The sequence below is a fragment of the Tachypleus tridentatus genome, chromosome 7 (genome assembly GCF_004210375.1).
Source record: "Tachypleus tridentatus isolate NWPU-2018 chromosome 7, ASM421037v1, whole genome shotgun sequence".
Taxonomy (NCBI): domain Eukaryota; kingdom Metazoa; phylum Arthropoda; class Merostomata; order Xiphosura; family Limulidae; genus Tachypleus; species Tachypleus tridentatus.
In genome coordinates this window covers 192879159-192951247 of record NC_134831.1, presented here as the reverse complement: position 1 = coordinate 192951247, position 72089 = coordinate 192879159, and the positions used below count along the sequence as shown (strand labels likewise).

Here is a 72089-nt window from a genome sequence, read left to right as displayed (position 1 = left end):
AACTATATGTTTTTAGAACGCACTTAGCGAGATCTGTTCAAATATAACCTACAATTTTAATTTTAATTCTGGCTTTTGTAAATGCCTGAACTTCTCATGATATTAGTTACATTTTCTCATAAAAAGCGTTGTGCACCTGCTGTAGTTTCTTAGATTTTCTTATCCCAATTAAATTTTGTTTTAAATTACGTGTTCTTTTGTCTATACGAATAAAATTACAAGTTTTTTCAACCGATTATATTTGAGAAATGACCGTAAGAAGAAAGACGCTTTGCTTACTTAGGAAATAAAGATGTCATAGAAATAACCAAGCCACTGAGCGAGAAGGTTGATAATTTCAACTACATACCACCAAGTGAAGAAACAACACCTAAAGAAGGAGGTAAGGTTATTATATCAAAATGTTATCGTTATGAATTGATATTTTAGTTAACAAATGCAAATACAAAAATGATGTATTACAAGTCAACACTGTGATAGCCTAGGTGAATTAGGAAACTACCTGGTGTCTGTCTACCAGTGGTAAGGGGAAATCCATCGGCTTTTCGCTGGCCGACCTTCAGTTCCCCAGGCTCATGGGCAATGATTATTTCTACCTGGAAATCGGATACTTGTGGATTGTGGGGTGTTGTAAAATATGCCTGCATGTACATGGGCTGATGTGGAACCTCGGCCTAGGGCCTAAAACTTCCTGGAGAAACTGTTGGCATCACTGTTACGTTTTATTGGATGTATTTTTTATGTTATACATCTTACGTTTTACTTGTATAATTGGAAATAAACTCAACGTTTTAAACGGAAATAACATCCAAACCAAAACGTTTTGTTACCTACTCTTCTGAGTTAATTCATCTTTGAATATCAGTTACAGTATAGATAATCAATTTACGTGAAATAGCAAGTTTACATGAAGGTTAGGTGTAACAATTAAATTTGTTCATCAGTGCATAGTTTGAAGGTACTACCGATGTTCAAGTTGTAAATCTGTTAATGTACCACTGACCAACTGGTGGACAAGATTATTTCAAGAAATTTAAAATTTGGGAATACGTAAGTCAGAAAGTGAAAAAACAAACAAATTATAGTTTTAAACAAATAATAATTATCCTGAAGTTTCTTTCTTTTTTAGTTTAATTACTGATTTCAATAAAGTTTATAATTATAATAACTTTTTATTTTACAGCGATAATATTTCAAGATGATTAAGGAAATAGGAGTTGAAGATGACAAAGAAGATAAAATCAATAAATCTCTATCACCTGTAAACGTGACATACTTTGGCGAAGAATATATTTACAGCCCATCAAATGTTAGATTAAACCATTCTATACGTTGTGCCACTTGTTTACATGTGTTGCTGATGAATCATTCTTTTTTGGGAAATAAATACACATCCTAAAAAGTAATATGTATGTAGTTTCTGTCTTTTCTGTAATATTCATTTATGTTATGTCTCATATAATTTCACACAAATATCTGAAGCCAGTTAATTAAATTTATTGATTTATTAAGAGGGGTATATTCTATTTAAATAAAAGACAAAAGAATCTCGAACTTCAATAACAGAAGTCTCAAGGAGAAATCTAGCGGGTGATATGAAGTGCCAAAGCCTTACTCATAAAAATTCGTTAGTTTTAATAAGATACATTTTAAAAATACGTAAAAAAATTAAATTACTTAAAGCATCGGACTGGGGCCATAAGAATCTTAGGTTAGAGACTTGATGCCACTAAAAAGGCTTCGCGCTTTCATTTAAGGGTGGGTTATAAGAATAACAATCAATTCTGCTATTTGGTTAAGGTTAGCCACTTTACGAAGCTGTTTTTCACAGTGGTTACCTTTCTTCTGGTTCAAATTAGCGATGTTTGTGCCTTAGGAGTCTCTGACTTGGCCACTTAACCCGTTGTGTACATAAGATGCCGTTCAGGTGAACAATCAAACAATCCTACAAGTGATAACTGAAGTTCAAAATTAAAATAAGAAGCTCACATGCAGCTTTGCGCGAAATTAAAAAAACAGCAACAAAAACAAACAAAATTATGAAACTGATAGTTTAAAAGATAGCCCTCGGTAAATCTGTAACTAATCAAAACAAAGAAGACAACAGAGCTACTTTTTTTTCTAATTAATATGCATTGTGTACCACTCTTAGTAATATTAGTTTTAATGTTTAAAAACACTTTAAATGAAGTGAAATATAATTGTAGTAAGAATTTTTTATAATTTTGTTGGGGAAAAATATCACTGTATGGCTTTTACTTTAGTTTGGTTTCTTTGGATTTCCGTCCAAAGTTACACGTTAGCTATCAGGGCTAGCCGGCCCTATTTTAGTAAGTAAGGCAACATGATAACACCAAAGAGCTGAAAGGGTGAGCATGTTTGATGTGACGAGGATTTGAATTCGCGACCCTCAGATTACGACTCGAGCGTCCTAATCACTTGACCATGCTGGGCCATCATGTACAGACGCCGCCTCTTTATTCCATGCCCCGAAGTGCCATTATGCCAAGCGGTCGCCATGTTATTAGCGGACACAACGCACTGGAAAGGCATAGACGCACGCGAGAGGTAACAAAGAGGGTCAAATACAAAGATAACCTCTGATGGCACTCTCAGGAGAGCTCTAAAGCCAGGTTTGGTGACAATAGGTCCAGTTGTCTCCAGTTATAAGCGGACACATACCTATTAAATTTTGTCAAATGCGGATTTAGATAAATCATACATAGCAATGTTAAAATGTAATACATAAACTCAACAATAAGTTAAAATGCTTAAATAAACGAATTAACGGTTTTCTGGTTGTGCGTATATTCTACTCTAATTTGTTAAGTTTCTACTCCTTGAAGTTCACATGAAAAGAACAATTATTTTTAAAATGTACAGAATGAAAGTTCACTCGAAAGATAGAAAAATACTTGGTGGCCACTTTTTGGAAAAAGTTGAGAAGAGAACACAGGGTCAACAAGAATGTATCAGAGTTTATAAATAAAAAAACAAACCTTGTCAGCTAATTAATTGGAAGAATTACTCTTTGTTTCTCTTACCGTCATAACTACATTTGAGTCGTTGGTTGCTATTTCGACTACTCCACACCGAAGGGACAGGAACCACTCATTTTAGCGTTGTAAATTCGTAGACTTAACGCTGTTTGTTTGTTTATGTTTGAATTTTACGCAAAGTTACACGAGGGCTACCTGCGCTAGCCGTCCCTAATTTAGCAGTGTAAGAGTAAAGAGAAGGCAGCTAATCATCACCACCCACCGCCAACTTTTGGGATACTCTTTTACCAATAAATAGTGGGATTTTTTAACAAATTAAATAAAAGAAGTTCACATTAGTCTGAACAAACATAAAGACGTTTAGTTTACATATAAACCAAAGATGATAATTCATGTTTCGTGTATTACATCTGTTATGCGTAAGAAACAAACTAATAATTGAGTTTCAATTCATTATTATAAGGCGTTGGCCAATATGTAAAAATATTAGTAAAAACTGTGGACAGAGAATATACTTGAGGCGGTGATCAAATGGTTCAAACTCTTTTAAAAATGGACAGATATAGAATGTTCGAACTGCATTGTTCTTAGAATTATTTTCATAAGAATAATATTTCGTCATAAATTCTTGTATCTCGTGATATCAGGTCACCACATGTATTTGCATTATTTTAATGTGTTCCATTCAGATTGTAAGTTTGAATTTCTTCAACTGCTTATACTTAACCCTTGGTAAAAACGTAAATTCACGTTTCGAAGGTTACATTAAAAGCTTTATTTATCTCGAGCTTGTGGTTATATTTTCTTTAGCAATTATTTTTAATCTCAAGTGTGCAGTTAGATGTCTGAATTTAAGTAATTGTTCTCAACGTATACACCAGCAAAAATTACGTTTCTCTTAGTGTTTATAACCGTCCCTGACACGTGAAACAAGTTATACAAGTTTGGAATTTCTGATTATTATTTACCTCTTCATCTCACGTTTTTATTTTTTATATTAGTTTATATGTACATGTAAGATATTAGATATTAAAGCGATTTATAATAAGTTTACGTCCTATTAGATATAATAATAGTATTAGCGGTTTTCTAGCTCCTGTAATTCTGGGCCAGGTTTGGCCAACTGGATTAAATAGATCCGCAAAATCGTACCCTACATTTTGTAGTCGTAGGTGTGTTATAAAAACGGGTGTCAAATATTCAATTAAAATAGCCTAAGAGTTGGCGTTGTGTGTGTGTTTGACTAGCAGCCTTCCATCTTGTAAATTCAAAATTAAGAACAACTCATGCAGATGGCACTTGTTTAAGGATGTATAAATGTTTTCTTCTGCTTCGGAGCAAAATAATATTTATTACAAAATAGAAGTCCAATGTTACTACAAGTAATACGATATACTCGTATTGAACAGGACACAAATAGTCACTAATGAAGTTTTGTGCTTAATAACACTAAAGTTGAAATTGCATATTTATATTTCTCAGTATAAAATAATGGTACGTGTTATCACGTGATTTAATTTTACTCGAGTGAAGATAACCACCGGTAGCTACTTTACTTTAAAAAATAAAGAAAAGAGGTTAAAATAAGCTCTAGAAACCTGTAGGAAAATTTTAAAAATCATGACTTTTACACTAATCGATCACAGACACAAATACCAACAAAAGCAGTTGTTTATGTTACAGAACCCTTGCGGAAATGTATGCGAGATACACGGTGGGCAAGAGGTAAAAGGACCAAAGAACTTGTAAATGCAAATTTAAAATTTAGGCCAGTTCAAAACAGACTTATTTTGTTGTGGAAACTGCTGCTTTCACCAAGCTATTCTAATTTAAAAGACGCTATTTATAACGTCAGAGTTCTATTACTACTGCTACTCTGTATTTTTAAAATGACAGGATTGTCGAAGCTCTCTCACTTCTAGAGGTTTTAATCCAAACACCCTTCTTGTAACATACCTCCAATTTTACCATTTCAAAATTATCATCAGTCACGTGATGATTCAAAAACTTCTCTCCATAGTTTATGGGGTCATCGATGTACCGATCAGACGTCTCCCTTGTGGTCAGTCACTTGTGTTGATACTCCGAGATGAAAATGTACAAGAAAAAGAGCTGTACGAACGGTACCTGAAAATATTCATCAAGTTTCATTGTGCTAGATTGTGTCAATTTTTTATCGGTGTTTTTGTTACAACCGTATGTGGAGAGGAGGGTCACGCCCATTTATGACCTCTTCCTTTCCCCTCCTGTAGAGTTGTTTGTTTGTTTTTCGTTCTAATAAATGTGTTTACACGAAGACAGGAGTTTACAATGGAATATTTTATCCAACTCTTTTTCATAAGGCTATGTCCATATGTAATATGTTGTTAGTATTTATGTGTGATTAATACTTCGCTGACTCTAGGTCCTTGCAAAAAAAACAAACTATCCTACAGTTCCATAGTTGCTTCTGCACTTCTCACTAGTTTAAGTTGATAATATTGTATTTAAATGTATACCCTTTAATACATTCATAATATTTTATTGTATGATAGTTATACATTATAATAAGTAGCTGTAGATGGCTTATCTATTATAGTTAACGTAGCTATTTAATAAAGAGAGTAAATTAGGTAATATTCCATAAGGTATCGTGACGTAAACACACTTTCCAAAATAGCGTCTCCTGAATCTCGAGAGAAATTAGCGACACAAAATCAGAAAACAGATTCTCTGCAGACCTGTTCCCTGTCCCTATGGACGCGTTTTAACCCATCTTGATACCCCAAATAAACACGGGTATGAGGGTTGCGCCGCCTCGCTGGACTACTCCTAGTGGTCTTCCCGACTTTGTTTCCAGTAACTCAAAAAATTGTAAGACAAAGAAATTCAGAAAAACACAGTATGAATTAATATAGGTTATTCATACAAAACAGTTCGTGAACTTTCTACGAAAAACCTTAAATGTTAGCACATACTGGTTGTATTTTCACAATATAAGTTAAGTTAAACGCAACAACAGAGAATTATTTTAAGTGTGTGATAGGCGTTGTTGCAGAACATATCTTCCTATAACTTAAATTCCAAGGTATAAAAGTTATTTACACTTATTCGTATTAGTCTCTACTTTGCTTCTTATTCTGCACATCCCTAGTGGCACAGCAGTATGTCTGCGAAGTTACAATGCGAGAAACCTGGTTTCAATATACGTGGTAGACAAAACACAGATAGTCCGTTGTGTGTCTTTCTATTAAACAAACAGTCCTATCTGGATACTTCTTCAGAACACCACCTCTAACAAGCCGTATACGCTTTAAAATTATTTGTTTTACTTCCTTTGCATTGTTTACCCGAACTGTCTACGGATATTCTCATGAGAAGCGAGGCTGTTTGATATCTATATATAAATTTAGTAGTATGGGGAGGACTGAGATTATTTTGTAATTTGTGTGTCTTGTGCAAGTGTTAGACACGGATTTGAAATTCGCATTTAAGTATTTGTCTTTTCCCTTTCGTGTTTTCATTGTGAAATTTTTTAAACAAATCAGCTTCATTTTATTTTTATTTTTCGTATAGTCGAAAATACAGTTGTGTACCTAGCTTCACTGGAAATGAGTTTGTTTGAAATCTTGCCGAAGTTCCATGGTTCGCTACCGCAAGTAGACAAATAAGTAAAATATGATGTAAAACGCGTTCGCAATTTGGGTTTGTAGTTATAAAAGGAGCACTTAAATACTGTTATTCGACCTTACAAGGGTAGCACAAGAGCTGGTAGTGAGCAGTACCTAAAGCCAATATTCAACTCAAGTCAGATTTATGGTTAAAAATGAATTGTTCTTTGTTTTTGAATTTCGCACAAAGCTACTCGAGGGCTATCTATGCTAGCCGTCCCTAATTTAGCAGTGTAAGACTAGAGGCAAGGCAGCTAGTCATCACCACCCACCGCCAACTCTTGGGCTACTCTTTTACCAACGAATAGGGTGATTGACCGTCATATTATAACGCCCCCACAGCTGAAAGGGCGAGCATGTTTGGCGCGACGGGGATGCGAACCCGCGACCCTCGGATTACGAGTCGCACGCCTTAACGCACTTGGCCATGCCGGGCCCAGTTAAAAATGAAGCGTTTAATTATGTGTGTGTTTGTTTGTGTGGATGCGACAAAGATTTCTTCAGAAGTAGTTATGGCTTTAGTGGTGAGTGGTGTTAATTAATTGCCTTTTCTTTAATCTAACACTTCAAAATTACAGACGGATTTGCAAAAAAAAATTAACAAACAATTGTTTGAAAGTTAAAGTTGAGAGCTACCCAAGTATTACTTGGTTTAGTTGTTGTTAAATACAACACTTTATATTCTGCTCACCACAGGTATTGAAACTCGGTTATTGGCGTTATAAGTCATGAGACTTACCGCTTCCCAATAGCTCAGTGGTATTCAAGAGAGAAAAGAGAACTCGTTTTTCGTTTCAAAAACCAAATGCTATATTTTTTTTATATCGAGAGCTTTACTTAAACGATTCTTCATAACTTTTAATAAATTCCACACCTTGTGATTTAACAACACTTCCACTCGATTCTTGAGAAGTGTTTCAAGGCCTGAGAAATTATAGTTTTAGTTTTGCTAGGTAGACCATTCTCGAGCCAGGAGCAACATAAGCGTCAGTAATGAAATATACTTTCAGACTTCATATACTTTATCGTGGGGCTACGTTGAGCTTGCTCTTTTATAGAAACTTGATTTTCCACTTCTAGGTGTTACACCTAACTTGATTTTCTTGTTACAGGTGTTGTATGTATTCCTGGCAATGATTTCAAGTAACGAGACAAGTCCTGTCGAGAATAATAACAGAGGAAAAAACACAAAATATCACAACCAACTTATGAAAATAGAGAAAAACAGGTTAGTGGAATGCTTTAGCTACTTAAAAGTTTCCTGAAGAGACAGTAATTCAATTTCTTTAGTCATGACAATATGAAAATATGACACAATTAAAATAACTTGAAGGTTATATATATATATATATTGGTGATAAGATACATATTTTCAAACCTTTTCTCGCTTCCTTATTTGTTAGTTATTAAGAATAAAGCTACATAGTGGACTTGGGTTATCTGTGATATGTCAACAAGAAGCATCGAAACCCAATTTTTAGCGTTATAAACCCTAAACTTAACGTTGAGTCATCGAGGGCCTTAGTCAGTAAGCATGTTGGCACTTGCGGTTTGTCTTACATTTTTAGGCTCTTCGTGCTGTTTAACTGACTTTATTATATTTTTTAAGTTATGGTTTACATATATTAAAACTGGCTATTTTACTACTTTGTCAAAAAGTGGAGGCCATATGCTCCTGCGTTGAGCCCTCTGTTATGCCAAACTTAGTTGTGACTGTCATTATAATGTATTATACATTAGTTAAACTTAAATTTACAATACTATTTCATGGGAATTGCTCAACTTATCTGGAATTGACTTCTGTTTGTTTTTTTCTAAAATAATGTATTCGTTTATAACCACACTCCAAAACCATAAATTGAATTTTTTTTTACTAGAAGTCATAAGAAACATGTAAATACACTTAATAATGATTTTAGTGGTGTAATCTTAAGATAAGCATAAAATGTAAGAGCGTACAATCGATGCTGCTCTCTAAACAAATCACTGTCACACGAAATATTAAAGAACAGTACCAAAAAAATGCCATATTTTTGTTTGTTTATTCCTTTGGTGTTTTAATACTGACCATCAAAATTCATTTTTTAATTTTTCGAAAGTTCTCGGGATGTTTATCATTTTATAAATTTAATTATTTGGTAATATGATAAAGCTTCTTTTCATTGTTTTTTTTTTTTAACAATGTCACTGTATTATGTATATATATATTTTATAAGTTCTTTCTTTCAGCAGTGCTGTCTTCCGTTGGGACAACGGTAAGTTTATGGATTTACAACGCTAAAATCAGGGGGTTCGATTCCCCTCGGTGGACAAAGCAGAAAGCCCAATGTGGCTTTGATATAAGAAAACACACATACCCACCTCTGTAGTGTTATAATACTGACTCTAACTTATTTTGCTGTAGTTAGTATGCGTAGGTTTCCACAAAACTCGCCATCAAGGAAAGCCTTAAGATTGCTTTGGCTTCATTTGTTTGTTTATTTTGTTTTTTGAATTTCGCGCAGAGTTACATGATGGCTATCTGCGCTAGCCGTCCCTAATTTAGCAGTATAAGACCAGAGGGAAGGCAGGTCGTCATCAGACTCCCGTTTTACTGCGAAGGAGCTTTTGTCATTCTGATCATGTTTCTTTCGGTCGAATTGTTAAAAATTCTATAACATCCATTCCTCTCTCCAGACAAGTTATTGTCATTTAATCTACAGTTATTATTCTTAGTGTTAAATGTAGGATAATGACAATCAGACGTTATTTTATTTGGAAATTTAATGACAGATTACATTGGAAAAAGCTATAAAAGCTATAAAAAATACTGTGTCATTTGTTATATCCTTTTCTACGCAAATCTTATGACCAATGAAACAGTTAAACATCAGCCTCTACTAACTTTGCTCCCTTTTTATGACATCTTTTTCGCTTATAACTAAAGATACAATTCGGAAATTTATTGAATAACTTTTGTTTCATTTCAATTATTTGTTATTAAGATCAAAACTAAACAATGAACTAACTGTGCTCTGCCTACCGTGGATATCAAAACACGAACTTTGTTGTTGTAAGATATGATACTTATCACTTAATCACCGTGATGCTTAATAGTTAACACAAATTATAGATGAATATTTTAAACCGCTCTAACCGCGCCTCCTTACACATTTGTAATTTTGGAAAATTATATTTGATCAGTGATCTTATCTCATAAGAAAAAAGGTTCTTGTGCAAACTTATATATTTTAATTAAAAGAAAAAACTATTTCTCTGTTCATTCAAATGCAATGACTTTCGTTTATTTTTGCATTTTAACATGCTTTGTGTGGCCTGTTATGTTTCACATAATTATGATATTATGTATTTTTAGCTTAGTTTTAGTGTGCATTTACCATCCAATTTGTAAATTCTGATAATTAAAATGTATTTTCATCGATGAAGATATTTTGGTCAAGTTGTTGACATAATTTTGCTTTTCGTTTATGGTTTGACCTGTTTCTGCAACATTTCCTCACATTACGTTGAGGATCATGAGTGTGCTATAAATGTGGCGGCCCATCCCCCTGTTGAATTAAACGAGAGTAGCCTAAGAGTTGGAGGTGGATGATGTTGAATACCTATCTTCTCTTCAGTTTTGGAGTGGAATAGCCTGGTTGTTAAAATGCTCAACATGCGAATTCGAATTCCTTAACCAATTATGTTAGCTACTTCAGCCATGGGGCGCTATAAAGTGACGTCAACCACCCTTTTCGTGGTTAGTGTTGAATAGCTATCTTATCTCCAGTTCAGAAACCAGCAAAATTTTAAAGAAGAAGAACCCCTTTTTTCTGGCTGAGATCAAACCATTTCGAGATCCACAACATGCCTTCGGACGAGTGTTAGGTTCTTCTTCCAACCGCCTAATAAGGCATTGGCACATCCGCTTGCATTTCATATTTAAATTCCAGTTGGTTGGTGATTATTATATTGGCAATAAAGTCTTTGGAATTTCAATGTAAGATGGAAATGGACATAAAGTGCTACTGTATTCTGTTTCTTTTATTTAAAAAGAATGTTCAAGGAAATGAGGCAAACCTAATATTATCACACCATCTGTATGCCTGATTGAATCCTAAATTTAGTTATTCCGGAAAAAATGGAAATTTACTTTTTTCTTTAGAAAAACGTGTAATTGCACAAAGATTCGGGAGTGCTAGCATCTGAATAAGTGAATTACTTTTAAGGTAAGGACATCTAGCGCATGTAACCTCAAGAAGCTGTAATTGAATTTGAACAAATCTGTAATCTACCATTTAAAAATTTGATAGTGCTAGAGTAGATATTGTTTTATTCAGTCCAAAGCCAGATTCTAAAAGAAACAATGAAGACTAGTTGGTATTAAGACTGCATATTTTGAGTTCAGGAGTTAGGGAGGTGAATTCGTGTTTCTTTGTAAACATTATATTACAACAAAAGTGTTTTAACATTAGTCTCATACTAAAAAAAATGTTATGTCTTCTTCACTAATGTAAAATTACCCATAAATTCCAGAACAGTATTAATATGTTATCTTGACCAATATAAAAATGACCCATACTTTCTAGAACAGTATTACTGTCTTCTTAATCAATGTAAAAGGACCAATACTCTCCAGAACAGTAATACTATGTCTTCTTCACAGGTGTAAAATAACCCATAAATTCTAGAACAGTATTACTATGCCATCTTGACCAGTGTAAAATGACACATGCTCTCTTGAACAATATTATTATGTTAAATTGACCAGTGTGAAATAGCCCATACTCTTTAGAAAATTGTTACTATATCTTCTTGACCAGTGTAAAGTGACCTACACTCTTCAGAAAATTATTATTATGTCTTCTTGACCAGTGTAAAAGGACACATACGCTCCATAAAAATGTCACTATTCACTTCAGAACAGCATTATCATGTCGTTTTCACGGATGCAAAATGACACATAAGTATTTTCCAGAACGTTGTCATTGTTCATGTATCTATAAACAAATGTTCGTTTAATATTTGTGTAATACATGAATTGGATATCTTGCAACAACTTTTCCTCATTACCTTACGGTATTGTGATGTAAGACTAGAAACTGTTCCTCTGTAAGAGTATTTCCCATGGAATTTCCATAATTACAACATAACTGAAACATAACCCTTATAAAATAAAACTTACCTGCTGTACCACCATAGTGAACCAAACTCTATGAAATCTGAAGGTAATTATTCTATTTTTAATCAGATAGTTGGTTTCATATGTGGTCTTTAAAAGATTTATTCAAATAGACAATTTAGTAAAATTACATTCACCACTCTGTTATTTTTCTCGGCGCCTATAAAATTCGAATCTAACGCTTCACATGCTACATTCCTAAACATTCTAAAACAAACACTTGTTCAGATTGAAATTTTTCATATTGGTATCCAAGGTTTATTGAAAACTCTTTAATAATGTAGTTTGGGTCGTAAAGTTTTGTGTCAATGTGTCAGTATGTTTGTTCGGTTAATTATATGGAACATTTGTAAAAGTTTAATAATATCTTTTTTTTTCAGGATTATACAAGAACGATACCACGAATAAAGAAAAAAAAATCCTGTTTTCTTTGATAGTGCGAGAAGGTATATTCAACACCGAAGCCCAGTGTATTTGGTTTTATGTGAGATTAAAATTTAAAAATGGTAACTGTGATCATAAGAGCTACTTAGTGTCGTGTGATAATTATAAAGACGTTAAAAAAAGAAGGTAAGTTTGGTTTACTACATTAACTGTGTATCCAAAGTTAAAAACTACAAGCGTGATGCCTCCCGCTAGTACAGCGGTACGTCTAGAGATTTACAACGCTAAAATCAGGGGTTCGATTCCATTCAGTGGGCTCAGTAGATAGTCCGATGTGACTTTGCTATAAAACACACACACACACACATAAGCGTGATGTTAGAAGCACGTATCATGAGTACTTAATAGCAATGTAAAAACTCTGTTGTAAGTTAGTTTGTGCCAAACGGCTGTTGCTTACATTAGCAATAATTACATGTATTTATTGTTTCTTATCCATTTAATGACGTAGCCATTTCTATGGATTACTATAAAACATTGTCCTTTTTTATAAAATTTATAAGGTTTAATTATCCCTTCCAGCTGTTTATGTATTTGGGCAAGAAGCTGTACAAGAAATTATCTCCGCTGTTTGCACTAAACTTATTAAACCCCAGGTGTTTATGTTACCGCTGAGCCATTTGAGGGACTTTGTTACAATGGAATAAAAAGTGTTGAAAACAAATGTTAAGATACCTCGTGAAAATCTTGGTACCACCAGCAAATGTGAATAATATTTTAACTTTATCTTACGGAAAAAGATTCCAGAAAAAGAGAGTAAATTGTCTTTTGAACATATTGAAGAACAGGTGACAGAAGTACATGAAATAAGTTGTTCTTTAATAAGAACATTAACACATGGTCCGTATTACATTACAAGCTGAACGCCCGTCATATGACGGGAAAGAATGATATTTTTTAATCTCAAAATTATATCTAAGTAAATATTTTATATTTTTAAAAAATTAATTATAATCTAGTAACAGTAGAAAATTACTATCCTATTTCCAGTATTTCACGAAAACAACATTTTTACGTGTATTTTTTATGTATATTTTTTCATTTCCTTTAACTATTGTTTGATTGGCATTTCGACTTCTGAATATTTTTAAGTTTTGTTCAAATTTCCTCTTTGATAACCCCCTAGAGATTGATACATGTGCTTAACAGCAAACAAAATACACTTTCTAGAAAATGAAAAAGAAGGGAATGATAAAACTCCAGCAATTAGGTATGGTAACAAAAACTAAATAAAATAAAATATATCAAACAAATCTAAAATACATTTTAAAAGTAAGAATACAATTCAAATATTAAAAAGATATAACCTGAGAATTTTAACTGAAAATAAAAAATATCAAGTATTAAACCGTAAAATAGTGTTATAATGACAGGCAATCTTGAACACATTACAGAATTGCGAACGAAATAAGATTCGAATAAATTATAAAGTATATTCTGAACATATTATAAATCAGAAATAAAATTAACTCAAATTAAATAAAGGTCGAAATAAAATAAAGAAAAAGATGTATCTAAAAACTCTCAATAAAATAAAGTATAGCATTTAAAATAAACACAACCTCAAAGAAAAAAATCGAACTGCTACTAAAATACCAAAATATTAAATCAAATAAAACTACAAATAATTATAATTCACGAAATACAAAACTGAATTGAGCAATAATAAATTGATATTAAAAACACAAAATTAAAACAGACACTTTGTTTCTAGTATTCATGTAAAACTAATAAGGTGTCAACCATCTCTAATTTTAAGCTGGTAAACTAGGAGAAAAACAATTAGCTGACAGCCACCACTGTCAAATTTCAGGCTACGCTAACCTAATAGTATGATTTAATCAACACTCTTACAACTGTTACACTCTAAAACCGTGAGATTGATGTTTTCCGTAACAGGATGATATGTGAACCAATAGATCATAGCTGAAATCGGAATAAAAATTTGTTTGTTTGAAGTTAAGCACAAAGCTACACAATAGACAATCTGTACTCTGCACGCTACGGGTATCGAAACATAATGTGAATAAATGGGAAGAAAACTTGCGACGAGAATAAAATAACATAAAGATGTTACAAGACTCATAAAACACAAAATTCAGCCATTGCAGAGCACGCCACGTCGATTGGACACAGAATAAACTGGGAGAAAGCTAGAATCATCGACACAGACGAATTCTGGAAGACAAGAAAAATCAAAGAATCATTTTATATCAGCACTATTAAACCTTCACTAAACAGAGATTCCGGATTAGAGGTGAGTAACCTGTGGCTACCATTGATTGAATCTACAGGAAATATCTCCAGTCAGAAACAGTGATAATCCAACCAATCATAACACGCTCTCTGTAATCCACCAAAACACTGTAAAAGATCAACAACACCTCACACACACTGACCTGAAGACGAAGGGTGGAAGACTTTCGAAACGTCGTCCTCTGCACTTGTGTTTCCATAACAGGTAGTTCCCATCCATTCTGCAAAGTTTCATCATGAATACTCTGCCTGAACAATCTATCAAAGGAAGGAGATGTGCTTGAAATTCACATAGAATATTGACATTTCTCCTTCTTCTAGAGGATTAATATCGGAGCTGACAAGCATTTATTGAAACTTTATTCTTTTTGAAATAACATCTTCTCAATTTCAATTATTGGTGATTCTCTGGTGCTCAAAGAAACCCTACACTGTAATTGTTTTGTTAAACACTTGTTACTTATGTATATGTGATTATGTGTAACTGTTTTCTGACCCAAACAGTCATTTTGTTCTACAAATACACTAGCAAACACCATTTTTAATTCTTCAAGATTATGTTTCTGTGTTGAGTTCAGTTATTTTGCAAATCGTCAACTAAACTTAAAATAATATGCAAGTTACGTGTTCATTTTCTTGGCTAATTTGTGCCACGTCTGGTGCTGTTACTTTTACAATGATCATTCTATTTGAAAAATCTACCAGCCAAATGTTTATAGTTATAAGATAGCACTAGTACAATACCATACTTGAACACGTTGTTGCTTCAGCTTGCTTTTCAGAAATAAAACAATGTATACTGTTTGTGAGTCCTGTCACCTTACCAAATGATGTCAAAACACTAAATTGAATCCGTAGTCCAACACGGAATACTACTTATACATAAAGAAAAATTACCACATCCTTTCCAAACAATGAAAACTCAAATGCATTATCGTGCAATTATTATAATTAAATATCGTTTTTCACGTATTTGTCCAATTTACTAATCGATCCGATCAGTAGTATTTCAGCACCCTCAATATAGCTAAATAAAACCAAGAGTTGAACGTAGTCAGAAAACTTTAATAGTTTACTAATTATGTCTTGTTAATATTGTTAATGTAAATAAGAAAAGCAAATACTACGATTAGCAATATTTCACTATAAAGAAACAAACAATATAGTATAGAAGTGGGGTACACTGTTAGTGAATATCTTCTTTTTGGGCCCGGTATGGGTAGGTGGTTAAGGCACTCGAGTTGTAATATGAGAATCACGGGTTCGAATCCCTCTCACACCAAACATGCTCATTCTTTCAACCGTGGGGGCGTTATAACGTATCGAACAATCCCACTATTCGTTGGTAAAAGAGTAGCACTAGAGTTGGTGGTAGGCAGTGATGACTAGTTGCCTTTCTTTTAGTCTTACACTGCTAAATTAGGGACAGCTAGTGCAGATAGCCCTCGGGTAGCTTTGCGAGAAATAAAAAAAACAAACAAACAAATTTCATTTAGACAAATTCGATGCTTTTACTCTTCAACTTCAAAGAATTTTTAATATGAAACTGCCTAAAGCAAATAACTTATCAGCTGTTGATAACCTTTGGCATTGTAAAAAAGATGTGCTTATTTATTTTCTTAATTTCTTTACTAAAGTTACATTAAATATGTGTGATTTGTTTATTTGTCACTTTACTTTCATTTCGATTCTGTTTGTAGTAATTACTATTAAAGCACAAAGTCACACAACGGGCTGTCTGTGCAATACCTACCAAGGGTTTTGAAAACCGATCTTTGGCGTTATAAGTCCGTAAACTTGCCGCTGAGTCTCTGAGGAGGGGACACTTTAATATTAAAGATGTAATAAACCAAAGAAACTAATATACTATATAGACAGGTGGCTACACTATTTTACACGTGGCGTCACCAAACGTCGTTTACTCGTAAACTTTCGAACTTAGTACGACTACCAAGAATTTTATACGTTTAGTGTTTAATACTAAGTTTGCAATTTAATCATGTTTTATTAAATTCTTCAATAATATAAATAATCACAATGAAGAGCAGCCTTTGTAACTATAAAGTGTAGAAACAGTTAGTAATGTGAGATGTGTTAGCGTAAGTAAGCTGGAAATAATAATTATATTTTAAACTGATTTAATTTTTTTTTTATAAACTGTATCATTATTAATTTCTGGAATTCCTTAAGCCTTACCTAAACAGCCCGTAATTATAAAACAAGTTGGTGTGATTAACCGCATCATAATAAATTCAGTTACTTTTAAGTCTTATGTTATTGATATGAATTGGTATAAGAGATACTGCCTAGGACTAGTGCTTGTAGTAGCAAGTTTTAGTTAAATACACAACTTTTCGCTTACTCGATGAAGTAGATGTTGAAGTGCAGATAAAAATAAGTATTTCGTTTATAAATTTATTAAAAATTTAACTTCTGAGTAGCACTTGTATATGAATAGTAATAGTACTTATTAAAACGAAACGCTAATAAACAAAGTGACGTTATAAGTGATTTGGTCCATCCTTTCTTAGTATTGAAACTAAAACCGAAAAAATAAAGATACAAAATCACGTAGACCGTTGTGCCCCAAACTGTAACTTGAAGGATGATATGAACAAGCAAAGGACAGAGGTCTGGTTAGTTCATCATGTATATCATGTTTCACTCCTGTATACAACCATCATTCCAACATAATTTGTTATATAATTAAACAATTCTTCAAGTTTATTAACTTTTAGAATTTGATAATTTAGTCTGTTTTTACTTTAAGCCTAAATTTGTACTTATTTCTCATATATCTAAGGGCAGGAGTCAATCTTAACGTTTAACTTTGCAATCATTAACTTGTTAACTTCTGAGTGGGGCACGGTATCTATATCACATATACCTACTAATGAGCATAGCTAATTAAATACAATATTCAACTTGTATTATTTACAGTTATTGGAATGCATTATTTCAACAGTTGTGAACCCTCATTATTAGAAACAATTATTTTATATTTCATTAGAAAATACTGTAAGTTTTGTATGTCAAAGAAGTTGCTTCTAAGAATGGAAATTCATTTATTAAAAAGGGTTCAAAAGTGAAGATAAGTACAGTAGTGTTATTTATAGGATATAGGTTTCTAATTTCTTTGTGCTGTATTATAAATACAAGAGGACTATAATTTTAAGATTTGGGAAAGACAGGCTAGGTCCAATTAAGTTGTATTTTTTGCTGAGAAAGTTCACTTGCTAACAGCAGTAGTACATGTAACCACTTTAAAATAATTTAAAACATGAAGTGATATTTTGCTGAAAACATAAAGGGTAGGTTTAAGGTTTTGCTTTCTTCAAGAGGATGAATTTATTGGTATCTTTAAGAACCAAATAATTATTCAAATATATTAAGCTCTGGTTCTATATGCAAACATAAGTATGCAAGTTTATTTTTCTTGTATCACAACTAAAATTTTTAAACAAGGTAGAACCTTTCTAGTGGCTTTGCTGTGCACCTATCTTCCTGATACCAATATTATTTCTAAAATAAAGAATGAAAATGTACTAAACTATTCTGAAATAGAACTTAAGATAGTAAACAGTACATTGTTTAGAATAATAATCCCACTGACCACAGGGTAAGCAACAATCTGCTATTATTATATATACACAAACCAGTTTATGTGTGTGTGTTTATTATTGAGTTATATGTTAGGTTATTTATTTTTACTTTAATTATTTGTTATTATCATGCATTACTTAAACCAAATTTCCAATGTAAATAAGAGGGAATTACAATTTCAATCAAAAGAAGTGGTGATTGTTGCAACAGTGTAAATGAATACAAGCCTGATCTAGCATAAATAAAATAATATATGTGTGCAAACCAAACAAATAAATCCAAGAAAATTACTGCATTTTGAAATAACTCAAAATTAATTACCATAATTTACACCTTTTAAGATGCTACATCATGGAAGATACAAATTTTAGAAAGACAATTCTAAGAAAAAGAATTTTGACTCGCTTTGATGCAGTCTTTTTCAACCTACTGAGTAAATACAGTCAAATATATCTTTATTTTATCAGTGCAGTTTAGTAAATGTGGTCTAGAAGGACGAACAGGTCTGTTGTTACTTTACAGTGTCCTTTCTTCTATTTTCACTTCAAATCTAATGTTCAATAATATATTGAAATTGTGTGATATTATATGGCATGCCCTCTGTGAAAGTTTAATTATGTATATAGATAGTTTTTACCATTTTCAACATTTGTGCACTTGGTATAATATATGTAGTCAAATCTAGCTTTTTGTTTTGTAAAAATTGGACTGAATGAGACAAAAAATATTTATTCAAATTTTATGTGTAATAATTAATAATTCTGATGTTTTAGTGTTGCAAGAAACTGTAGGACACTTTAAAATACTAGATTTATTGAAAATATCACAGTTTATTATTTAACTAGTGAAGCATTCTAATTAAATAAATAAAATATATATGTGTACTGTAACATTTAACAACATCTTGAGGTGGTGTTATTTCAAATAACTAAATATGTCAACAAAATAGGAATACAAGAAAAGAGTAGGTGACAGGAGACTGTTTAGCCCATCATGGTCACCCAACATAGTAACCAGTTTAACATAAATATAATTAACTCTATCTAATAATTATTCGATAAAATCTGGATCAGTTAAATATTTTGCTCAGTAACTAGCCAGAACCTGAGCTTCCACATTATTCTTCATCTGATTTGGCTTCCTTCAACATTGTACTCACTGGCAGTAGGGTCAATACAAATTGCAAAATTATTGAAGTACTGACTTAAAAAGAAGTGATAACAAATTCTTCTAAAATGTCAAATAATTATGACTTTTAGTCATATATCACTAGTCCACTAAGTGCTGATATGAGTGTGTGTGCATGTAATGAATGAATGATAAGATTCAAACTCTGTAGCATAGTTTTTGTATCATGGGCCCCTGACCTTTGTTAGCTTGTCCCTCCTGCTCTACCTTAGTTTGTAAGAGCTGGGCTAATATTAGTAACAGCCATTTCATAGGTGGGCTCTGCATAATTCAATCAACTTCTCATCAAGAGTTTTTACAAAGTTATTTTAATATTACAGTCAGGTCTTGTCTAGTTCTTTGCTTGATTGAAAACAAATTCTAACCTTTGAATCTCTTTACATACTTTAATATTTTTAAAGGCGGAATACTTTTACTGGTCAATATATGAACTTGTTAAAGTAAATAAATATATATTCTACAACAGTTTCACCAAAATAGAATGCATGCAATTCTAAATGTTTCATACAACTGATGATCATACAGTAATTTCTCTAATTCTGAACTGAAATATTCTTTTTAAATGTCACCATCTAATTTCTTTTCACAATCTTCATGCACTCATACACAAAGATCTGGGGGTTCTATCAATAGTATTTTTCCATTTTTCTGACACTCCACAAATTTTGATTTTTCCTAAATGAAATAAATTTTTGAAACTTCCATATTCTGAGTGTATTATTTTGTATTTATCAAATGTACTTCAAACACTGCCAAATTTATAAAACTTTTTGTGTACCACATGAACTAGTCCAACAATTAAACTTTAGGATTTTAATTTTACTTGAATGTATTACTATAGGACAATAGTCTTTGTGTAGTATATATACAAACTTGTCACAATGTTTGTGAATTAACTTACAGGCAACAAGAGACAATTTGGTCTTTCAAGGCTGTTTATGCTTTAATCCAGCCAGCCATCTTTGAGAAAAGTAAAAATTAAACCCACCTTTTATTTTCAGGAAAGTTTCTGTTCCCCTCTTAAAATCCTTTTAAATGTTGACCTTCACTACTGCTTATGGAAACAGATTTCTTAAACCAATCACCCTACGAAACAAAAGTCTGGAATCTGACATTTTTCTGAAATTTGAAACTTGTTCCTTATTCCTGTTTCTATGTTTTTAGAATACAGCACAAGTAAATTGCAGTTCCCACAAGAATTTTGTAAGCTTGATAAATACTATCTTCTACTCTTTTTTTTTTCACAAATAAGTTTTGAGATCTTAACCAAATCATCATAGTAGCCTTCCTTTGAATTCTTTCCAATAAGTCAAAATCCTTTTTTGGATAAGGGGACAAAAACTGTGTGCAGTATTACCAATAAGTCCTAAATAGTGATTTGTATACTGAGACAATTATCTCTCTTTATATCTAAATTTCTACTGTCTTTACTATTAGCAACTTGTTACTGCTTTTGGTAACTTATCCACCATAATTCCAAGATTGTTTTCTGTGGATATTCTGTAAAGTAGTTAGTTATTTTCCAAGATATTAAGTATATTATACAAATTATGATAACCCAAGATACCTGCAGTTAACTATTGCAACAGGTCTGTCAATTTAACCAAAGTACCAATTATGCAATTATGTATTATAACTGAATGTATTAATTGTATCTTTACAAAATTTGGCTAGCATTTAGTAAACATTACAACTAGGTTCTACACAAAAGATTTTTAATTGAAGTATTTTTACTGAAGATTTAAATGTGAATTTATGAAACATACCGAGTTGGGAAGAAAGGCAATTTTAATGTTTTCATATTTCACTTGTATAATCTCTGGAATCTTCTAATTGAGTGTCCATAGTTTATGGGGTTTTTTTTCAGGAAAACATGTTACTTCCTCTACTGTAACACTAATTCTTGTGAAATAATCAAAGCACAGTAAAAGTGAAAAAGTATGAAATAAAATCAAAAACTCAGTTTGTTTTTCTTGATTTCATTTAATTTTATTATGTTAGTGTTCTTTGAACTGTATCTAGCTGGCATAACAAAGCTATAAATCGCCTGGAGAGAGGTCAGAATATATTATGAACTTGCATCATACAATATGAGATTGTATGTGTTCCCTAAAGAAAGATCACAAAAACTTTTGCATTTAAGTTATATTATTTAACATAATAAGTATCTAATTTTTACATTTTACTTTTTCTGAGATATAAATATAACAATGAATAAGAAATACATAAACATTAAACTTAGCACTTTAACCTTGGATCATTTTACACTCAGATGCATGGTTTATAAAGTCTATTTTTTCTCACTGTGTTGGTTGTCCAAAACTTAATGTATCTGTGGAATATGCCTTTTAGAACAAAGTATATTAGGCAGTATAATATTGTGACAAAATTAATTTTTTGTGCTTTATCTTATTGAGCAAAGGAAATGCATCAAGCTCACCTCATTAATTGTTGGATTTGGCTACAGTCATCCACTTTATGTAGCTCAGAATATGTTATTTTTATTAATAATAAATGGGTCCAGTATAAAAATCAGAGAAAATTTTGGTTGAATAATCTGTCCTTATAAAGGAAGAGAAAAAATTTATAAGTGAAAAGTTGGAGCATCACTGCAATTCAGAGAGGTGTAAATTAAGAATTGATTTAAATATTTTCTTTTGAATATAAGAAATTACAGCTTAGAAAATATAAAAATTCTAATTATTAACTATAATTTGTCAAGTTCATTAATATATATTGATAATAAAGTAGTTTAATTAAATTTTATTCCAATTAAAAAGATTGTGATGTGTATACACTGGCCTTCTCATCTACATAGGGCTGAAAGTCATTTGATAAGTATTTGTTCAACTTGCAAGTTATCCTGTAATACTTTGGAATTCTTAGAACAACTAGAAGTTTCCAAGAGTTTAATGTAGTTAGCAAACATTACTGATAATATTCTTGCCAATATTTGAATAAGTAAGAGCAAAGGCCCAAGTAATGACCCACAGCACAGTCCATTAGTAACAGGAGTTCAGTTTGGCTGGACTTTTAACATTTTGCTTCTTACCATTCAAACAAAATACAAACCAATTAAGTAATTGGATTTTATCTACCTTGCTTTTATTTTTCTCTTTTTAGGAACATGTTTAACTTGAATTAAAAACACTTAATTTTTAAACATTCCCCCAAATCACCTGTTAACTCAATATTTCATTTCACTAATGATAAATCTTGTCTTGGCTTCAAAACTGACAGTTTAAATATTAAAAAGTTAATTTTATTGTTTGTTTGTCCAGGCATTATAATATTATGAAATGCTAAAAAGTTGAGTTGTATCAAGTGTAATCATGTGTCAAAACTGCTTATCTGGCTTGTTGGAAAGACAGTTGATACAATGTTTAACTCGTGTTTTATTTGTGGGTCACAAATTTCCATAACTTGTACTATCTCTAACCACTTTCATAACTTTTTCTTTAGTTTCCTTAGCTAGTTTAATTATGAATAATAATTAAATTCATTTACATTGGATAACGTACAATGAAATCATCCATGTTATAAGCATTTCGATACATGTGAAATAAAAAAAAAATTGAATGAGAGAGTTGTTAAGTTTGTCAGATTTAAAATGCTGTGTGTTGTACATGTTTTTGGTTTCTGTAACAAACACCTCTTTTAAGGAAGGTTGACATATCAGTCATGAAGAATTAATGTTTATAGGTGGATGACATTTCTAGCTGATAATTTGTACTTGTGACAGGTATATATGTCCTATACCAAAAAGTAGAATTAAAAGTAACATTATATTTTGGTCACAATTGATCTTTCCATCATAAGTTTAATCTAACTGGCCATTGTGGATTTTGAAGGTGACTTGCTTTTGGAACTGATCTTTGGTTGTGGTCATGCAAATCCATGTAATATTTTAGATATCACTCAACAGACACACAAAAGGAAGTTGAAATGTGGGAGGTACTATCGTGAATCCTTCACAATGTCTAACCAGTTTACGTGCAGCAGTGATGATGAACAAAGGTAAGATTTAAAGTATTTATATATACATCTTATGAAGAATATTCTTGTAAGGAGAATATTTTCTCTTTGAATTGACCCCTGGTTTGGAAAAAAAATCAAATGAATAGAAAGAAGAAAATAGAAACTTGAATAATTGGTTAAAACAAATTAATTATTTTTTATTTATTTTAGTATGTAATTGTTTGTGTGCTTTCTTTTCATTTGATCTATATGGTTTAAGATGTAATTCAATTCATTGTTTTATGCATGGATTTTAGAAAGAGAGAATAGCAACTTGTATTATTTCAAGGTAGATAATTGTTGCTTTCATAGCTACCTGATTGAGTACAGCTATAAACAAAACAATAGTTAAAGTACCAAACTATTTAAAGTTGAAAACAATAGTTTAACTATTATGTTCAGGAATGTTTGCTTACCACTCTGCATAACAAAAAAGATTTTACTTTGTTCCACTATTGAGAGGATTTTTGCACAGCCTTGAATGGAGCTGCCGTGCATAAACGTACTAATATGAATTGCACTAGCCTATGATGTAGTTATCATTAGACTGTAACCTATAAGTGAGTGTGAGCATTTCACATGGAGAATAAAGGCATCCTTTTCTCGACACTGCTTGTCTTCAAATATGTTCATATTCAATTGTTTTCATAATTTTGGGATTTGTATACTGCTGCTGTTCTTTAACTTACAGTTAAGCCTTATTATCTCATTTATCTTGTTTGTAATAATATTATTTTAGGTTCATTGACCTGTCTCTGTTGCTTAAACTGAGCCTACCTCATCTTTTTTCAGTTTTAACAAACTGTTCCCTCTATTTCCTGCCTTTGTTTGTTTCTTTTCTTCTTGATGATAAACAGGTAATTCTACCTTCATCATTTGCCAATTTTATTACCATTTCTCTTTCTTCAGTTTTTTTTTTTAATGAGTTTTGAGCTACCTTGCAGTATGATCCTTCTGATTGTAATTGTTTCCTCCCCAATCCTGACCTTTGTGTTTGTGGTGATAATACATTTTTGGATCAGTGATGCATTGATCATTTTTCTATGTTTTAAGGCCAAGCTTCTTTTTCTTTCCTTGAGATAAGTACCTCGAATCTTGTTGTTAAGCTTGGGGATCTCCTCTTGTAATTTGTCTCTTACTTGTCTTTATCTGCTCATCTTTTGTCTGGGAGCCTTCACTGTAAATCCAACAACTTTGCAAGGGACATTTGCTCTTATCTGTTTGTCACCTTGGCCCTGATTTCTTCTTCTGCATTATCTCAATTTACTTGATTTATTTGTTTCAGGAATTTCTTTGGTAGGGATGCCTTAATTTAAGGTGTTCATTTCTCAGTCTTACTTAACTCAGGGACCTCTGGCTGGACCTTTTTTTTTTTTTTTTGAGAGAAGGTCTTGAAGGTGTTTCTTATATGTTGGAAACTTCAGATAAGTTGATTATTTGCAATGTTCTCTTGTTACTTTCATTTCCAAAATTTTCATTCCAGGGATCCTAACAGGTTTCTAGGGCTCAGGAGTTCCCTGGTGTTGTCTCTCTCTTGTTTTTTATATTGTTGCTTCAGGTTGACATTCCCTCCCTTTAGAAGGGCTAGCCATTGTAGATTTTGAAGGTGACTTGCTTTTGAAGTTGACCTTTGGTTCTGGTCATGTTTTAGTTTGTCTCTCTTGGTATTGGTGAACTCCTTTTACAGACAATTTTTGACTCTAATAGGTGCTTCTTCACAGATTTCCCTATTTCTTTCACAGTCAATCTCTCTGGCTGTTTTAGTCTTGATTTCTGCTCATGGCTCTCTTGCATGAGGGAGGGTTTTTCTCAGAGTATCCCATTTTCTGGCTTGTTTTGCTAGTTATCTACCCTTGCGCTTTATCAATGCAAATGGATGGTTTACTACTACTGTACTTTTCTCCATTCCCCTATGTCAGGCCATCCTACTCTTCTTTATCTTACTTTGTTTTTTAAAAGCTGATTATTCATTTCTACTATCACCATTTATAGGGCTACTATGTCAATTACCTTCTTTCTCTGGTTCTGACAGACCTTTTCTAAGCTTTACTCTTCAGTTGTTTCCTTTTCTGTGTGTTATCTTTGTTTAAATACTTCTTGCTTGTAAGAACTATCAATCAGACATTTTTCTCTTAGCTGCTTCTTTCACAGTCTGTTCCTGTGGAAAATTGAGAGACTGATTTTACTTGTGGATTACACCTTTCTCTCTTAAGCTTGGACTAGGTAAGAGGATGATCTGATGTTGTTTTTTTTCAATTACTCTTCCTTCCATTACAACCTTTTTCTCCTTGTATGTCCTGTTTGTGCAGTTTGTTATTACACTTATACTGCTTCCATACACAATAATGACCATTTTATCTTATTTTTGGGACATATCATTTTCTACTCTCACTACTTGGATTAATTAACTCATATAGCTTGTTTATTCTACCAACTGAAAAAGATATCTGTCAACAATATCAAATAACCTTCCATCAAGTGTTTGTCTTTTCTAGCCTCTCAATGTCAATGTCCCAAGATGAGATTCTGCAGATGCAGATTTTGACAATCCTTGACACATTTTGTTAACATTACTTACCTTACATGGCAGTTTCATCTGTATCTTGGTTTTGTTGTCTTTTAGGTACCATTCTACAGTTTTCCCAAAGGCTCTATTGAGGTGAGTGTTAATTATTTTTCTATTGTTTGCTTTTTATGGGTCTGTTATCACTATTATTATGTGTTAAAATATATTAACTAAAGATGATAGAACCAGTGATGCTTCACAGGACAGACTTTTCATTCTCAAAATAAATATGTAGCAGGGAGTACAGAAGGTGTTACACTATCTGCTTCTGCTCTGTGCACAACATTGTGATGCTGTTTAATATGGGACTGCTTTGGAAGTAGGTGTGTGTGTGTATATATATCATCTTCCAGACTGTACTTCACAGGAATAACTGAAAACAAGTAATAACACCAGTTACATGCCTATCTTCATAGCTGGCCATTATTTATTTTCCAATTTTGCAGTAACTCATTGCACAGTATAACATTTGGAGACTTTATGCAAATGTAATGTTTTCTGTTCAGTCTGAAAACCTCTTTAGCATCCTCCCTATCCAAATTTCTCTCTGCTGGAGTTCAGGAGAATGTTGTTTTCTTCAGTCCCAAGCTGTTATGGAAATCTATTTTGAGAATGTCCTATTTGGTTGATGTAATTCCATACGTATCTGTGGATGTTATTTGAAAATGTTGTGCACCCCATTCTAATACAAAATGAACCAAACCATTGTCAGTGGCTGTTCTTTCTGAATGGCTATTGTGTTATCCTCAGGATGCATATATCTTCCTTCTCTACCTATTTATTCTCATTGGTTTTTCACTGTGGAATAGCCTGACTTATTGCTCTTGCCACAATACACACTTATTCACAACTGCCTGCCTGTGAAATATAATGACATTTTCAGCAATCTTACATTCTGTTGATCTGTAGGATGCTTTAATATCATGCAAAATGTACTTTTGACAATATATTTTATTCTGCTACCATGTTTGAGATGGATGCGGTCTTCCATCAAAGTTTTGTCTGAGTTACCGTCCCCTCCATCTCCAGAGAGTGACGTGCTTCATGGATTTTTTCTTTCTGACTAGTGTTTTCAGTTAAGATCTCTTCTTGTGATAGTAGGTTTGAGAACTTTAATGGACTGCAACTGCTTATTTAAGTGGAAAGAGGATGATGTTTGGCTTCTATACTGGTCTTGCCACTTTCTTCTCAATGTAAGATTCTAGCTTTGTGCAAAGGTAAGTAAACATTTTCTATACCTGAAAATGTATTTCACATGGTTACCTCTACACATCCTTTTACCCCTCTTCCAATGTGTTGGTTTTGTTTTATAAAGAATGAGACTTTCTTCAAGTGCAGGTTCTCATGTTAGTGCTGCTTCTGTAGGATGTAGTGCTATTGATGAAGTGCTGTAGTCTAGTGATGATTAAACTACAGGCTGGCACAGTACTCATTATGTGTGAGGGTGGGAGCTTTATTTTAGAAATCTTCAGTGGTGTGAGAAAAATGCTCTTTGTTGTGCTGAAAGCTAACTATCTGAAATATATCTTTAGATAATCAAACTAACATTTAATACTTCATTCACTTTTATATCATTTTAGTTAAATCGATAACCAACAAACCACAATGACTTGCCTTAACTCTACTCTTTCATCAAGTCCAAAATTTTCTTTAAAAAAGTATAGATCATGCTGAGCAAAAACAATGATTTCAAAGTTGTTTGTCTTGTTAGCCTTCACCCATTTGTTTGTCTAGCTGCAACATTGTATTGTGAGAAGTTTTGACTAGTGCCTGTTTGTATGCAGTATTTTATTGAAAATCATATTGCTTATTTCACATGCTGCTGTTAGCTAAGTTAGAAAACAGAAAAAATATGGTTATTATGTTTTCTTAAATTATCTAATTCATTGGCTGAATTATTTATTGATCACACATGAAGTAATTGATTGCATATTGCAAATGCACAACATTCATAAAAAATGTTTCTTGCATATAGTAAGTTTTTATTAAAAATAATTTAAATTGATATTTTTAAGTTTATAATATTTAATATAATTTGCAAAAAAAGAAATGAAATCTTTCAACTTTAATTTCTGTGGTAAAGAATGTTATCTAAACAATGCACTTATCAGTAAAAAAAAGCCAATTTCAAACACTTAATGAATTTATTAAAAGAGCACCCATTACTGCCCTTTTATGTAGTCTGAACAATAATAAATGGAGTATTGATTTTAGTATAGTTATGGGTAATACTTAAATGCAATGGATGGAGCAAATCATAAATCATTTAAGTGCTTTGAATAGTTACTTATGGTTTTGTCAAACAATGACTAGATGGACCCCATGTGGATGAATCTAATGGGGAGTTTAGAAGACTTAGGAACTAACTACAGATATGTGAATTTTTTTATGTTTTTTAAATGTTTTCTTTGACTACAGCTGTTTGAAAGCTAAAGAAATTTTCAACTGTAACAATAAACATGGTAAACTTTGTTAGGTTTAGGGAGTACCAGGAATATGCAGTTAATTATTTGAAAATAAATTGTGTATGCTGAAGAGACAGACCTTCCAGGGACACTTGTGTTAATTTTTTATGTGAAATACATAGGTAAGGTTATTAATAACACTATGTAACACAAATATTGTTCATGGATAGTATGTGTTATATCTTAAATGCTTATGTTGTAAAAATACAGAAAATTACAATTATTCCCTTCAAACTTTGCTTTTGTGACCTGGATAATGAAATTTAGAAATTAACCTATATTCTATGTAAAAATGGGCAAATTTACACATTTTCATTTACATGAGGTCTAAATGAAATAACATATGAATCAAAATTTACACGTAAAGTTATACATGTAAAGTTTTTGTAAAGTTATACAAAAATGAACAAAGATGTTTAGAAGTGAGTAGTTTTTCGAGACTTGCAACTATAATGTAAATCACTTTCAAGTATCATCTCCCAAATATAGTCTGCTATCATGTTTTTGTTATACGATCCTTGGTAGTGGTGTTCAAAGTCCAGTATATTTTGGTGGAAGCACTTGCCTTGCTCCTTTGAGTATGCTCCCATGTTCTCCTTGAATTTATCAAGATGAGAGCGTCTAGGATATGGACTTTTAGGGACATATTGCAGTCCATTTTGTCATAGTTCTTTACCAGAGCCTCAACCAGTTCCAATGATTTTTGGCCTTGTGATTGCCCAAGAAGCCTCAAACCACTGTGACAAAGCTGCCCCAAGCTTTTTTTTCCTTCCTACTGAACCTCTTAGGGAATTCTTTGCACTCCAGGATCTTCTTTATTTGTGCCTAGATGCCAAAAGCTTGGCATTCAACTTTGTTAGACCAAAATCTCATTGAGGTCTCTTTGGTTGGATTAGTATGGGTTTCTCTTACCAGTTGCACCTCTGAAATCATAATCTGGATCTTCAATGTCTATCTCTTCCTCTGATTTGCTGCTCTCTTCTGAGGATGGCTGCTTTCTCTTGCAGAGTGTGTACAGGAAGTGCAGGGTAGTGGGGCACTGGGGCGATCTACACAATAGTAGATGCATTCTTGCCAGCCCGATGTCTGGAAGGGTCCACCATGCAGAAGTTGCAATTGCTTGAGTGGTCAGTGGGTTCACATCAAATTTTTGGAATAGCAAACTTCATGATTGTTTTCCCCTCTGTATCATCTTGGAAAAGAGCAAAATGAAATTGTTATTATGAAGAATAAATTTATTCCATCCACAACTAATGTGTAAGAGGTTCATGCAAAATATTTTACATGTGGTATTTTTTCTATGCTATTGGAAATGAAAAACAAATTTAAATTTTAAAAGGTTTAAAATTTGTATAATATAAAATCTTACTATTCAAGCAAGCAAAATTTGTCTGTCTTACCTTCTAGAGTTTTTTGTAGTGCTTGTAGGTAAAATGAGGTGCCCAGAGTTTGTCTCAATCCCAGATAAGCATGCTGAAATATGCCTTGTCGGCTTCACACATTTTCGTAGATGCTGTCACAGAGTACTTTTTCACTTTTTTCTTCTCAAATTGGCCACATACATAGCAGAATATGTCTGGAGAATGCTTTCAGCTTCTTGATGCCATCTCTGTTTACTTAGGCAGCTAGAACTAAACTGAAGTGGTGAATAGTGAGTCCCTGTATATGCATATATATATATATATATATATATATATATATATATCATCATGGGAACTTTTAGAAAATCCTAAAAGATTCTTGAAAATTCTCGTAAGTTCTACAACATTCTAAAAAATTCTTGTAAGTTCAAGAAACTTTTCTACCAGCTACTCAGTACAGAATCTACCTGGAATATTCTGAAAAATGGGTAAATTTGAAAATTTCATTACTTAGGTTGCAAAAGCAACATGTGAAGAGAAAAATAGGTATTTTCCATTTACTTTAGGCATAAACAAATAGGAAATAACACTTTCTGCCCATGAACAAGAAAAAGTAAAAATGCTGTTACATAGTGTAATTAAATGTATATGCTAATTGTTAAAATCAACTAAACATTTTAAAAGTATCTAAACATTTTAAAACTTGATACAAATATAATGTTTATTTTAAATATTCAGATTTTTACACAAGTATGACCTCCAGAAATAATTCTCAAGCCTGAAGAGATGGTTGAATTGTTTTAAACATCTCTGAATGACATTATTTAGTATTTTGAAAGTGAGACATGATGTTTATTAATTCTATATTAGAACAAAATTTCTACACCAAAATTGACTTGCAAGTATATAATTTATGCCTGTTTTGAAAGTTACTAGGAATACAGAAAAATGTTTCAACTGTTATTGAGCTTTCTCATATGATAAGTAGAAAATATGTGCAAAAAGTTTATACAGCTTTCATAATGTTTGTCCACAACTTTCAAAGTGGTTAAGTCTTTTTTTTTTTATTGGTTAGAAGAACTTGTAACCCCTTGATGAAAAACTTTCCACCAATATGAAAGCTAAGGACTATATATTTCCTTATATGCCAAAGCCTACAGTGTTGATAAACATATATCATATATACATGCAATATATACTTTATGGTTAACAGGGTATTTTTAGTAGTACTGCATGTGGAGAGGACTATAGCTAGTATTCTGCTAGAAACAGTTTTCTATTGTAAGCCTTCTATACATATTATATTCTCTAAAGAGTACTTTTTAATATTCCTTTGAATATCATTTGACTTTGTGTTTATGAATTTCGTTTTGTGATATATGTTGTAATTAAAAGTTATTTTATCTTTACTGAACTACAGTCAAATTTAATTTCTATTAAATGTTTTATAATGTTTTAAAAGTGAGCTTTCTTATTCTTTAGTGTGTGTGTGTTTTCCAACTTAATTCTGATTTATTATTGTAGATGTATACTTTTCTAGTTAGTCCATTCAACATCCTTAAAAATAAACATTCCTTGCTGTATCTATGTTGCTTTTTTTCTCATAACAAGATAGCAACAGAAGTTGTGATTAAGTGATGGATAGTTAGCACATGCTTCATTAGAAATATTTAAAATTAAAGGCCAAATCAAAGCCAATATCAAGATTATAAACTCTTTACAGAAATAAAAATCTAATAAGTTGCATATAATTTTTACAGAACTATAATTCATTGTAAAATTTTATATTTATGAATTATGTTAAAAGATTGACATGATCACAAATAACAGAAATGAGGGTTTGTGTATGAATGTTGTCAGTCAGCACAAATAGCTGAGAAATTAGGGTTTCTATATGAATGTTATATCAGTCAGCACAGACAGCTGAGAAATGAGGGTTTCTATGTAAATGTAATAAATAGCACAAATAGCAGAAAGATGAGGGTTTGTATACTAATATTATTTACATCAACACTATTAGCTGAGAAATGTGGTTTTATGTATGAATGATACTTATCAGTCAGTACAAACAGTAAAGAAATGAAGACGTGTATGAATGTTATCCATAACACTAAGCCATTTTGTAAGTTTTAACATGATTGTACTTATTAACAAAGCATAATGATTAAGGAGTTATGGGTCAGAATTCATATCACTAAGTGCTTCAACAATACATTGCACCATTATATCTTCTTTTCTTTTGTACAGGTAGTGTTTTCCACACTGTTTTATTGGTAGAAATATTACTTTGAGTAAATGTACAAGTTTCTGAATATTCTTAATTACATACATTTAAAAACTTGTACTACTTAATGTTGAATCAAAAATATGTTGTATATTACTATGCAGCAATGTATATTTAAATTAATGCAATATATACATATACATGTGTTAAAACCTGTTTAGTTAATGGTAGCATTAAACTATGATTCTTGTATTGGTTCATTTGTAGGGTATTCTACAAGCTGTACCCGAAAATTATAATGACTAAATGCAAAGAATTTTAAATTACATGGAGAGCTTAGCTTCATAACACAGTATATCCCATTCTCAAATACATTGAACTGCCACAGGTATTGTGTTCACAGTTAAATACAAGAAAAATCTTACAACAATGGTAACATACATTTTTGTATGTGTTTTGTGGGATAAGAAGTATAGATTTATAAGAATTACAAGTAGATATTTAGCATTTTGGAAGAAACATTTGTTTTCAGAAATTCTACATTAATGGTTAAATAATTCATTGTAAAGTGTTTTTCGTTATTCAGAATGTTGTTAGATTTTTAGCAGTATAAAAATAACCAGAATTTGATTTGTTTGTTTTAATTTTCAAAAGCTCTTGCTTCTCATAACTGTTAGTGTAATAAAAAAAATGCTTTTTTTTTCCACTAGTGTGATTCATATCAACAAAATATTTCATCTGGTTAGTAAAACACCAACTATTAGAATCTAAACAAATATTCACAGATGTGGACTTTTGGAAAACCTGGTTTATGGGTTACCAACTATACAAATTTAAACAAAAGTTCAAAGCTGTAGTCTGTTACAACACAAAGGTTTTAAACAAACAACTCTGGATGTCTCAACACAAATTCAAAACAGCAAACTGTTACAGAAAAAGAACTGTAAACCAGAAACTGTAGATGTCTAAACACAAGTTAAAAGAGATAGATAGTTAGAAAATGTCATTTACTAAGAAATTTTGCTACTATAAAGAGGTCTGTAGAGTTGTTTATTGATATACTTTCTTTGTTAAATGCCGACTTTGTATTATTCTGAGCTGCTAGACAAGTATTTTTTCCTGTGCCTGCTTTGCTTGCAAAAAAAACAACAAAAACATACAGAAATCCAACTTAAATGAATGCATGCATTAAGGAAGGAATTAATTGGAAAATATTTGACAAGAAACAGATTAACTGTTTCACAAAACTTAACATTTTTAAGCTGACTGAAATTTGTATTATCGTTTGAATGGCTCTGAAGTGACTGATGTAAAGGTTCATTTAAGCCTTTATGTGACAAATCTTGGTGTGTTTTTCAGCATGTAACTGGTGAATAGCTGGTTCAGTTGTAACTAAACATAGAAGTATGTTATTTAACATAAGGGCAGCATATAACTAAGATTTTTAATAAATTATTTTGAAAACAGAGGTTTTCTGCAGCTTCAAAGAAATGAGAAAGTTTGGTTTTTGTGTAATTTATACTACAGTGTGTGTTTGTGCATATATATGTTTGTGACCCATGTTATTTAAACTGTGTGTGTTAGTTGATACTTAAATTGCATATGTCTTTCCAAATATGTATTGCAGGATTATTATACATGCAGGTTTGATGTTGTAGTTAGAGTATGCAAGTTAAAAAGGTAGTTATTTTTTAGTTCACAGATTTTGTTTATACCTTGAACTTCTCATGTTCTAGCCACAGGTATGATAATGGAATTAGACGTCTCCACAAGCGCAGGATGCACAATGAAGTGGAAAGAAGGCGTAAAGATAAAATTAATTCCTGGATTCTCAAAATTGGAGAATTACTTCCTGACAGAGATTCTAAGAGACAGGTAGTATTAATATTCATTGTAAAGACAAGTGTGTTGCACTCTTTACTTCGTAAAATGTTAATATTAATTGTAGGAACAAGTGTATTATTGAAGAATTACTTCCCAATAAAAATTCATAGAGATGCATAATATTTATTATTACTAAAGAACTTGTTATACACTGTATTTTGTACAATGTCAATCTTAGCTGTAGGAACAAATGTATTACATATTGTACTTTGTAAATAAAAGTTAAGAGAGTTTGTAAATGTTTTCTTTGTCATTTGTATATAAGGAAAAGACAATTGTCTGTATATCAGGAAGGCTGGTATGGGTATTAACATTTTTACCAAAATAAAGCACGGAACAATGTTTCAACCTTCTTAGGTCATCTTCAGGTTGTTGTTTTTTTTTTCTCTGCTTTATTTTGGTAAAAGTGTTAACCATACCAGCTGTCCTGATGAGATACATTTTTACTTCAAGTGGATTTCTCTTCATCATGAATTGTCTGTATCATTTAATGAAATATGTTTACAATACTATGTTAAATGTTTTACATTTATAAAAAGGCCATAGAAAGTTATAGTCTGTAATAAGGATTTCTTCTATTTGTACAATCATTTATAATAAGTATTTAAATACCTGTAACCACTGAATTAAATGACAGACTGAGAAATGAGCTGAAAGATCAAGAATAATGAGTACTAAAATAGAGAAACTATATGGTTGCTTCTGGTTTTTAATTTTTTTCTAGATAGCAGTTTTCAAACAACCCTTGGGTGAGCATTATGTATAAAATACTTAATCTGTGTTTGTATATAAATCAAAATTGTGTATCAGTCTTGGTATTACAGGTTGTTGTGAGAAACTAACTGAAACAATTTTGATTAAATTTAGAGGAACTCGGTAGAAGTGCAGAAGTTAAGCTTATATATGTAATCAGTCAAATGAATGGTCCAGAGTTTGGCAGCTATTATACTGCCCTAAGGTGTGAATTAGCTTAATTAAAGTGATATTTAATTCCAGTTACTTTTAATGACTGATAAAAGATAACTTTTTAACCAAGGCCCTGTATGCAGCCCTGATGAACTTTAATATGGAGCAAAAGGTTCTTCATCATTGAGGTACAACAGAGGTTTGATTGAAGTGCTAAACAGAAAATGTTTCAAGCAGAAAGGATCTTATGATAAAGCTGATTAATTTATAAAAATGAAGACAATAAATTGTATGAATTGTTTGTTTTGAAATTTGTGCAAAGCTACACAAGTATTATCTGTACTAGCTATTTCTAATGTAGCAGTGTAAAACTAGAGGGAAGGCATCTAGTCTTTACCACCCAATGCCAACTCTTGGGCTACTCTTTTAACAATGAATAATGGTATTGACCATCACATTATAATGCCCCCATGACTGAAAGAGGGAACGTGTTTGGAGTGACGGGAATTTGAACTCTCGATCTTCAAATCACAAGTCAAGTGCCCTAACCACTGGCCCATGCTGGGACAAATGTTATGAAAAAGTCAACATTTATTATTTAGTCATAAATTTCAGAGTTTAAAATTAAGCCCTATACCTAGCTCAGGTAATATCTGTGTATAATTTTCCAAGGAAATGTTTTTTCAATGAATATCATTTAAATGTTATTTAAAAATGATTAGTAATAGTTTTGAGTGAATATGTAGAAAAGTTCAAAACAGATAAAATTATAATTCCTTAATACTTTTAATGTTTAAGATTTATTTGTTCTTTTAATATTGGGGGGGCAATTTTGATAACCATCTATAAAATAGTTCATAGAATTTGTATGCTCAAAAATGCACAAAAATTTAATTCTTTATGTCAGACAGATTTTAAAATGCATCTTCACAAGCTTCAAATGTTGTATCTGTCAAAAGATTGTTGCTTAGATCTAGACTGTGTGGATTGTGAGTTTAGCAATAAAAAGCGTATAATGGCGATTTCTAAAATGAAATTATCACAGACTGTATTGTAATAACAGAGCAGAAAAGAGTAATTTGCCTTGTCAAATGTGTTCTATTGTAATATTTTAATTCCACTTAGACTTCCATAGAGCGAATGCATTTAGTTCTAGCACTGGTGACCAGTATAATTGTTCTCTAAGTACCAGAATACTGTCCATTATTCTACATGATGTACATATACCATAATACTGCCCACTCTTCTACATGTATATTTATTATAATACTTTCCACTCTTCTACATGTTGTACATGTATCATAATACTGTCTACTCTTCTACACATTGTACATGTCATAATACTGTCTACTCTTCTACATGCTATACATGTATCATAATGTCCCCTCTTCTACATGTTGTGCATGTATAAGAATACTGCCCTCTTTTCTTCTTGTTGTACATGTATCAGAATACTGTCCCCTCTTCTTCTTGTACAAGTATTGGAATATTGTCCACTCTATATGCATAAGAATGCTGTCTCTCCTTGTACTTATGCATGTATTAGAATATTTTGTGGTGTAAATGTTTTACACATATTACGGTATTATTTTTGGTATGATTGTTAAATATGTATCAATACATACCTTGTTGATAATTAGTAATGTTTTAATTAAACACATCTTTTAATTTCATTATTTTTGTTAATGTGTATTTTAAAAATCTGAAGAAGTTTTAGTAATAATATTAATGATTTGGTTTTAGAAGTGGATCCAGTTAATCCTAAATTAACATTCCTACTAGATTCCAATAACTTCTGTCATATTACAAATTCCTTAATCATGGTTTACTTCTCTGTTGTGGATTTTCCAAAGTGTTGATATTTTTATGTGTGTGTAATAATGGGATATATATATATATTGTGAAGGTAAAAGTATATTATCTTTTTTTCTGATACTTTGCAACTTACAAACATTGTCAGTGTTTGCAGGAGTGAATAACTTCCAGAAGTTTCATTGTAAACTTAACACTGTCTAAGAAAATGTTTCACATAGATCCTTAGACCTTGTTCATAGTAAATGTTTGAAAAGTGATTCCAACTATAATGTCCAAATTAGCTTTTAATCTGTTAGAACTCAGAGGCCATGAATTGTTATAGAAGGAGATAGAAGTGATTCTGGAGACTAAAACAATTTTTTATCTTGTTGAGAACATTAACAAACCTGAAATGTTATGTTTTTACTTATCCAGTTTAAATAATTAGTGAAAAATATAATGTTGTTAATAAAATATTTAACTGATATGTAAATTGGTACTTTTGGCCACCTTTGCTTACTACGAATTATATTGCAGCATTTTCTATTTTTATTTTTTGGTGGAATTTTTATGTACTTTTAACATCACATGCCATTTAGTTTCTTAGCAAATAAACCACAAAAGAAAAATTGAAAATTTTCTCATGAAATATGATTGGAGAAGTTAAAATCAATACACATGTTTATGCCTTTGATGGTAGTTCTAATGAATTGTAGTATATTGAATCTTAATTTCACAATTATTTTAAATTGGAATGAATGAAATAATAAATTTATATGTAGGTTTTTAAGATGATTTTAATAAGTTATAGTATATATTAAGTTAAAATTAATGACTGTGTGTGCAGATTGTAGAGGATAATTCTGAGCTGTAGAATATTGACTCTTAATTTCACAACCCTATATGCAATTGAATCAAAGGAATTAAATAATTATTTTCAGTCTTAGTTTCACAAGTCCTTCAGATGTAATTGCAAATTAAAGATAAACCAATTCAATGTATATACAATTATATTTATCTTCTATAATCCATCATTTTTGTGCTTCAAAATAAACATAGTTTAAATTCTTTATAGAGTAAAAATGGAATATTAGAAAAGGCTGTAGAGTACATTGACTACCTTCAAAAAGCCAATGAAAAGCTTCTAATGGATAAGTGTACTGATGTACAAGGTAAGTCAACAAAACATTTTATTATTTCTGATTGCTCGTACAATTGAAAATGGTGATATAGAGACCGCTAATGTCTGTCTTGGTATATGTAGACATCTCTTTATCAACATAGAGATTTGTGTGACCTTTGACCAAATATTTAGGATATTATCAGTTTAAGAGCTTTTATTAGATAGTCTAATCAAACAAAGAATCCAAATACTTCTATAGTTTTTATTGAATGGAGCATCTGTTTTTGTTAAATAAAGCAATGTCCTTAAATGAACTTTTATGAGAAAAGTTAATCTTCACTTGTTGAGGCTGTTACAATTTTAGTTTAAATAAGAAAGTGCATCATTTTACAACAGTGTTAAAGATCTCCTATATTTATTTTCAATTACTTCAATTTGTGTAGGTTTAAATGTGATTTTTGTTATAAGATCCACACAGTGTACCAAAGCATAAGTTAAATATAATTATATGAACATTTATGTACTTTTATTATCTAAGATCCAAATGGGTTACCATATCATGAAGTTAACATGTATGTTTCTTGTTGCTGCAGTAGGGCTCATCCAAGAAGAAAAACAGGTAAAGATCAAACAGAACAATGTTCAATCACCTCTGTAGAAAATTGTAATGATGCTGTGTCACTGATTCCCCTGAAAAGCACTGGTTAATATCATACTGTTTTTGACATTATTATATTTTATTTTTCCGTATTTCCTTTGTACATAACTAGTGAGATCTATTGCTCAACATTTATAATAGTTTTTGTTATAGGGATGCACAGTATACATTGATTGTGAAGTCAGTTTTAAACAACAGAAATATCTATTATACACCTTTTTACATGTAATGATTGATAGCACACGAAGGGTTAGTTCAGGACGTTATTGTTTGCTGCCTGCTGTATTTAATTGTTAAATCCTAGCAAGTATGAATATAAGTGAAACCAACTGCATGAATGTGTTTTTTAGTGTTGTAACTGGAAGAAGTTGTGTAGTTGATTTTATATAAGGTGTTCTATGTGATGGAAACTGGCTTCTTAGAAAATTGCAAGGAAACAAGTAGTTTCATGGTCTTGGCAAATCTGCTTCATGAACATACTTAAATTGCTTGTTGAAGACTTGATTAAAATTTGGAACTTTGTGAAATAGTTGCATCTTAATTGTAAGTCTTGATGATGAAATTGCTGAAACATTTTAACATCAACAATGTCAAATTTACTTATTTCTATTGGCATTAATCAGGGGCAGTAAAATAATAAAATTAAGATCACATTTTATTTTATCATATTGCACTTGGTATGATTGTGTCAATTTCTTCTCCAGTTTCAAAATGTATAGAAGAATGATTTATCAGTTAAGCACCCTCGGTGTGGATTCCTTTACATGGTGAGGGGACCTCCTAGAGAAGGTTCTGTTCTTTCAATTTACCTCCTCTGGGATCTAAACATCCACCCATGTGTTTGCTGTGAGTAGCAACCCATAAAGGGGAGGAGAGGATCCTGGTGGTTTTAGGGGTTCATCCCTAACACATCACTTTGGCCTTGAGTTTCTGTAGATGGGCAGCTTTGGGGTGGCCCCTCTTGGGTCAATCTGCTGGTCCACTTGGGCTAGTGTCAACCAAGTACCAGTGTTGGATGTTCTCAACTGGTATATACCAGTTTTGTTAACTTGAAGATAACAAAAGATATCTTCATTTGTGTATTAGCTATGTGGTTTTAAGTGAAGTGCGATTTTTTCGTTTGGCGGATTTCAGAATGAATGACCTGAAGGAGCAACGATTTGCTGTGAAATTGTGTGTTAAACTTGGAGAATCTGTGACTGAAACTTTTGCTATGCTTAACATGGCTTACGGTGATGTTGCTATGAAGCATACGGCATGTTTCAAGTGGCATGAACGTTTTAAGGATGGTCGACAGTCCATTGAAGATGATGAACGTCCTGGATGTCCTTCCACGTCAACTGACGACCCACACATCGACAAAATCAACACCCTGGTGCGGGCAAATCGACGTCTGACTGTCAGGGGAGCTTGCTGAAGAGTGTGGGATATCAGTTGGATCTTGTTACGAGATTTTAACCGAAAAGTTGAAGATGCACCGCGTTGCTGCAAAATTTGTGCCTCAGAACTCGTGAGTTTTTGGCCAAACACTCAATCACTGTTCTTCCCCACCCCCCCTACTCGCCTGACCTTGCTCCTTGCGATTTTTTCTTGTTCCCCAAACTCAAAAGACCCTTGAAGAGAAGAAGATTTGAGACGATTCCCGAGATTAAGGCAAATGCGACGAAGGAGCTGGAGGACATTACAAAAGAAGCATACCAGGACTGTTTCAACAAGTGGAAACACCATTGGGATAAGTGTGTGCGTTGGGGAGGAGAGTACTTTGAAGGGGTCCCAGACCTGTAACTTCTAAATAAAGTACATTTTGTTTTATGATGTCAGTCCGCGTATTTTTTGAACAGCCCTCGTTATAGGTAAACAACCACATCTTGAAGATTCTGAGCAGCAATCCTCATCATTTGTACCACCTGTTGTTCCTCATTTTCTTATATTGCATTCACTTTCAGATAAACCTTTAGGACAAATGTCTCCCTTTTTCATTCAGAAGGGACTAGAGGGACTTGCTGGCTCTCCAAAGTCACTAAAGAAGCTGCAACTTGGTGACATATTGGTGGAAACATCCACACCTCAACACAGTGAACTCCTCTTCCATTCAAAGGCAATTGGGGATGTACCTATTGAGGTTACATCTCATACTACTTTGAATTCATCATGAGGAGTTATTGTTGAGACGGATTTGAAGAACATCCCAGAGTCAGATTCTCACTGGTTTCTCCACCCAAGGAGTTTCTACAGTGAGGCATATATCCACTCGCAAAGATGGAATTATGATGCAGACCAATGTTCTCATTCTCACATTTACGTCACCACATCTGCCTGCCACCATCAAGGCAGTTTATCTTAATTGTAGAGCATGGCCATATATTCCAAACCCTCTCCGATGTTTCCAGGGTCAGCAGTTTGGTCACTCGAAGACGTCATGTCATGGTTCCTTGACGTGTGCTCGTTGAGGTGGCAAGGACCATGATGCATACGAGTGTGAAATGGACCCTCATTGCATCAATTGCAATGAGTCTCACCCATCCTACTTTTGTTCTTGCTCAAAATGGTTGGAAGAAAAAGAGGTGCAGTGTTTGAAAACGATTCGTAACATTACTTATCCTGAGGCTCGAAACTTGCTGTCCACCACCTTCTCTCAGATATATGCTGCTGCACTTCATTCCACAACTACAGTAGGAGTGCAGACAGATTTCTCTGTGCCTTCAAAAGAATTGTTCTCCAAACAAATGAAAATACTTTTCACCTCCATGTTTAAAAAGAGTTAATGAATCAACTTCAACACTCATTTCTGTCCCTTACATACATTCCAACAAACCTCAAGATTCACATCCTTTGGTTCCAGGTACAGGCATTTCCTTGGATACATCTTCTTCTCCCACCCCAAGATGCAAAACAATCATTCAATGACGTTCACAGTCTCTGGAATCCCGTTCCAATAGCGAAGATCTGCCCTACTGACCCAGGGCAGGATCCATGGAGGTCGATATACCTCTCTCAAATAAGGACAGTAAGAAAGAAAGACGTGGTAGAAAACAGAAGGGTTCTCCATCCAATTCACCCACACGTAAATAAAAATGGCCATCTTGGCACAATGGAACCGTCGAGATCTACGTTCTAATCTGGATGACATCAAAACATTGATTGCTTCCTACCACACTATATGTCTTTCCTTACAGGAAACATTTCTGAAACTTGCTGGTACAGTCACCTTTCAGTGGTTTTCTTTGTACAGAAATAACAGGCTGTATGATGGACGAGTGCATGGAGGGGTAGCACTGTTGGTTTATCAGCATGTGCTCACCCTGCCTTTGCCACTCGACACACCCTTGGAGGCCCTAGCCATCCGTGTTTCCTTGGGTCATACCATCATTGTTTGTTCTCTCTACCTGTCACCTGGAGGTACCTATGATCAATCAGACCTTGATGCCCTCATTCAACAGTTGCCGTCTCCCTTTTTAATCCTGGGGGACTTTAATGGACATCATCCCCTCTGACCATGTGCTGATATTGATACGAGGGGTTGCTCTGTAGAGTGTATGCTCTCTGATCACAACCTTTCTCTTTTCAATACTGGTTCTTCTACTTCTTTTCAAGCCCCCCGCTAGTACAGCGGTATGTCTCCAGATTTACAACGCTAAAATCATGGGTTCGATTCCCCTCGGTGGCCTTAGCAGATAGCCCAATGTGGTTTTGTTATAAGAAAAACACACTTATTTTCATACACCCTGTCAGTCCTTTACTGCTATTGATCTCTCAATTTGCTCCCCTTCATTATTCTCCAATTTTACATGAAGTGTTGACAATAATCTACAAGGCAGTGAACATTTTCCTATAATTTTGACAGTGACTGGCTGTAGTCAATGCCACCTGACTTGCGTGCCACAGTGGAACCTGGATCAGGCACACTTGCCCTCTTTCACTAATCTCGCAAAACTTAATTCTGCCATTGTCTGTAAGCCATCAATAGATGATTGGATGGCAGCAGTAACTGACTATTATACAAGCAGCTGCTCAATGTATTCCTAAAACCTCGACACGTTTTCTACTATATCGTCATTCTTTGTGGAATCCTGCCTGCTACTGGGCACGGATGGCTCAAAAGCAGGCCTGGGATACTTTCCGAAGATATACCACACTCTCGAACTGCATTGCTTTCCAGCAGGCCCATGCACATGCTTGGTGATTAACACATCAAAGCCAGAAGGAATCTTGGATTAGGTTCAAAACCAGCATATCTTTTACCACCAGTTTCAAAGTCATATGGGACAAGATTCGAAAGGTCATTGGACAGTATAATTCTGTTCCTCTCTTGATCTTACTTTCTGATGGCCAGGAAGTAGCTGATACCTGGAGCATTGCTGATACTCTATGTGAAAGCTTTGGCCAGGTATCTAGCATTTCTGCTTCTTCCTCCACCTTCTTAGCCATCAAGACTCAGGCAGAGCAATCACCTCTTTCCTTTCCAGCTGATTTTCTCCATGACTATAATCGTCCCTTTACAATGGTGGAACTCAAGCTGGCTTGTCATTGGTCTGGCAGTACAACGGTTGGACCTGATGATGTACACTAAGAAATGCTGGACCATCTATCTTCTGCTTCTCTTGCTGTCCTTCTGATTGTTGTTAACTGGATCTGGCAGGAGAATGTTTTTCCTGATACCTGGCAACAACTACCTTTCATTTAGTGTGGGAAGGATCCCAAGATTCCTTCATATTTCTGGCCAATTGCTTTGACGAGTTGTCTCTGTAAAACCTTAGAGAGGATGGTTAATGCTTTTCTTGTTTGGTTCCTTGAATCAACCAACCTCCTCTCACACATCGAGTGTGGGTTCCAACAACAGCATTCCACCTTGGACCACCTGATTTGACATTTAGAAGGCTTCTGATACAGCATGGAGGTATGGCACTTTAGGAGACCACCATATATATGGGTTACATGGCCATTTGCCCATTTTTATTAAAGAATTTTTAAAGGACAGGAGATTCCAAGTTCATGTGGGTTTGACACTTTCCCGTTATTTCCTACAGGAACTTGGGGTTCCTCAGGGCTGTGTTTTGAGTGTCACACTTTTCAGTATAAAGATTAATGCCATCACTGAACAACTTCCTCAAGAGACAAAGTTCTTGGGGCTTATCTTTGATTGTAAGCTGACCATTGCTATCACACATCAAGCAGCTACATGTCAAATGTGCAAGAGCACTGAACATCCTCAATGTCCTCTCTTCTACTACTTGGGGAGTGGATTGATGTTCTGTGCTAAAGATATATTGTGATCTTATTCAGTCAAAACTTCTCTATGGATAACTGGTCTATGGCTCTGCCAGTACCTCGGCCTTAAAGATACTGGACCCTATTCATCACCAAGGACTTTGGCTCTACACTGGGGCTTTCTGCACTTCCCCAATTCATAGCTTATATTCAGAGTCTTTCTTGCAACTGCCTTTACTATATGCTTCAAAACTTCATTCCTTACCAAAGCATCCCACCTGGGATTGTTTTCCTTCCTTGGAGGGTCATACTTTTTCAGTACAGATGATCTGCCATTGCTCCTTTCAGCCTTTGTATCCAGGTGCAGTTGGATGAATTGGGTCTGTCCTTGGATAACATTGCTGTATTCACTGGTCGGCCCATCCCACCATGGCTTCTTACAGTCCACAGTTGTGACCTATCTTTAAGTCATCTGAGAAAAGCAGACACTCCTGATTAGAAATACTGTCTGCTATTTGCTGAACATCTTTCAAACCATCCTTCCATTTCTATGTATGCAGATGGTTCGAAATCAAGTGACTGTGTGGGCTCTGCCATGGTTTATTGTGGTTCGGTGGTTGCATGCAGAATTCCTTCTATAGCTTCTGTGTTCACTGCTGAACTGTATGCCATTTCTCTTGCCGTAAATCACATAGGAAGCTAAGCAGTACTCAAACTGCACTATTTATACTGACTCGCTTAGTTCTCTGCTGGCCCAGGAATTGCTTTGTGTTAGTTCACACACTCTTCTTGCTGATATTCAAAACCGACTGGCCCATTTTTCTTCAACATCTACTTCTATCCAGTTTTTCTGGATACCGGGCCATGTTGTTATTCGCAGGAACGAGTTTGCCAACATTGCAGCTAAATCTATCTGCTGTGATGCAATCACCACTGTGCCTGTTCCATAAATGGACTATGGTCTTGTATTCAAGACTTGGCTCCTTGCCAGTTTGCAGTTGATTTGGAGTGAGTAATGCAAAAACAAGCTTTTCCAAATAAAACCCTATATTGGACTTTGGCTGTCTTGCTTCCCTAAGGAAAGAGAAAGTTGTTCTTTCTAGACTACGCATTGGTTACAGATTTTTAACTCATTGATTTCTTTTATCTTAGACTGATGTACCAATGTGTTGTCTGTGTAACACTCATGTCACAATAAGCCACATTTTACTGTCTTGCTGCTGTTATGACTCTCAACGACGGCATCATTTTAAACATGTTCTGTCCCAAGGTTTATCCATAACTTTAGTGTTATTAATGATGGTGACACTGTCCACCTTGGAAATGTTTTTAGTATTTTAAAAACCATAAATCTTTTTAATACTATTTAAATTTTTTAATTCATTGCATTTTACCTTTTTTTAATATGATTCCCTTTTAAGAATCAAAGTATATCTAGTTCAATTTGAAATTAGAAAATGGCCATAACTTGAGACCAGAACTTGAAAGGCTTACTTAGGTGACTAATGGTGCTGTTTGAACTTCCTGCTGAGTTATAATAATTAAAATTTTGGTACAAGTCTTGTATTACTTTACTTTCTGAAAACAGCCATAACATCAAATAACTCAAAACCAGGACTGGAAAGGCCAACTTCAGGTGACTAACAGTAGTTTTTAAACTTACCTGTTAGTCTTCCTGGTGAGTTATGATAATTGCAATTATGCTACAGAAAGTCCTTTACAACTTGTATTACTGTAGTCTTTCTTTTACCACTGTAGACTAGATGTAAACATTTGTTTTAATGTTATTTATGTTTTTTTAAACTTTGTTTTGTTTTACCTTAATATCCTTTTATGAATTTTACTAAATTTACTTTAATTTTAAATTCTTACCAGATGTTTGGTGCCGATAGTCTAGCTGCTTTGTGCCATAAAACACTAAACCAACCAACCAATTATCCTTCAAGCTTATAATTTATTGGAAATATTGACCAAAATAATTCAAAATTCATGTTCACCAAATCTTTTTGTATTGGATTACAACATTATTAGAACTTGAAAGTCCAGTTGTCTTATTTTTCTTGGTTGTTGATGTTGTGAACCATGTGATTGTAGTTTTAAATTACATGGAAGATTTTGGTCATGCAAGATTTTTGGAATTGAAAAATGTGTATAGTTAAGAGAAAATACAGTTTTGAAGATAGAATATTGTTTGTGATACTGATTTTTTAGTTGATATCAAATTTCACAAGTAGGATATTAGAAAATTTTTTTTTGTGGAAAAGCAGTTTTTAAATTGGTTTTTATTTGAGCAGACATACCTAAGTTTCTGTGGATTAGAAAATATTTTTTTACATTTTGTTCATGGTTGAAAATGCCACCACTGTTAAATACAGTTGATAGGAGTATTTTTTATATTATCCCAATACTTCTAAATAGTGTGTATTTGGTATGTAGTGGAAGAAATGAGACAGATGAAGAAACAAGTCAAAGAACTTCGTGAGCAGAATTCATCATACATTAAGCTTCTTAATGCAGCTGCCATTCCTCTGAATTCTACCCCTGAAGAAGTTTGGAGCCAGCGACCGGGAAAGTACTCAAATAAGTTCACACCTGGGGAGGCTTGTGCCTTAATTGATGAGTTTAAAAAAAAGAAAAGCTTAAATGGTTTACTAAAACATAATGCCAAAGTGAACTTATCAGTTGGTCAAAACAGTACTAATAAAGTTCAAAGGGTAGCAAATGGTTCTTTGAACAACAGTTCTTCAGCCTCTGATGTTGAAACAATGATTATGTCAATTCCACAAAGAAATCTGAACATTGAGTGTACCGGTGACTCAGAATCAGATCATTTAGAGGTCGATGACTGTAGTCGCATAGCTTTGAATGTAACTTCAAATCCACTGGAAAATGCACTACCTAAAACAAGATTTAACTCTAGTGTGAGCTCTTCAGTCCAAAACAGTGTGGGTATAACTCAGTTACATACAAAGAATTCTGACATTGGTAGACAAAATTTGTCTTTTATCAGTGCAAAATCTACCACTTCACAACAATGTTCTACACTAGCTTCAGTAACCGTCATACCATCTCAGGTGTCACTGGCGACTTTTCATGCAACTGAAGCTGTGAAGACTGTTGATTCATGTAATGTCCGCTTGGTTTCTCAACAACAAGTCATTGTTGTAAGTGGCCAAAATGTACCATTGTTACAAAACAATATTTCTAATGGCTCATCAAATACAAGTAGCTTTAGGGCTGCTTCTTGTCAAGGTGACTTAAAATTGCAAACAACTGTACCAACTGGTTTTTCAAACAAATGTGTTACTGGTGAAGCAGTTCATAATGAAACATCTTCACACCAAGCTTCATCTGAGACATTGGCTTTACCAGTGCCTACTGCATCTGTGATTAGTACAAGTGTTCTTGGAAGAGGAGTTCCTTCTGCTACTGTTGCTCCATCTCTTGTAACTTCTTCTTGCAAAGAGATCCGTCCACAGAACAATGGTTCAGCAGTTTGCCCATCTCAAGTGCTTTTTGGTTCTTCTGTTCTCGGTACTCCACAAGTTCCGGGAAGTTGCATGAATGGATATATATCAAACTTCAATCCTACTTTAGCCACTTTGCCAACAGCTCTTCAGCATGCTTCCCAAACCAGTGGTGCAATAATAACTCCAACAGGTCTCTTGCAGACAACCTCAGAAGTATCAGCTCAGACAGCACCATATCCTTGTGGAATTTTAAACCAACATATTGTTCAACCTAGTGGTATCATTACAGGTCAACAGCTAATTTTTAACCAGCAGGGCCAGGTAATATCTTTTAATGGAAATCCACTTCTAGCAGCAACTGGGGTCCAACCACAGAATTCTTTGCCATCTGCTCTGCTTCTTCCAAATGGTCAGATTATTCCAGTTGTTAGCCAGCCATCTGTTGTGTATGCAAATCCCTCTGGTGGAGTAAATAGCAATTTCATTTTATCCCCATCTGCTACACAAACAAACATGCCTGTAGCACCAATTATAAGTACAGGGATACCTTCTCATGGAAGTGATGTGATTACAAACAATATGTTTTGTAACACATCAGGAAATTCATGTAGCAATATAACACAAAAATATATGTTCCAAGTTGATCTTGAACATCCTGTTTCTAGTTCAAACATCTCTGGATCTTCATTTCAGGAAGTTCCTGAAAAGAGTAGTTATTCAGTGAGTAATAGTAAAAATACTAAAGGAAAAGGACACATTAGTGCTTCTCATGATAGCATGTCAGAGAAAATAGCTGCAACTAAAACACATACAAAAAAACTAAAGAATACAGCAGTGACAAGTGGAGATAAAAATGCAGTTCCTGATGTTCAGGCCTCAAAAACTTCAAACAATAGCACTGTGGGAACTTGTAAAGCCTCTCAAAGACCCATTAAACCCAAACCATCTCCAAAACCAATAAATTCAAATGTTTCTAGGTCTAGCTACAAAAAGAATGCCACAGACATTTCACAGAGAATACCTACTGTAAGTTCCAATACTATTCCATTGACACATGAAACAGCTTGTGTCAACAATTGTTTGAATACTATGTTGGATTCTAGGTGTTCGCAAGAAAATTTGGCATTATCAGTTACTAACAGTAGACAACCTCAGGCTGCCTATAACAACGAGGATGTTCCAAACCTTACATCTGAGAAAAATACCCATCTCAGCTTATCTGAATCCCAGCCACTCTCCTTCTGTTCAGAATTATCAGAATCACATTCAAACAGAACAACAGACATTCTGGCAAAGGCTACAGAATCAATTTTTTCAAATACCATGGGAGAGCTATCACAGGTTATTCCAGATTTCAATGACTCAACATCCTTAGGTGATGCAGAAGAAGAAGCTACAAGACAGCTGAAAAAAGGAAATGAAATTACTACTTGCTGTGCAGAAAGGTCCTCCAATAGTCCAGTAGAACAGCAAAGTCATTGTACTGAACCTAGGAAGGATGTTCAGAAATCCTGTAAAAACCAAAAGACAGCTCAAAGTGCAAATGTTTTCAGTTCAGTGAAAGAAACTGTTTTAGAACAGGCCTTAACTGCTACTAAAAGTGATTCTAATGTTATAAATGGAAATAATTTTGAATCTAGAAAAGCTAGAACTTTAAAAAATGCTTCAAATGATAATGGAAAAAGAACTGTGAATGAAAACCCTTCTGGTGGAAACCTTTTTTCAGCCAATCAGAATACTCCACCTTTGAAAAGATTAAGATCTCAAAATGATATTGAAACAGAAATAACTGCCATTCAGGTGAGTCATTCAAATGCAATTGTTTCTCACTCTGAGGACGTTAGTACATGCATTTCCAGTGAAAGAGCAGATGAGTTTGGACATAAATCAAGAAGCATTGTGCTTGGTAATAGCACACAGAAAAGGCAGGAAGTTTCAGTAAATTCAAGCCTTCAGAATAACAAAAAGAAATCAGAAAGTGAAGCTTCTACAATAAGTGATAAAGATGTTCCACCTAACTCTTTCTGTACTGTTTCAGAAGTTCACAAATGCTCAGGTGCAGTAAATGATATAACAGAAATTAGTTGTGTTGCAAACCAAGAAAATTCTTCTGAACTGCCTTCTTTGTTATTAGGAGGTATGACTGAGGATAGTGATGTTCCTTCTTCACTAAATGGTGGATCAAACCCAAGTTTGCCTTTTTTGAGTCTGTCACCACCTGAACATTTTGGTTTAGACTTGCATGGTAAAGATGCATCTGATCACAGCCATAATATGTTTAATTTGCAGAACATATTATCTTCAACAGATCAAAATTCTAGAAATGATTCTGAAAGAAGTGAACATGTTTCATCAAAAATGGTAACTGAAACAAACAAAAGGCAAAAAAATATACCACAGCCTTTGCAAAACCAATTAAATAATCATAACACCTCCATGAGAAGTTCAGGAATAGGAGGTTGCTCTATGCCAAGTGAACAGTTTAGCTCTGTACAACAACTTGAAGTATCATCAAGCACATCCAATACTTTTTATCCATCCACCCAGCTAAAATATACTTCAGAGTCACAGTTAAATATTTCAATATCTTCACATTCTTTCCCAGCAAATACTGGCATATCGACAGAAAAATCCCCAAATATTTTTTCTGCATCTTCTGACATATCTGCATCACAAAAGGATATTACCCCTATGCCTCAGATTAGTTATCAAAGGTCTGCCTCACCTCCATTGTTATCTAGAAGTTATGGATCACATCACAGTTCCAATTCTGTAGGAGGCCTCAACTCTCCTTCTTCACTTCCTCAAACACTTGCAGTTAACAATAATTCTGCTTCTAAAGATCAACATATTCAACCCAAACTTCTTTCTCCTTGTGCTTCAGGTAACTCTCATATGCAGCAAAACCAAAATACGTCAAATAGGTTTAGGCAAAGATCGGAAAGAAGGCTTTCAGGATCAAAACCCACTTCTCGCCAAACAACTCAAGTGTCCTCTGTTTCCAACATTGTTCCATCTCCTGTTCCTCGAACACTGATTTCTTCTCCTCCAACCACAAGCATTTCAAACAGTTCTTTTGCAAATAGGTCAGTTGCATTGCAAGGAAGCCCATCACTGTCTCGTTATTCAGCAGAAGCTCTGATTGGAAGTGCTTCACCAATACCTTCAAGTCCTGTAATGTCTGTCTCATCAGGATCATCATTTACATCATCAAGTAAATCAAACACTCAAGTCCCCAGTTCACAAACACATGTTCAGAAGACTTCTGCAGAGCAGTGCATGACAACAACCCTTTCTTACTCTGCTGAGAGTCTCATACAGACACAGTCTTCTGGAGATAAAAGACAAGACAATCAATCAAGAAACACAAACCAGTTACACCAAAATGGGCAAATGAATAATAGTCATATGTTTCAAGCTACTCATCAGCATGCATACATAAAGTCTTTTGTGTCAGCTCCATCCCGTGAAAGTTCGAGTACATTTTTGTTTAGTGTGCCCTCAGAGATTCGTCATGAGTGCCCCCCTCTCTTACAAGTTCCATCATCATCTTCACAATCTGCTTCACCGAGGTTTGCATCTAATTTTATATTCCAAGGAAACTCCTCTAATGTTCATCCTAACAACATTGCTAATGGAATGGCACAACATGATATGAGAAACTGCAATTTAGGAGCAAATCCACAGTGCTTCCTTCCTCAACATCCCTCTTCTTTGTCATCAGAGCCTACTTCTACCTCAAATCCACCACAACCCGTAGGAGGTGGTCCACCTCCAATACCTCCTCAGCCATATCCAGAGTTTGCACTAAGTTTAGGAAATGGGGATGGTAATGTTATAAACCCACCTTACCACAGACCTATGACTAATAGTCACAACTTTAATACATCCTTTTCAACTTGCTTGCAGAACTTGCCAGGAAATAATCTTACAAGTAATATCTCCCATCAAAACCAAAGAGATAACTTTTTGGCTAATTCCAGTGCATCATCAGGTCATTCTGGACCATTTTTCCAAGTGCCAGATACTAATTTTCCAGTGTTGACAAACCCATCATCATTATCAGATCAGTCTCGCACTAGTAATAACCTTGGCAGAACTTCATTTTTAGGAAATTGTCCACAGTCATCTCAAAATCATTTGGTCAATAATTTTTTCCCTGGACATTTCATACCAGGTATAAGTGACCAGAAGAATGAACCCTTAACTCAGAGGGGAGCTCATAGACTTCCCTCTGTCAATGAAATGAGCAAGCCATCATCTCGAGAGCATAGAAATTCATCGCATTCACGAACTTTAGGTCCTGGGCAAAACAAACAAAATTCATCCAAAAATAACAAAGGTTCAAGAAAAAATAAGCATCAGTCTTCAGCAGAGAACCCATCTCAACACACACTCCCTGTTTTTGATGGTAACCGTAATATGAATGTTGCATCCTGTCTTCCAACTCCAGAGTTACCAAATCCTAGAAATGATGTAACCCCTTGTGCCAACAGTCGGTGTTTTGGTATTTCACAGAAAGCCAGTGCACCATCTGCTCCATCTTTACCAGGACATTCTCCAAAAAATATCTCAAACAATCAGCATATTGGGACAGACATTGGAAATGCTTTGTTCAGGTCACAAGCACAGAATTCTTTAAACCAGAGCTCAGATTTCAGCACAGCTTCATTACATCGATTGTCTTCTGCAGCTACCATTACTTCTTCTATTACCTTAGGTTCTCATAACAACAGTGTATGCAGCCATCATGTTCCCAACTTTAATTTGAGCAATATTATTCCTGACATCAATACATCATCTGCAGAAAATGTTCGACTTTCTCCAATCAAATTTAACCCTTCAGGTCATATTATTCCTCCTGCTGCACAGACTCAAGTGCAACCAGCCAATAATATGAATGGCCTGGGGCATGCTGGTCATCATCAAAACAATCATGCTCCACCTTCTCTGTACCATGGGAGGACCCATCCATCTGTAATACACAATAGTATGAGCTTTAATACATTTTTGGGACATAACGCTCATGGTTTTGATGGGCGGCCACCTGCACAGATGACTGTTGGAATAAACAGTACGGTTGCTCCTCCACCTCCACATTTTGCTCCAACCCCTGGCCATACACCGTCCTTTGGAAATGCAATTCACAGTTTAAATTTTTCCATACATGACCAGTGATGAACAATTTTTTTGTTATATTTATGTGCAAAGTGTTTATATGTGTTTGCATTCAAATAATTATAATTGATAGAAAATTGACATCAAGTTCCAAATGTATAAAGGTAAGACTACTTTGGTATTTATGTATACCTTGAGAAACATTTTTTCTGGTATACTGTGGACATTAACTGTGTAAGATATTGTACATACATAATTTAGTGCTAATGTCTGTTCATCTTCAGCACCTGTTTATTTTAGCTACTAAGTGTGTAATCAATCACAAATGTGTTTTAGGACTATCTAATGATTTAAATTTTGTGTATAAATGGTTCGTCTGTTATGATGAACTGTACAAAATATTTTATAGATATTTTCTACTTCGAGTTTTATTTTAGTACTACAGAGAATAACATAGTATATGCTTTGTGTAAGTAAAATTATTTTACTGTTTATAAATTTTAAGCTCCTGTATAAAGCTTAAGAGTTTGAGCTTATTTCTGTAACATTGAAAACACATTTGTGCAGAAAATAATTTCTACAGTGAATGCTTTCTAGACATTTTTTGCCAATTCAAAGAAGAATAGTAATGGTGAAAACTTTATCTATAATATCAGTATGCCAATATTTTATGTACAATTTTTAATGATATTCTTTTCATTATTGGCTCTAAACTTGAAGACTTATCATTTTGAGTTGTCTCTTAAAATTTACCATTTGAACAAAAAAAATGTAACTATGTATATTACTTTAGTTCAAACATGTTTTTACGGAAACTTTGAGAAACCCATTCACTTGTATATACTTCCTTTGAATTATACACTTAGCACGACATATTTTACTTTATGTTCATCGTCCACGTTAAGATATAAAATTCGACGAAACTCGTCAAATGTTACAATGTTGTGACAATGGATACAATTGTAAATAGGTTTACCACTTGTTTATCACATGGTTTTCGTTCATGATCAACTGTGTGTAAAAATTACAATAAACTTGTATTTTCGTTCTGAATTAGCTTTTCTCGTGAACATTATTATTTTCAATGATATTTTGTGTTTTGATCTGAAAGTTAAAGTGTAATTATTTAACTAATAAACTGAAGGTTGTGAATGTTTCGCTTTACGATGGATAATGCTTTTTCTTTCAGTGAAACTTGGTGATCTGCAAAAATTGTTTTTTCAGGATTCGTAGGTTTTATCTATCGGTTTCCTTCTCGACAGTTTTATTAAATTTTTCATAAAGTTTTTTGCTTAATACAAAAACTTGTTATTTCAAGTATGAGTACACAATTTGTATGAGTACAAATTGTGAAATATTGACGAAATATTTGATAAATTGATTACAAATCCTGATATGCAGTGTAAGATAAATTTGATTTGGTGCGAAACTAGTTTTCTATATTCTAAGAGAAAACATAGACAAAGTTTGTAGCTTTTTGTTTTTACCTGAAAGGGCTATCAAAGAACTGTTAATAAGGGGCAAGTTTTATCATATGTTAAATTTGTATAGTTGCTTTTAGCTCTTGAATTATATGACAACACCTTTTATTCATTGTTACTGCAAAGAGATGAAATTTAACAAATCCATTTTTGTTACGTGTATATTTTTTATTTTTTGAATTCATTTTTCTAATACAGATGCACATTACGTGCATGAATATATTCCTTTACAGAAATACTGTTTTAAGTAACATTTTAAATGTATCCAAAAAGCACGGAGACAAAATATACCATGGTCGTGGTACGGTTCAAACAGTCAGGTTCGAGACATGGTGATGTTAAGTAATATCCGCACTTCTGGCCTTTTTTTTTCTCTCAGTAAAGGAAGCTATAAAAACCCTTTAATTACTGCAGTTTGAATTATTTTTAACTCGTATAGTAATCAGCAACGTGTAGGCCTACGTGTTATTGTGGGCCGTCAACTCTTCCAAGTTATGGTGCTACTGTGTAGTTACTTGTATGTATCAGAAGTTTTTTGATATCTGTGTTTCGTATAATTGGTAAGAACTTTATGTAAGGATGCCATTTGAATGGTGTAACATCTTGTTATCCCAGATAGTGCTATATCATAGTTAAGACATTTGTGAAGTAGTGAGAAACAAAGAAAAAAAAGCATTGTAACGGTCCTATAGATTGGGAAATATGCACACGGGTTCGCTAGTTTTGTATTATATAAATGCGTTTAAACTTTAAAAATAAAAATGAACGACAGTGTTTAACAGTCGTATTTAATCGCATAAATATAGTAATTGGGCAATGGGAAGAAAGAAAAGTTTGTCATGGAACTGTTGATGTATCGAGTCTTTCTAGAAACTGATTTCATTTTCGTTTAAGGGTAGCTGATAGCAAAGGTGGATTCTAATATGAATGAACATACAGAAATAACTCATTAAGGCAATTGTTCTAAAAATGAAACGTTCGAAGTGAATCAAGAGAAGCTGTCTGTAGTTTAAAGAATAGTGAAGATCCAAGGAGTAAGGTTCAATGTTGAAGAAAATTTCATTTTGTCGAGGAGAACGCATACTTTACTCTATCAGATGTAATTCTTGAAGCGCTTGTGAAACAAAGAATGATGTTCAAAAATTGCTGAAGTTAGGGATGTGATGATGTAAATCCAAGGGTATGTAATCCAGATTGTTGCATTTATAAGAAAAAAAAATCGTTTATTGTGGGTATTATTATGTTATTGCTAGATTTGTGTGATGTTTCAAATTATTTAAACTTTTCAATTCATTTTCTTGGTGTAATTTAGAAAATTTATAGCACTTTTTCAGCATTAACAAATTGTTGTGAAGTCGTTTGTCAATATTATCTTGTACCTTTTTCTGATACTAGATTGTAGTTTAAAATTGAAGATTTTGTGATACCACAAATTATTTCATTGGTCAAATGCATTATTTTCGGTCTCATCTGGAGAATGTACGCTATTTTGTGCAGAATTAACAGTTAGATTGATTATTTTAAAGTATTTTGTCGATATTACTCATACCTCCTTCTGACGCTAGATGGCACTGTAAAGCTGGAAGTATAAAACCAGTATAATGCTAATATTGGCAGAATTAATGAAATTAAAGGAAACTAAACGTATAGTAGTCTATCTCGAAGCTAGATCATTAGAAAATTAGCTGCATCAGAGATTTTTATTTCTTTGGTAGTTTCTAGTAAGCTGCTCAATAACCTACAACAAATTCCGATTCATTATAGAGAAAATTATAGTTTGTAGGTGCTATAATGACTGTTAGAGATCCAGCAGAAGAATTATCAGATGTCCCAAGATTATTGAGTCCTTGCGTCAGGCGAACTTTCTTGCTCGTTACGAATCGTAATATAGCTAAGTATTGTTAAAAAAATTATTAAAAACTGAGTATGTTATCGTAGTAAACTGTTATGAAATTGAGAGAGTCGTGAGTTACTTCGTGATTAAGCGTTAATTTTCAAAACTTAGAATGCTGTGAACTGGTAAGATCATTCATAGATGCACAATCTACCACCAAGGTGTCTCGAAGTGGGCTGTTGACAGAACTGATTCATCAGTTGAATTTCTAGCTACAATTCTTTGAAGAGGCATTTGATGCTATGGAAACATTCAGTTTATTTACAAATATGATTGAGCAACAGTTTGTTCCAATATATACAGTGTTTTAAGGGTGCTGTTCGTATCTTCATTAGTTACTTCAAAGTAACTTTAAATGAGTTAAAATACCTAAAATGATCGTTATCTCTGTAGTAGGGTTTGTTGATCACGCTCTTTATCAATATGGATGTTTTAAGTAGGTCAGAGGTCCAGACAATGTTGAATTTGTAATAAGAACAATTAAAAAGTAGATGTCACACTTTCAATATTTATGAATATAAATATATTTGAAAGTATGTAAGATAAGTTTTACACTTCCATGCATAATATACGTACTGAATGAAGTTTATGGTTAAATACCTTTTAGGGTGTCCAGAACTGTATTACGAAGTCCCTCATCACTATTGTGAAGTAATGTCAATTGAACACCTCAGTTCTGGTTTGTGCAAGCTAGGCATTTGATTATTCATTGTATGGTTGGAAATGCACATTATGGGTGTTTCAACTGACATTTCTAAATGAATGTTTGGAAGAGGTGGATTTACATCTTTGCAACTTAGGTCATTTCACTTCAATGTGGAGTACATGTTGAGTGATCAGAATAAGTTTTCGGGTATTTTCGACGCTTCCCAGAAAGAGCTGTTTTGAGGTCACTTTTATTGTCTAGAGTCTTCTGGCCTTCGACATTCAAGACAACTTTAGTGTCTGAAATTACTTGACGAGATGCGAAATGTCTTCGAAAAGCACCCCATACGTACCATGTGTAATTGCAGTTCAGCGAGAGTGCAAACTCCACTCGATGAATTCTCTCTTCATCAATAAATATCTCATTCCATTTGACAAACCGAGGACAGGTGTTATGGTTCATTGTTTTGAATCACAGCCAACTGAACATTGTCTAACAACTCGGAGCCCCATAACGTGTGTCAAACAGGATCATTCTGTAGGTATTAGTTAGTGTGTCAAGTAGTCCCGTTCTTGCTTACGTAATATTTCCGCTATCGCCATATGCAACATATTTTTGCATGAAAATGGTATGAATCGTATTAGAGATTCTCACAATATGAAATAAACTTGTGTCTTGAACACGCGGTAAAATACAATTATATCTGAAATGTGAAGGTAGATCTACCTTCCTTGCTTGTACTATGTACTATTGCTGTAAGTTTTGGTAAATTTTTTTCTGAATGAAGGATTAATAATATAAAAAATTATTTACTAGCCATAATTTTTGCTTTTCATCGTAAAATGGTGAAATCGTTACATTTCCCGCCTGCTCATATAGACCTATCAGGAAACGAAATTAAGCTGTAATCCCATTAGGTTGAATTCTATTTCTACCTGTAAGAATTTGAAAACGTTTAGAACGATGTATGAAAAGGTAAAAATTGAAATACACGTAGTATGTTTTTGACACTTACAAATAGTACTAAACAGCAGTAAATATTTCGTCTAAAACTTGGGATTATTTTCTGGCTTGCAGTCGATAAGCCGTAGATCTACCTTCCTCGATTGTTTTACCTTAGACTATAATAGAGGCTTTGCTTTCCCTTGTGATTCCAACGTTCGTCATTAAAAGTTCACAAATATGCAGAGTTCAACGAGAAAGCTATACTTTTTATGATATAGTTAACTCTAATTTCAGGTGTTTCTGTTGTTTTCTTACCATTGAAGAAAAGTTGGAATGTAAAACCATATTCTGGTAACATCTGATAAATAACGATTTCCTTTAAAAATCAGTTTTTTATAAATAAAATTTTCTTATGTTTTATCCGTGTTTACTCGCATAATTAAACCATCTATATCCACAAGTGACTCAACTGTATCCAGTTAAACTGGGTTACCTTCACGAACGTGTTCTCCTATTCGTGTTTTGTATTTTACGCACAATAATGGTTTGGATTTTACTTTATTTTAAGGGTCTTTCTTTGAGAAGGATATTTTGTGGATGTTGCTACCAAAACCCTCATACAGAGAGTAAAGACTGTTGCTACCAAAACCCTCATACAGATAGTAAAGACTGTTGCTACCAAAACCCTCATACAGATAGTAAAGACTGTTGCTACCAAAACCCTTGTACAGATAGTAAAGACTGTTGCTACCAAAACCCTTGTATATAAATAGTAAAGAATGTAGCTACCAAAACCCTTGTATATAAATAGTAAAGAATGTGGCTACCGTGACCCTTGTACAAATTGTACAGAATGTGGGTATCAAAACCGTTATATACAAATAGTACAGAATGTGGCTACCAAAACCCTTATATGCAAATAGTGCAGTATTTGCTTTAAATATTTCTTTGTGGAAGACGTTGCTTATCACGATCCATTTTTGGTCAACCCTATTAAAGCACTTGAATATTATTTTTTACCAATTGAAAACGGCAAACTTAACAACAGATATTTTGTCTCTGTAAAATTGTATAGTTAAAAACGCTTTATTTAGCAGTAATTCAACGAGCTTTTCGTTTTCGAAAGAAGCAAATCAATTAACTTGTGAATTATATAAATCAAAGGTAACGAAAGAACAAAATACGAGAAAGATAGCAGTCGGTTCTTGTACATCTGTTTGTATATACGAGGTCTGTTCAAAAAATACGCGGACTGTTTGAATTGCGCGGCTCCAGTTGGTTCCATGGGAATCTGCTTGGTGTCGCTAATCAGCACAGATCAGCTGATTACGACGCCATTTCCCGATTGCAGATATCTTCATTTGTGTACTAGCTACGCGGTTTTAAGTGAAGTGCGATTTTTTCGTTTGGCGGATTTCAGAATGAATGACCTGAAGGAGCAACGACTTGCTGTGAAATTTTGTGTTAAACTTGGAAAATCTGCGACTGAAACTTTTGCTATGCTTAACACGGCTTACGGTGATGTTGCTATGAATCGTACGGCATGTTTCAAGTGGCATGAACGTTTTAAGGATGGTCGACAGTCCATTGAAGATGATGAGCGTCCTGGACGTCCTTCCACGTCAACTGACGACCCACACGTCGACAAAATCAACACCCTGGTGCGGGCAAATCGACGTCTGACTGTCAGGGAGCTTGCTGAAGAGTGTGGGATATCAGTTGGATCTTGTTACGAGATTTTGACCGAAAAATTGGAGATGCACCGCGTTGCTGCGAAATTTGTGCCTCAGAACTCGTGAGTTTTTGACCAAACACTCGATCACTGTTTCCCCCCACCCCCCCCTACTCACCTGATCTTGCTCCTTGCGATTTCTTCTTGTTCCCCAAACTCAAAAGACCCTTGAAAGGAAGAAGATTTGAGACGATTCCCGAGATTAAGGCAAATGCGACTGAAGGAGCTGGAGGACATTACAAAGGAAGCGTACCAGGACTGTTTCAACAAGTGGAAACACCGTTGGGATAAGTGTGTGCGTTGGGGAGGAGAGTAATTTAAAGGGGTCCAAGACCTGTAACTTCTAAATAAAGTACATTTTGTTTTATGACTTCAGTCTGCGTATTTTTTGAACAGCCCTCGTATTTTAGGCCTGGTCATATGAAGAAGTTCTATCTTCGTCTGATGGGGACAGGCGGAGAGTGTTAAATGATCTATTGCAGAATTGTGTTCTATCAATATGCAACATTCACCTCATTAAAAGTAGTAAAATATTAGGGAAAAGAACGATGCCTATACGTTTTACCTGCTTATAATCAGCTCGAAACTGCTTTCTTCTAAAGCAAAAATACAGTCTGGAAATAAATGCGATTATATTAAAATCTAAGTTAAATAGCTTTGGCTAAAACTTGATCCAGTACTTGGTACTGTTTTTCAACTTTGCAGGTTGTTTGTCGCTATTAGATCGCTTTGTCTATTCGCAAGGAACCTTCTGAAATTGAAAATGGCATTTACTTATAGTTAATTGCGTACGAAAAAAAAACAAACGTAAATGGTGAAAGATGCCTTAAACTACAAGATGAATGCGCTCGGATAATGGTTGGTTTTTGAAATAATGTCATAAATGCTAAGAACGGTATATTATAAATCATAAAGCATATATTTAAAACTTTTTCATTCTGTGGCTACATTGTAACACCGAACAATGCTTATTGTGTTAGTTATAACTATCTTACTTGGAAAGATAAGATACGTGCGAAAGAATTTCAGTAAATGACATTTTAAGAAACAAAATATTTAATACATAACAGATAATAACTTCAACTTAAATAACTAGTTTCTTAGCAAATTCAAACTAGATCCTCAGCGATTTTTATAATACTTTAGAGTTTCGTTTAACTGTGTCAGAATGAACCTATTATATTTCGGAGGAGTTATTGTCGAGACCTGTTATTGAAGCAGCAAAATTAAAATTGATATTTTAAAAACAATACGAAAAGAAATGTCATTTGTTTGAGCATTAAATGAAAAATATTTGTGGTCTAGCATTGGAATTACTTAATGTTTTTTGTTTGTTTTTTTTACTTTCGCACAAAGCTACTCGAGGGCTATCCGTGCTAGCCGTCCTTAATTTAGCAGTGTAAGACTAGAGGGAAGGCAGCTAGTCATTACCACCCACCGCCAACTCTTGGGCTACTCTTTTACCAACGAATAGTGGGATTGACCGTAACATTATAACGCCCCCACGGCTGAAATGGCGAGCATGTTTGGCGCGACGGGGATGCGAACCCGCGACCCTCAGATTACGAATCGCACGCCTTAACACGCTTGCCCATGCCGGGCCGATTGGAATTACTTAATACTATCTCTTTGGGGAGTTCGTTAATAAGCTAATAAAATATAACCAACATACTTGATGTTTATAGTAACAAGTTTAGAGCTATTGAAGACGTGATCAAATCAACTTCGTATTTTCTGGTTAGTAATGCCATAGTAGCAAATTCACCGTAACACAAAGAACAGTAAGTCTGCATAACAACGTTAAAAGATATGAAGCTAGCCTTTACGCATCAGAATATAAATTAAAATAACTAACCACTATAATTCCGCAGGTTCCCGAAAATGTCCTGTTTCCGCAGTAAATACAACTAAAAGTAAGAGTGACAATTATTTTATTTCTTACTTTTCGAATTCATATATCATGGTGTGTTGTAAGTTACAGAGATAACAATTCTTCTTGTAATTCATAGCATACGGATCTTTAAATAACACCACCAAAGTACAAACGGCCACGTATAGTTATCCTCATGTGGCATCATTTTAGTGACAGACAAGACTACTGTATTGTGGTGCGAGTGGTTAAACCAGATGGCCCCTCCATTCCGCGTTTGACACTCTTAACTGAAATAGTAATCCTTACAGTTACTTCGTAAGTAGGTACGTTAGCCTACATTGTAAGTAGGTAAGTTACCCTATTACCTTATTAGCTCTATAAGCTTTCGGACTTACCGCTAAGCCACCGAGTTTCGATACCCATGATGAACACATCAAAGATAGCCAACTATGTAGTTTTGTGCTAAACAACAAAATAAAAAATAAAGAGTGAATAGGGGTAAGCGTCATTTTGTATTCTCTCTTCATTACTCATCTATCTGTCGATCAACTAATCGGTGTGTCTACTTTTCGATCGGCTGATTGTCGTTCGATATGTTTGTGTCTGTATGGATGTCTATGGAGAAAATACAACAATTATCAAATGAAAACACTTATAGACATTAATTCGTTTCTTTAGAAGACTGTATAGTAATATGATTATACTTCGAATGATACATTGTAATTAGACTTGTATTTTTAAACACTACATTTTTTTCTAATCCCGTAAAGCTTTTTAATAATTAAAATAATAAATATATTAATAGTATTCCAATCACAATATATTTGTCATATTCGTTGCCGAAAAGTGCTTCGCTCAATCTAGAATTCTTCATGCTGGTTGTGATACAAGAAACACCAGTTACATAAGCCATATATTATGGTTGTAATACTATTATTATACACTTTGCTAATTCTTGAAAATCCTTTGAGAACAAGATAAATAATGTAGCGTTTAAACGTATATTATGTCTAATGGTGGTTTTTTATGTGAATAATAATTAATCACAAACATTATTCGACAACTTGTAAAAGATATTGAAACGAGAGGAAAGTAGAAGTCATGATATATAATATTGTCATTAGAAGATGATTTACTAATGTGGAGGAAGCATGAAAATGTAATTTCAAAATTTTCAGGAGATTGTAGTTTTGTAAAATGTATGGCTTTTTATACCCAGGCAGAAAACATTCACTAGTAGCTTTGTATTATCTGGCGTGCTTATCATTTGTAAGTTGAGAGTGATTTGTGAGTGTAAAATTGCTAGGTGTAACATAAAGATGCGAGACAATATAGTTATATCATGTTGTTTCTAAAATATGGATTTAATATCAGTTCCGTTAAGCCTACATCAGTATTTCCTAAATATTGAAGAATATCTGTGTGACTTGTTTTTCAGAGTTACTAACTGATTTACATGAAACCGTTTTGAAGTTGCATTCAGTTGATAAGGGATTGGTGGTCAAAATAAATTGGAAAAAATTCTTATTTAAGTGGTAAGAAACAAAACAATGTTTAGAATTGACAGCTTATTTCAGGAGCCACATACGTTTAAGCTGGATAGTGTACACAGCATTATTTATTCCAAAAAAAAGATGTTTTGGACCGGCCGTGACCTATCTGCGCTAGCTGTCACTAATTCAGCAACGTAAGACTAGAGGGAAGGCAGCTAGTCACCGCCAACTCTTGGACTTCTACTTTACCAACGAATAATGGAGTTGAGCGTCACATTATAATGTCTTCACGGCTGAAAAAGTGAGCATGACTGGCGTGATGGAGTTTCGAACCCGCGATCTTCAGATTACGAGTTGAGCGCCCTAATCTCCCGTCCATAGGTTGAATGGTTGACGTTTATTGGCGCAAAGCAACTAGGCTATCTGCGCCAAACAACCAGTATAAAATATAAGTAAATTTATTAAAACATGTAAAAAGGAATAAAGTTAAAATAAAACAATCACCAAATTTCGGATAAAAACTTGGATATAATTGAAAAGGCCAACGATTCTTAAAAATTTAAAAAGAAAAGTAAGATGGACAATGTCACCATCGCCAGTGACACTCACTTTCCAGTGTTAGGGATAAACTCATGGTAAAAACATGTTACAACGGTGAGCAACGGCACCATTGTAGATGACAGTAAAATGTGGGCTGTTGTGACTTGAGTGTCACTAAAACCACACAGTGGTGCATCATTCCCAGATAAAAGAAAACGTTGTGTTAAAAAATCGTGACCCGTGAATAGCCTAGCCAACAGAACTTTCTTCTTCTGATCCTCAGAGAAACAAGACAGCCAAAGAGCAATAGAAAGTTTAATCAGAAAAAGCTTGTTATCACGTTGTTCATTCGAAGTATATTGACAATTATCGTACAGGACCGTATTCAATGTATGGGACAAGCACGACAATGATAGCATCAGATCAGATAGACTTTGCTGCGGTGTCAGCAAACTCGTTCCCGCGAATAACAACGTGGCCCAGTATCCAGAAAAAAGTGGATAGAAATGGATGATTAAGATAAATCGGCCAGTTAGTTTTGAATATCAACGAGAACAGGGTGAGAACTGACGTGAAGCGATTCTTTTTCAGTAGAGTGCCGAGAGAGTCGGTATAAATAATAAAATTTGTGCACTCCATCGCTTCTACGTGATCCAGGGCAAGAGAAATGGTGTACAATTCGGCTATGAACACAGAAGCTGTGGAGTGGATCCTGTGTACAACTACCGAACCACGACAAACTATGGCAGAGCCCACAGGGTCACCTGGACATCAGCAGCTTCCTGGCCATCAGAGAGGAAGACTGAAAAGAGGAGGGGAGTATACTGTCCACTAGCCTTCTGAATTGTGTCCCATATTTTGAAACTGGTAGTAGAAGAGATGCTGGTTGTGAACTTAATCCAAAATTCTTTCTGGCTTTGACGTCTTACCTGCTGTGTATGGGCACAAGTCCACTGAAAAGCAATGTGGTTTGAAAGTGTGGGATACCTACAAAAGGTATCCCAGGCCTGTTTTTGGGCCTTCTGTGCTATTTAGCTGGCAGTACTTCACCATGCATGATAATACTATGGGAAACATGTCGAGGTTTTACGAATAGATTGAGCATTTGCCTGGACAATATCATTGGTACCACACAGTCGTCTTTCGATGGTTTACAGATGATGGCAGTATCATGTTTTGAGAGAGCAGTGAAAGAGAACTAGTTGGCTTGGTCGAGCTTCTACAGAGACACGTGGGTCGGGTGGCATCGACCACGGCCAGTCTCCTTCAAAATGATCACTGTCAATCGTCCAAGAAAAGTGAAGGGTAGCAAAGAGATCAACAACAGTAAACGACTGAGTAGGTACATGAAAATAAGTATAAACACTAGTACTGAAGAGAGAAAAGTTTTGATCCGAAAGCGTATGCTCTATGAAATGACCCCTCCCATCAATATCAGTACCACCCCAAAGGGAATTATGTCCATTAATATCCCCCAGCATTTAAAAGGGAGACAGTGAGTGTTCAATGAGAGCATCCAGGTCTGATTAAGCGTAGGTCTCTCCAAGAGACGGGTAGAGAGAACAAACAGTGATGGTATGACCCAAAAAACACGGGTAGCTACGGCCTCCAAGGGTGTATAGAGTGGCAAAGACAGGGTGGACACATGCTGATGGACCAGCAATGCCACCCCTCCATGTACTCGTCCATCACACACCTGTCATTTTGGTACAAAAAACTGTCAAAAGGTGACTATTGGCAGTTTTCAAAAACGTTTCCTGTAAGAAGAGACACACAGGATGATAAGAATCAATCAAATACTTAATTTTATCCGTATTAGATCGGAAACATCAACGGTTCCACTGTATCATTGTGGTAGTTTTTATTTAGGCGGAAAACTGGGCGGAGAGCCCTGTTGTTCTCGACTACGTCATTTTTCTTTATTAGAAAAAAGTCTATCGATTTCCATGGATCCTGCCCTAGGTCGAGTGAGCAGATCTCTATCAGTGGACATAGATTCCAGCGAATAATAGTTCTGCATCTCGGGGCTGAAGAAAAAGATGGGCCCAAGGAAATGCGAGTATTTGGAGACAGAGGAAGTGGCTGAAGGGAGCCACTAGAAGGTGAGAACAGAGATGGGAGTAGACGTTGACTCGTCAATTCTTTTAAATTTAAAATAAAAACATTTACGAGTGGAGATACGGCTCATCGCAGAAAGGCCTTGGCTGAAACACCAGCAACGATCTCCGACTCCAGAATGTACTTTATATTCGTCTCAACAATAACTCCTCTTGAGCAATTCCAAGTAGCATGGGAAGTAACCTCCAGTTTCAAAAGGAGTTTTATATATTATGATATAGATGTTTCCACCAGTATGTCTCCAGAGCGCAACTTCCAGACTGACTTGGGAGAGCCAGCAAGCCCCTCTAATCAATTTTGAGTAAAAGAGGGAGACATCTGCCCTAAGAATTTCTCAGACAATAAATGTAAAATTAAAAACTAAGGTGTAGAATCTGATTGTGACGGTGACTCTACAACAGAGTCATCCTTACGTTGCTTTTTCAATTGTTTTCAGTTATATTTATTTTCTCGTAAATGAAAGTATCCATAGTGAATAGAATACATTTCAGTCCTCATCCACCATGGAGTTCTATGAGGGGACGCACCACAATGCCAAAAAAGGAAACAAAAAGCACTTCTTGAGCACTGTACCCAAACACCAGCGTCAGATGCAATATCCACAACATCTGTTAAAACGTCAAATACTGGTACTCGGTTTACCCTAACTTTAGTGGACCAGTCGATTGACCCTGGGGGGGGGGGCACTTCGAGGTCACCCGTCCACAGGCCAAAGTTTTATGTTAGGATTTCACCCCTCAACTACCAGGATTCTCTCCTCCCCTTCACGGGTCGCCACGCACGGCAAACGCGTGGGTGGATCTTTAGATTCCAGAGGAGGTAAACTGAAAGTACAGAACCTTCTCTGAAAAGTCCCTTTACCACGTATAGGAATCCACCTTTAGGGAAACCAGCCACATGAAACATAATTAGTTGTTTTGATTGTTTAAATACTGTTATTTGTACAATACGTAATGTTAATGCTCAGGAAACATAACGTTTTTTTGTTTTTGTTTAAATGCGGTTATTTGTACAATAAGTAGTGTTAAAGTTCAGGAGGTATAATTAGATGTTTTAATTCAGCTGCCAATAGATTAGTACAAGTAATCAGCTTTAAGGGAGGAAAAATCGTGTAATGAAGTGATACTTAAACCTACCTCATTATACTAATATCACATGAGATATTTGCGACAGTGTTTTTTTGTTTAAACTCCATTACTTTATCTACATACATATACGGAGAATATGAGGAAATGCATTAAGTTAATTGTCTTTGTTAGAGAATATTTCCTATTTATTCCGCTTATTAGGGAATAACAAAAGTCTTAGCGTGTCATGATTAAGAGTGAAATTCTGTCAGTACTAATGGGACCTCACTAACGGCTAGTTTTGTAATTCCAAGCTGATTGTTGACTTATTTTTGGGTGAGGATAGTACCGAGTTAATACTTCTTGACAGTTCAATTTTAACAGTAGATGAAAAAGCGCTTTAAGCTCACAGATAATTTGAGGTTCGTTTTTTTAGTTCTGTTAACGAGAATCTGACCACTGTTAATAATAATAACGAATTTTTACATCAGACAGAAGGTTACGGAACATTTAAGTAATAGATTCGAAAGCTTTCTTAAACTGAAGGTTTGGGTGACCAATATTAATGGCTTCATGAAGATCAAGCTGTCATTTTTCTCGAAGGAAGTGAGGTCTTAAATCTCGTCAACGTGATAATTAGTGACCGTTAGGCTACACCAAAAGTTGGATAGTCGCACATTACTGTCACATTGTATAACGTGAATGTATTATTGTACCTTAAGTAGCACGTTCTCTACTGTGTGCAAAGCGTGTAGAGACCGTTATATAAACATTTTTCTTGTATGTATTTATACACTTTTTCCCTTGGGTTTGTACTTTTCGTTTAAAGCCGTATAAACCCTTCAACTTAATTGTTCTTCGTGCATTCAAACTGTGACCATTACCTAAAATGGACACTCCTTACGAAGAGGGTTTCTCCTGATTAGATTATGGTGAATAACTGAAGGCCAGGATCGCTGAACAAAGCATATAGGAATCGTTGGCGTTTTTCATTCTAGGTACCATTGCATACATATTTATGATAGCTTTCGATCTATATAATACCTTGGTAAAGCATTAACTTGCCACAACTACATAATAAATGATTAGTAAAAATGCTGAGAGAGCGAGATATCTTAAAGTCCGTAACATTTAGCAACACTTTTCGTCACCAACATCTAAATTGTTTAAGTATACAGAATAGTGGAACGAATCTAGGCCTTGCCTTCACAGTATTTCGAAATATTGAGACAAAAACGAAACTATTTGCATTTCTGTAATTTGTTTTATCACCCTTCCTTCTATGAAATCTGATCATCTAAAAAAGAGGGTGAGTAAATATCTGACCAAATTTTTAGCAAAGTTATTTAACTCTAATTAACGAAACATATTTCAAAAGTGACGCACATTTTACTTTGCAATAAAGTACCCAAGCTTTGGATAATTGTAGTGATACTAAATGGATTAAAAATAATTCAAAGCCTTTAATGGCCTTTGTGTCTTCCAGTGATTTGCAAAATTTTTATAGTGACCTTTTATGCCTTCCACTTATTTTCAGCAGCTCAGTAGTGGGCTATATGTCTTCCACTGATTTTCAGCAGCTCAGTAGTGGGCTATATGTCTTCCACTGATTTTCAGCAGCTCAGTAGTGGGTTATATGTTTTCCACTGATTTTCAGCAGCTCAGTAGTGGGCTATATGTGTTCTATTGATTTTCAGCAGCTCAGTAGTGGGCTATATGTTTTCCATTGATTTTCAGCAGCTCAGTAGTGGGCTATATGTTTTCCATTGATTTTCAGAAGCATTTTCGTGGCTTTTATGCCTTTTACTGATTTTCAGAAGCTTAGTAGTGGCACTTTTGTTTTCCACCTACCTCAAAGTACAGTTTTAGAAAAGTAATAAATGGTCGCAAGGTTTACCAGTTAAGCAATCGCTTATCCAAATAAATATAAGACTATACTTAGGGGAACAGAGATTTACTACACGTTTTAAAGAAGGTCACTTAGAGACAGACATAACGTCGAAAAATTTTCTTATTAATTCATTTACCGGTTTTTCACAGTGAACAACATGTATAAACAATGAAGAAGCTAAGTTTGTCGATGGACACTGACAATGTTTAAACTTGTATCTTAAGAATAGTTTCATATACATCTTATTTTTCATAAATTCTGTCCATTCCAAAGTTATGAGCTTAGGAAGAAGCTGAGAGCAGTTGGTTCTGTGTTAGAGTCATGTATTTCCGAGTTCAAATCTGTGAAACACCATACAAAATTTATGGATGCGCTTAATACTGACAGTCAATCCCTTAATGTATATGGTAGGGTATTCGCTGACTGGTACATACCGTCTGTTCAATAGCTGAAAGTTATCGACAACCGTAAATAGTTTTAATAGCTCTGACATAAATACATATACAAACTAAATGTTCTTCCGTAGGGTTCTCGAAGGTGTTCTATTTCAAGAGTGAGTGAAATCAAAATTAAGGGTAACAAGTATTTTTATTTCCTGCTTTTGAAGTTAATATATCATGCTGTGTTATAGCCAACGGAGTGCATAATTTTTTCTCGTGATTTATGGCATGTACACGTTTTACTGACGACACGATAGTATAAATTGAAACATTAAGCAACTCTTACGTGACGTTATTTTAGTATCTACTGGCTGGCTGACAGACAAGACACTATTGTATAACAGTTTAAGTAGTTAAAACAGGTGCTTCTTCCAGGCAGCCTTCGAACACCTTGAAGGGAAATAAATGGAAGTGACCGGTGTTCTTGGAATCTCTAAAACGCCATACATTATACGTTATACGTGAAACTTAAGTTTGTTATCGCACAGGTTTTGTCGCTTGAAATGATATAATGATAACACAACATTATATGATCTGTCTGAAGAAAATACAACAAAAGCCGTATATTTATTAAGATACTTGTAAGGACTAGGACCAGGGATGTGGATCGAAGGGTCCAGGGTTCAAGATCTAATGCCACTAAATAATTTACGCACTTTCAGCTCTGAATATGTTATAAAAACAGCGGTCAATCACATTTTTCGGTTCAAAACTGTGGACAGATCATCTGCATTACCCTGCTATGGGGGGAGTGGGTAAAATACTTTCGGAATGTTACTGAAACACAATATAGCAATAGAGGTTAGGGTCATTGAATCTGATGCACATATCTCATTTCGAGTTTTCGATCTCATCAGGATCCCGGTGGTACCATATTTGAAAATGAGTAAATAATCCCATTGATAATATTTTAACTAGGTGTGTTTTTTGATAAGAACCCACCCACCCTCCGGGTAGCTATATAATGGAAAAACTTGTTGAGGGCTCTGTGGCTTCTGTGAATCATGAGAGGGCATTTCAATCTCACATCGGAGATCGGATATTTTATGATATAAAAAGGTTATACCAGGAGGAAGATTGTTGTTGTTGTTTTAAGGTTAAGCACAAAGCTATAGAAAGGGATATCTGTGTTCTGCTCACCAAAGGTATCGAAACCCAGATTCTAGCTTTATAAGTCTGCAGACATACCGCTGTGTCACTGGGGAGGGGCCAGGAAAAAGAAACAAATCTCGAGTCTCATTTGAGATTTTTAGCAGTTTTGTTTGTTTCGTTAGATTTTGGACTAACCGTCAGTAGTTTTGAACTGATAGTCTAGAGTAAAGTGAGATAGTTTCTTTGGAATTTTCGCGCAAAGCTACACGAGAGATACCTGCGATAACTGTCCCTCATTTAGTAGTGTCAAACTAGAAGACTAGTCATCACTACCAATCGCCAACTCTTAGGCTACTCTCTTACCAACAAATAGTGGGATTGACTGTCACATTATTAAGCCTCCACGACTAAAAGGACAAGCACGTTTTGGTGTGACAAGGATTCAAACCCCAAACCTTCAGATTGCTAGTCGAGCGCCCTAACCACCTAGCCATGCCGAGCCAAGTTAGATAATCAACATCACCCACCATAATTTCTTGGACTACTCTACTCAAAGAGTGGGATTTGGCAATCACACTTATCGCGTACCTACATCTCATTTATGCGGAAAGCGAATCGGAAACAATGAACCTCGAAGTGTGAAACCCCGGGTCCACATTCCGGCCCAGTAACCACGTGGTTACTTTTAAAAGTCGCTGTTATCTGTAATGCAATGAAAGTATGCATTGAAGCCAAATTTTAAAGATATATAAGCCCATTGAATTTCCGTTGTGCCACTGACGGGTAGGTGGAGAGACAGGATTGAAAGCATATAAAACCTGTAATGAGTCACAGTTTGTGTATGCTTACTATTATCTGTGCTTCAGGCTGAAATATCAAACTACTTCAGAAAGTTGGAATTAAGCAAACTTCACAGTCTAGTAGATCTAGAACAAAGGTCTTTTAACCAAAAGCGTTGAGTAAGAATAATATAATAAAATCAACAATAATTACTAGATATCACTCTATTATTATAGTTTGCTTAAATTCACAGGAGAAATGCAAATATTTAAAACCAAGGCGTGAAACTGTCAAACTCAATTAACAAACAATAACTAGTTCAAAACTGTATATGGAAATCAATTTTAGGAATAGATGACATACATTGAAATTGTGATAAAAAACTCGTTCCATTATCATGATATTTTCCGCTGGGACAGCGCTAAGATTATGGGCTTACAATGCTAAAATCAGGGGTTCGTTTCTCCTAGATGGAGACAATGGATAGCGCAATGTCGGTTTGCTATAAGAAAAACACAAACAAACATATCTTCATGACGTATGCTTTAAATGTTTTGTTATAAGAAACATTTCGTAGTTGTAATTAAAGCAAAATAAAATTGGTTATTTTGAACAAAACGCTATCGTAATTTAAACAAATTATATGTATACGGAATTAAAACATTTTGGTCAGGCAGGTGATTAATAAAAATTAAACAATATAAAAATATCTTTACAAAATTGTGTAGTTATTCTACTCCTTTGCTTCGGCAACCCTAAACCAGTTTAGATGCAAAAAAAATAGTTTGAAAGGTCACAAAATTAGTGTAATTGTCTCTGTCTGTGTGGAATCAAAGTGGTTCAACTTGCCTTCAGAGTAAATTCACCTGTTCAAGCTACAACTGACATAGTGATACGACAAACCAACCATGAAGGCCAAGGAGCTTTACAAACAAGTCAGGAATAAAGTGCTAAAGAAACACAGATCAGGAAAAGGTTACAAGAAAATTCCAAAGTCCCTGATTGTTTCTTTGAGTGAAATTTGTCATCAAGAAATGAGATGCACTTCACACCATCTAGTTATTACTCATATTAGGTCACCCTTCCAAACTGAGCAGCCGGGCAGGCAGAAAACTGGTTAGGAATACTACTGTGAAGTAATCAATGACTTTGACATTTTTATGAAGTTTTATGTCTGAGATGGAAATCAATATTGATACTTCGACAATATCCTGGTCCCTACACATAACTGGTCTGTATGGACGAGTGTCAAGAAAGAAGCCATTACTGGAAAATAATAATTTGAAATCTTGTATGGAGTTTGCAGCAGAAAGTTTTGGCTCAGAAAAGATAAAAAATAACTTTTTGGTCTAAATTCAGCCCAACAAAGCACATCAACCAGTCAATACCATCCCAATTGTCATGCATAGTGGTGGCAGCATCATGTTATAAGGATGCTTGTCAGGATTTAGGGAAGATGTATGGTGCAAAGTACAGATGAATCCTAGAGGAGAACCTTCTTGGGTCAGCCAAGAATCTAAAGCTGGTTCTAAAATTCATATTTCAGCAGGATAATGACTAGAAGCACAAGGTCAAAGCCAAAATGAAGTGATTTCAAAAGAAGAAAGTAAGGGTCCTGGAGCGACCCAGTCAAAGTCCTGACTTGAATCCAATGAAGAATTTATGGCGAGAATTGAAGATTGCAGTCTATCAAAAATCCCAAAGAACTTCTCAGAATTGGAGCAATTTTTTTTTCCAGGAAGAATGGCATTGTGCAAAGCTGGTAGAGATATATATATATATAAAATAAGTTTGATTGTTTTGAATTTCGCACAAAGCTACACGAGGGCTATCTGTGCTAGCCGTCCCTAATTTAGTAGTGTAAGACTAGAGGGAAGGCAGCTAGTCATCACCACCCACCGCCAACTCTTGGGCTACTCTTTTACCAAACGAATAGTGGGATTGACCGCAACATTGTAACGCCACGGCTGAAAAGGCGAGCATGTTTGGCGCGACGGGGATG

General features: G+C 34.3%; 2 protein-coding genes and 1 long non-coding RNA gene across 14 annotated transcripts in view; all 3 read left to right on the top strand.

Annotated features, from left to right (window-relative positions):
* The window catches only part of LOC143257582 (uncharacterized), a 4057-nt gene extending 2651 nt beyond the window's left edge, over positions 1-1406 (top strand). For both annotated transcript variants that reach the window (XM_076516486.1, XM_076516487.1), the window contains exons 3-4: positions 284-382; positions 1184-1406. In XM_076516486.1, coding sequence (XP_076372601.1) covers positions 284-382; positions 1184-1206 — 122 coding nt within the window. In that variant the 3' untranslated portion in view covers positions 1207-1406. The remainder of the gene's footprint in view (positions 1-283; positions 383-1183) is intronic.
* Positions 1407-6648: 5242 nt separating this feature from the next.
* Positions 6649-12334, top strand: LOC143257583 (uncharacterized). The gene is made up of 3 exons (XR_013031946.1): positions 6649-7173; positions 7762-7877; positions 12191-12334. It is a non-coding gene; the product is annotated as an uncharacterized LOC143257583 (long non-coding RNA).
* Positions 12335-16423: 4089 nt separating this feature from the next.
* On the top strand, positions 16424-53148 carry LOC143257579 (uncharacterized). 11 transcript variants are annotated; one of them, XM_076516474.1, is made up of 7 exons: positions 16424-16609; positions 17042-17141; positions 23213-23318; positions 25942-25977; positions 33671-33809; positions 37594-37690; positions 45944-53148. In XM_076516474.1, exons 3-7 carry the CDS (start codon positions 23278-23280, stop codon positions 52153-52155), a joined length of 6525 nt encoding a protein of 2174 aa, XP_076372589.1. In that variant the 5' UTR covers positions 16424-16609; positions 17042-17141; positions 23213-23277; the 3' UTR covers positions 52156-53148. The 11 variants fall into 11 exon arrangements, with proteins under 11 accessions (XP_076372589.1, XP_076372588.1, XP_076372590.1 ...); XM_076516473.1 differs by having other exon boundaries at positions 17042-17146; XM_076516475.1 differs by lacking the exon at positions 17042-17141 and having other exon boundaries at positions 23227-23318.
* The last annotated feature ends 18941 nt before the right edge of the window (positions 53149-72089 follow it).

Coding starts and splice junctions, on each gene's coding strand:
- LOC143257579 (XM_076516475.1), top strand. CDS start 23,278: ATGTCTAACCAGTTTACGTGCAGCAGTGATGATGAACAAAG. Junction 25,978..33,670: donor TTCCCAAAGGCTCTATTGAG/GTGAGTGTTAAT, acceptor CTCATGTTCTAG/CCACAGGTATGATAATGGAA. Junction 37,691..45,943: donor TAAGTGTACTGATGTACAAG/GTAAGTCAACAA, acceptor TTTGGTATGTAG/TGGAAGAAATGAGACAGATG.